Source organism: Syngnathus typhle, linkage group LG9 (assembly GCF_033458585.1).
Source record: "Syngnathus typhle isolate RoL2023-S1 ecotype Sweden linkage group LG9, RoL_Styp_1.0, whole genome shotgun sequence".
In the NCBI taxonomy this organism is placed as follows: domain Eukaryota; kingdom Metazoa; phylum Chordata; class Actinopteri; order Syngnathiformes; family Syngnathidae; genus Syngnathus; species Syngnathus typhle.
In genome coordinates, this window is record NC_083746.1 from 9222590 (window position 1) to 9283537 (window position 60948).

The following is a 60948-nucleotide window of genomic DNA, read 5'->3' on the forward strand; positions in this document are numbered from 1 at the left end:
TTAAAAAATATATAATTTCCTCATGTCTATTGAGTTAATGGCAAGGAATGAAGTGACTTCCTCTTCTAGAAAATACCACTGCGGGCATTGTGATAAATGATACCAATTGTGGGCAATGTTGAATTTTAATTAAGCAGCAGTCTTAAGTGAGGAGGCGTCATTGTTCACATCAACTCTCCATTGCAATTACGCGCCGGTATTCATGTGCAACATAATGACTTGAAGGCACTTCTTTGTTGGTTTACAGCAGGAGCATAATTGTGTCTTTTCACATAGTCAGGGGGAAAAAAAAAAGGCACATCATAATGTTCTATTTGGACTCTGTTTGTAGTAAGTTAGAAATTCCGTTTTTATCCCGCCAACGCCTTTTCAGAGACGACAGTTTGACACGCAGCAATAAGAAAAGTGCTAATAAAGACTTTAGAGTCTTCAAAGGCTTTGTTATTTTTTCACAGTTGATAGACGTTGTTAGCATTATGACTCTCAAATGTTCACTCCAAAAAAAAAAAAAAAAGAACCTTGATTTGGGTTAGCTAGCAGCCAGCAGAAGATACGCAGTTTTAGATCTTGATTCCGTGTGGATCGCATTTATTAATGATCTTCCCACACATACGAGGTCATGGTTAGATTTAAGTTGAAACGTTTACAGGTTGCAGATATTTTGACCTTATGTCTGCGGCTACATAAAAAGCTCTTTGAAAAGCTGTGAAAATATCCAACGCCACATCAACACCACTGCAGAAGCAGAATAAAACATTTGCAGTGGAGGAAGAGGCTAGATATTGTTGGTTGAATTACCTTTGCTTCGACAAGCTCGGAAAATGATTGACACCTCATTAGCCATGCCTACTGTTTCTCATTGATAGTTTTTCCTCGGGCGTAGTGATTTCTCACATATCAAAAGAGAGAGACAGGCAGTTTTTATTTCCTCATGCATTACTATTAGGACATACTGGCTGTTTGAACAAATATGGCAAGCTACTTATTTCAGGATGTAGAAAGTTCATAGTGTCTGAAAGAAATTTGCATTTGCCAAGAATCAACCCCGGATTGGATTTGGAGGTTGAACAGCTGGTTTTCCTCATGCGTGTATTCTCTGTGGGTTGTGACTTCGCTATGTGTCCTTAACCTGTCTGATTCAGCTGATGCATCATTTTTAAAGTTGTAAGTAAGCACGTTTAAAAAAAAAAAAAAAAAAAGAAAACCGCTCACTTTGCAGTCACATTCCACTCAGGGAAGTTGCCCTCATTGGCGCAAAGCAATTACAAATCCAATGCACACACACACACACACCAAGCACATCTCACACACACAACGCCATCCTCAGGCATACAGAGACAGACAAATTACCTCCCTGTCAGATTAAATCAGACTTGACATCCCTTAATTAATTTCAGTGTATATTAGCATTTCATTGTGTCTTTCTCCTCATTTTGTTGTGTTTCAGCTCTCCTTCCCAGTCGGGTCTCAGGGAAAGCCTGCATTTGAAAAACCATGCAGTCACTTGGCTTCCATATCACAGTTTTTTTGTCTAAATGTTATGGCTACGTGGAAGTCGCATGCCTGCACTGTTGGTATTACTCAATTTCATTGACATTTCATTGAATTGTCTATCAGTTAAATGTCATGGTTGCTCAGACATAAAACAAACCTGCTAACCCTACTTTGAAACTCAAACCATCGTTTGAAGATGATGATGAGTGTTGATGATGCATCAACCTTCTGTATTCTGCCTGTCAGGAAGCTATAGCTCCACTGGCAGATGCCAGGAGACACGCTGAGCAGAAGGAGAGGACTTCAGGGATGATGGTGTTGAACACAAAGCTCAAATCCACAAATGGAGCTTTGCGTGGTCGAGGTATGTTGACTGCGTCGTCCACCGACCTGTTTTCTGTTTGGAGCGGTTCTTCTCAGTACAAGATGTACCAATGACCATAGATGTCGTTCAGTCCCTATATTGCAGGTTTCACATCCAGTTTTGTCCCTTCCCCGCTTCTCTTGCTCCACACTGAATCGCTCTTCACTAATCCCTTACTATTCATACAAAGGCACGATCAGACACTCGGCGAGCCACTCAACATCACCCCGAGAAGATTCTGTCTGATATCTCCCGTGCAGATTAAACTTGAAATGCAGCACCATAAACAAGTGCCTGATCAGAGCCCCATGTCACGGATTATGTACTTCAGATTGACACAGGTAAAGCTGCAAAAAGTCAGGGAACATTATTGGTTTTCAGCTCAATTGTGGGCCCACCAGTGTGGCGAGCTTTATCTCAGCGGATTTAAAGACGAGCAACGCCCAAAGTTGAAAAAGAGAAAAAAGATAGTCTTGATCCTTTTCCTTTGGAAGTATTGCCACAAAATAAAAGCAAACAGCTCACACTTAGTCACATGGCCACTTTCCTCCAAGGTTTGGCTCAAGGAGTCCACAGCACAAGTTGCTGGGCAACATGAGTATGGTCATCATTTGGTTTTGTGATCACAATGCAATCCAGGTCATCGTAAAAATACACCTTTTTAATGCCATTGTAGATTTTTTTAAAGGCTGCAGCTTCTTTATATTACAAATCATGTTGAGGTTTTTATTTCTTATTTTATTTATTTATTTGAAGTCTTTCTTTTCATAATTATTATTTTAAAAGGTCACTGTGATTTACCAACTTCTTTTGGAAGAGCTCTTTATCAATATAATTGATTTCTTTCTGCTTTCCAGCACACTTTGAAAGATTAGCAACAATGTTGCTTGTTAGTGTTAAAGACAGAAAAAACACTTCAAATTGCTTGTCTGTCACGTACTGGCTAGCTAATGAGCTGCCTAATTTAATTCATTATCTGTCATACAAGAGGTTGGCTTCTGAGTCACTGTATGTTTAATGCAAAGCTGGTCTGAGAAAAAAAAGCTCAGTATGCTCTGCTTATTCATCATGTTTTGTTCTCTTTTCAGCCATTCAGACTTGAAGTAATGAGCTGAACAATGACTTCTTGCTGTGATGTATTTGTAATTGCTTGTCCAGTTAATGCTGAGGTGCAGTACCAAATGCAACCATGACTTTTTTTGTGTTCATCCGTCAATTTTCAATACTTCATTAATTCAATAGTCATTATTATTATGCTGGTTGAGACCTTAATTTTGCCTGCAGAGCATTAAAAACCTAATGCAAGATGACATTGCCATCGCTTGCCCATAATACTTCCGTTCTTCTAATTTGTCCATCTCCGAATGGGTCAACAAGTTGAATGAGAGTCGTTACTTCCTTTCTGACCACCTCTTAGAAGTGCAAGTACGCATTTATCCAATCGCTCCTGCGCCCTTTCACATCTGCTTGGTTCTATCGCTCTACACAGGCACTCTGAGGAGTGTAAAAAGTCCATTAAGGTCTATCTTAATGAAGAAGGAGAGAACACAATGGCACCCCAAGAGAGGTGGATGATGATCAGGTATGCAGACGAGAAGTCCGGCTCAACCGATCGTTCCCCAGTGGACAAGACGTAACTTTGCACTTAGCAGAGGACATGGTGATGAATGGAAAAGCGTAGCTATCAAGTCCACAATCTCCCTATTAACTCAATTCCCAATGGAGTTTCATTAATATACTCTGGCTTTGTATATCTTGCACCTTTGACATGTCGTTTCTGGACTATGACAGCTGGTGTTGGTTCTCAAGCACAGATTTAGAAAGAAAGTTAGAGCTCCTTGAAGAAGGGCCTCCAAAGAAACCGTTTTCCTGACTTCTATTGAAGATGGAGGTTGTTTTCACTTATGACAGGCTTGTCAGTGAGATGAAAGAATCGCTCCATCAACCGTACTTAGCTTTGTGGTGAAATCTTGCGTGCCCAGCTTGTGTGGTTGACAATTAATTTTTATCTTCAAGAGTTCCTTGAAGTATTTTTCAGAGTTTCTGAGAACATATTATTGATGGTGTCTGTCGTTTAATTTGTTTTTATTCACTTTGTTTCATATTTTTCCATGTAACATACCACAAAGTTCTAAGGACTGTGTTTTCTTTGTTTTTGTCAAGAATAGAGAAAATGCTTAAAAGGGGTGTTCCCATTGAGGTGATGCTCATGACAGGGTAAAAATTACATCACCTTATGCTGTGGCTTTTGAGTGCATATATACATAAAAAATAACTTTCTTTGTATGGCTCAGTGAGTTTTGGAATGGTTGGGGAGGACATTTTCAGACTGTTTGTGTCACCTGTGTTGACGCGTGAACGAATCGCATCAATGAGTGAGACTCAAAGGTCAAAAGGTTTCAGGAGAGCAGAAGCTTAGGAGTGAAAGGTGGAGCTCATCTTTGACACCACCGGCAGCTTAGCCTTCCAAACCATTGTTGCGTTCATTCCCCGGATGGGATGCCAACTGACAGGAGAGGCAGTGCCAAGGCAGACGGGAAATCAGCAGGTGGTATGCTTGGAGTGTGGCGCAAGTATACAAGCAAGATTTGATGTCCACTCCCACTTCAGCCCAGCTTACTCACCTTCTCATTCTCACCCACCTCTTCACAGTATGGATTGTTTCTTCCTATGGGATGGAGGACTCAATCTTTAGGAACCACTTTTATCCGGCAAACTGTTTATTTTCACGTTCACTTGCAGCAAAATACTGTCATCATTTAATACTTGACCTATTAACAAATTTAAATTGTACTATTAAAGTGTACTAGTAAATCTACTAGGGATTAGTAACAAAAACTCACTTCTGTAATTTTGGTATTTTAAAAAGACCCGTGAAGTGGATTCACATCCTTGCATTCACCGGCCACATAAAACCCTAACATATAAGCCACACCTTCTTCTGTTATTTATCGAAACAAACAAAAATAACAAAATAAATACATAAAATATAAACACGTGTTTTACATACAAATATTTAATTTTAAGATTGTGTTAATGACACAGTCTCTTTATTCTAAAAGCCAAGCTCGCTGACAGTTCACATCAGAAACCGATGCTTACACAGACATTTTTGTCTCCCAAATTTCACAGTGAACGTGCATCTGTCCTCACGCATTTTTTCCAACTAAAAAAAAAAACAAAAACATTTATTTCTGCACATCCACACATTCTCCCAAGTTAGTCTCACAGAAGATGAAAAGGCCTAGGCAAGCAAAGCTCTCTTCTTCTCCGCGTTGTACATTTCTGGTCGTTATTCATTCATGACAAAACCTATTCAAGCTCTGACAGCCAATGTCCTTGCTGATGTATAGCGTCGTCTCCCGCGATGATCCCATGCAAGTCCCTCCAGCACCGTGGCCCCCGCTTACTCCTGATGTGTTCCTCAATATCGCTGGGGCTCTGCCAGGTTGTGACGTCTTGGTTTGGGGGTTTATTCATACACACGACAGCTTTGATACATGACGGTGAAAATACGCTGATGGGTACGAGCGCCAAGAAATCAGTTGAAGATCACCCGCCCGAGAGCGATGGGCCTCACTGTGTGAATGTGAATGAGGGAGAGAAATGAATGCCATTGATTTCCCTTCCCCCCTTTATTTGTTTATTTCTATACATGTTATTCAGTTTGTCAGTCGGACCTGTTAAATGCAGGGTGAGGGCAAGCGCAATTGAATGCGATTTGACCTCCTAGTCTTCTCACTTCCCCGAGCTGTTTGTAGAACTGTCTGGCATGATAAAAGTCGAACCGCAAACCTGACTTTTCGCCCGTTTGAATTCATTAGCATATAAAACAGATAAACTTGCGTCAGTTCCATTTGGAGAATAGACTACTGCCCGTACTGCATAAATCTAGTGGTGACATTATCAGCACACCAGTATGAAACATTTTATGAATGAGCGCAGAAGGGAAGCTACGTATACGATTTGACATATAGCACTGTCTGCTGAGTGTGTGGAAAAAATTGGCTATAAAGGATTTTAAAATATCTGCCATCTACTTTGCACTATGGAACTTTTTAAAAAATACAAAACAAAACAAAAAATGGCAGGTGACAAACTCCGTCATTGGTTCATAAATAAAAACTAATATACAAAAAATATATATATATATAAAAAATCACCAATAGTCGACGTTTGCTAGAACGAAAAGAATCACATATGAAAGTTTTTGTACATCTCACAGGAAAAAGAATTGGCAGGTTCTCCACTCTTTCACCCACCCACTAACGCGATTGCTTCAAATGGTTGGTAGAAATAGATTACACATCGTGTGGTCCCAAGTCTAAATGCAGGCACAATCAGCACCTAGGAAAGCACTAACTAGCATGTAAAAGTAGAAACATCATCTATTAACAAGCACAGTATGGTGCATTTAGCCAAAAACAACATTTGTGTAATCAAGTGAAATCTCCATAAATTAACTTTGAAAGCCAAGACAATTTGCCTCGTTATGCAAAACAATTTTTACAAACCCGCAAAATCATGAAGATGTATCACCTGTTCCTTACAAGGGATAGGTGGAATATGAAAAGAAAATACTGGAAAAGTCCAAAAATACACCAAAGTCTGGTTTGGTACCTGGGGAGGTCCAAACACATTTCAGGGGTCGGGAGGGGGCAGTGCATGTGCCAGTTACCTGCTGACTCGTCAAAAATGTCATCGGCCTTTGTCTCAAGCTTCTCGGGACTCTTACATGGATGGATGCTCTCAATTAATGTCATGCATACATTTGACCACAATCCATTCTTTTAAAAGAAACAACATGAAAACATTTTTTACATACTTTGCGATTGTGAGTTCATCAGCATGTACGAAAATGTTCAGCATGGATGAATGTTCCTGTGCGTCGACCTCACGTGCTGTGCACTGCTCTCTGCCTTGCCCAATTAGCCATATTCGTATTTTCATACTGCATCCATTATAGGTTTGCACTAATGAACAGAGAAGAAAACTACCAAAGGAGACTTTTTTTTTTTTACTGTCTTGTTTCGACTTTTTGGATTCACTTCCCACTTGAACACCAGCTTGTGCATGCAAATGAGTTTTGTGCATATTCTACAAGCTTGTGGGTGGGATGTGGGAGAAAGCCTGGTCCAAAAATCCCCTAAACAACTTCTTTTTGCCAGGGAGAAGTGGAAAGCTGTTTCTCTAACAAATCAACTCGAAAGCACCTTAGTCAACTTGATATGACACCAGAATCGGAATGTATAAATAATCTAAATGTATTGCTGTGACAAAGTCATCTTTGGCATGGGGCTGTGAAATAGAATAAAATAAAATAAAATGTGTTTCCAACTTGTCAGGATACACAAAGACGGCCAGTGCTATCTAAAATTTGAGAGCATAATTTTCTTGCAGAGAGCTCAACCGAGCACATTGTCTCATCCTTTTTTTAGTAAGAGACATTTTCTACAAGGCTGTCTGCTTTTTGCCCGTGTCTTACACATCCTTGATGTTCATTTTTTATACATGCCAACCTCTCCGGCAGCAACTCTTCTTTGTCAGACGCGCTCATTAAGTTTGTGTTTACCAGTAAAAGTGATTGCGTCCTACTCTCAAGAAGAGCCACCCGACCACTCAATCGACATGAATAAGATATGGCATGTACATGTCTTGACTTCAGAAGTCACCGTGCTTTGAGTGGAAAATGAAGCCGTGAATGGAGTAAGCCGGTGTTCAGGAAGACTATGATTTAAACACTGAGTATATAACCAAGAACCTCTGGAGCTTCCTTTCCATTTCAAGTTCAGAGCACATTATCAACTGCTGAGTGGAAAATTGACGGTCCAACTTGAAACGTCTGTTCATCTGATATCTCTGATTGGTTCTGGATTATAAGTGTCGATGTTTTTCTTTGAACAGCCGCCCGGTCCAGCTCATCATTGAGTCCAGCTAATTAGAAACCATGTGGGTTTTATTTGGACTGTTAACATGTCCAAGAACCTAGTTTCCATGGGGGACTACATTAAAAACCTTCCATTACGTCTGTTTACAACTGCCAGCAGCCCTGGACGAAGATCCCCAATTGGAAACAAGGTGGACGTTACGCCAGTGCTTCTCAAATAGTGGGGCGGGCCCCCCTGGGGGGGCGTAGTGCGATACCAAGGGGGGCGCGGGAACATGTTTTTCTTTTGGCTGTATTAGATTAAAGGGTAATTACACATCCACTGCAGTAGGTGGGGGTGGCGGTATCACTGGAAGAGTATTTGCTCTACAGCAGCACTTTGAATCTGTTCTGTTACAGACTAAAAAACACTGTTATTAATAAAGTTATTCTTTATTGTAAGTTGATCTTTCTTTTTTATTTATTTTTTGTTTTTCCTTTAATGTTAATAACATGGGGGGGGCGCAAAATGTTTTCTTCTTCCTAGGGGGGGCGTCACAGGAAATAATTGAGAAGCACTGCGTTACGCTAATGCAGTGCTTCTCAAATAGTGGGGCGCGCCCCCCTTGGGGGGCGCGGTGCTATTCCTGGGGGGGCGCGTGTGACCCTGGGGAACAGGCTTTTTTTTTGGCAGTACTAGAATAAAGTGTAATTGCGCGTTTACTACAGCAGGGGGCAGTGGCGCTCTCATTGTTACTTCTGTCACGTTTGCGACAGTGCAACATTTTACGACTTACAAGACAAGTTAGGATAGTCACGGTGGGGAGGGGGGGCGCGAATAGTTTTCTTCTTGCTAGGGGGGGGCGTAACAGAAAATAATTGAGAAGCACTGCGCTAATGGATGCTTTTTTGTTTACTCTATTTGTTTGCCAGGTCATTTCTGGGTAATTGTCCTTGCTAATCATTTCCTGGCTGCTTTGCACAGGTGACTACTTTCAAGTATATGCGAATGAATATTCCACTGGCGGTAGAAATTGATGTTTAGACCAAATACGGTTGCGTCAGTACATGTAGACACGTTTTATGACGGTAATTTATTTTTAGATACAAAAAAGATCCTAAGATCTATTATATACTTTATTAGTACAACAAAGATCTACAAGTGTCAAGAGCTCAAATGAGTTTTGCTCTTTTGTTATAATGCCAAGATATTCTTTTACCTCTAGTTAGAGTCTTGCGTCATCTACTTCAAGCGTCACAATGACGCCTACAAATGAGCTCACAAATCTGCATCAGCCAGATATCACAAAAGTACTTTACATCCACTAATGTACCCGTTTGTGAAATTGTGTTGAATGCACAGGAGTGGAGATAGAAAACGTGACTATCTTCATGATGTATGATTACGGAAATAATAGGCAGGATTATATATGATGATTACATCCAACAAGAGGTATCCTTGACCATATTTCAATGCTGATCTCATTTTGCTCTTCCATCACATTGGATATGTTGAAAAATAAGTGTGCTTCTTGCCAATTGAAGCAGGCAGTAAGTGAAATGAAGTAATGGGTTTAACAGAGTACAAGGAGACACGGAGAAGGGGTATACGCTGAAAGACCAGCCTGGACGGATTTTTTTTTTCTTCACTATTCCATATCGACTCCTCTATGCGGCCAAATTTAGACGTGTGAATGAAAGAGAGGCCCCGTTCAGGATCATTTTGTAACTCTCGTCTTTAATTCTCATTATGCTCCCTATCACCCAAAAGACGTTTTTACCTCTCTGAAGCCGCACACATATTTGACATCTTGAAATTTTAATAAGGGCACATCGGAGAGAGAGAGGATGAGGTGGTTTGTGCTTTCTCGATTGTCAATTAAATTAACATCTTTTTTGCATGGCTGTGTGGAGATGTACTGGAGATTATGCCAAAATGCCGACACGGGATGCACCCCGTGATTATTTTCAAAAGATATATATTTTTCTTATTATTATTATTATATTCTTTTTCTTGCGTGGTGCAAGTGGTGAGGGAAAAACAAGCAATTCTAACAAAGCAATCAGAAGATAACGGGCACAGCAGAAAGAGGTCAATTTCTCATTAAAAATGCGTACTTTCCGTCGATTTACCAAAGAATTACCTTGGCCAAAGTTAATTTAGCTCATCTAAACTTCGGAAACTAGTCTTCCCAAATGCCAAAGCCAAATTTAGAAATTCTCTGAAAGCTTTTTATAATTATAATTGAAGTAGATGAATGATGAGTGATTGGATTTATTCCAATAGTGGAACTTCCAGGGTCAATAAAATTGACATTGGGCATAAACATATTCTTTCTTTTTTTTTTTTTTTTCTTTTTTCTAAAACTCTCAAGGAATTCAGGTCTCACATTAAAACCTGGATGTTGAAGCGTCTCAGTCTGGATGGCAGCAAATATTTGAGAATCCAACATAAAATTGTCTTTATATTTTTTACTGCTACTCTGACCTTTCTGCCATAAAAATGAGTTGCTGATTTACAATGTCAATCATACACTCTTTTAGCCGTCAATCAGATATTACTGGTTTGGAAAAGAAAAACAATTTTTTACAGTTAATGCAAAAATTCCTGCTGCTACAAAAGCCATTAAATTGCTTTTCAAGTGCTATGCTGGTAACACCCTTCACAAAAATGTCAAGAGAACAAGACACTAGTTATGTTTCCCAATAGTGGATCAGTTCAAAGGGAGCAATTATACGAGAGGGACAAACCCTGGTGGGTTGTTAGGTGGAAGGCTGCTGGCGACAGGTTAAAATTTAAGAGCCGGGTTACAAGTGCTTTGTTGCGGCCCAGCCGACTAATCAACCTGCACTAAATGCACCATAAAATCAGATCAAGGTTCCTCCTGGAGTGATGCCTGATGCTTTTATTAAAACCACAACAGTTAATGTTGCTGCCCTCTACCTTTGGGACCTCTGCTCTCGTTTAATCAGCAATGTACTGTATGTGACTAGAAATCAATCCGGACAAAAATCCCACGAATTGTGACATGAACAAAATTCCAGATCTTGCTTTTGTGACTTATATATTAAGATGTAAAAGAGTTCTGATGACAACTATACTGTCTACTTTTCGGAGCCTGTATCTAGTGCCATCTCAGCTCTTTTTTATGGTCAACCCAGTTAACAGGATGGAATGTCTTGCTGGATGGGTACACACTGATACGGCACATCATACACACACTGCACGAGTTTAGTCTGCTGTCACTTGGAAGTGTTGACAGCTCTGCGGAGAATAAAAGACAGAGACTGGAGCTTGATTGACAATTTTTATTCTGGCTCTTGTTATCCAGTCAAATTGGGTATTTTCTGATTAATTGTTTTCTCTGAAGTGTGACTCGCCTCCTTTGTTTTGCTTTCAATGCACGCTATTGTTTGCAAACGTCAAATGCCTCGAACCGGTTATGGAATTGTTTCGAAGTAGATGTTTAATTCAATTCTTTCTCTTTGTAAAGAGTCTTACCGGGCTGCAGAAGTTCAAAACCAATGGGGCAAGTAAATTGCATTACGGATGGCAGAATTTGTTGTAGTTAAGCTGCCTGTTTGGAGAGAAAAGGAATGGCCGAGTTCCTTTTGAAGTAGAAAAAAAAAGGAAATGGTCCTTAGACTTGTTTGGGGGAAACCAAATGACTTAATCATTTGTTATTATAAAAAAGCAATACAAGGGCACAAACTGCACTGCAGGGTAATTGTAAGTCATTTTCAGACTAAAACTGAAAATTAATGATGCCCATCGCTAATAACTATTAATGCAACAAACAGGAGCGGGGATTGCTTGCAGCAATGAGCACCTCCCCCTCCCCCGCACCACCCACCTCCCAATTGAGCATTCATTGTGTTTAGTAAACATGACTGCAGGTAGTAGCTCATCACTGTCACAGCAGGTTGACGCATCACAAGGATTGTTCATCATTGGGTATTCATTTAATCAGCAGCAGCGGACACCCATAGCAGAATCAGGGAACAAAGGCTCATTTTTCTTGGAATCACTTATTTTTCCGCCTAAATCATCCTACTATATGGTCAGGATACACAAAAAAATCCCTGCCGATAAGCTGCAGTATTTAAATGTAAATTGAACTGCAGTAGCTCCCCCCCCCGGGTGGCTTTAGGAGACTCGAACGCTCTGGATGACGTAAACAAACTGGATGTATTATGAAATTCCTAAATAATTCACAGTAGATTAGCGCAAACAACTATCTCCTAGAACTCACTGATATCAAACTCAAGGCCTAGATACGGCCCTCCACATCATTTTATGTGGCCCGCGAAGACAAATTGTCCCCCGAATTAATACGTCAACAACTGCTATAGAAAACGGATGGATGGATGGATGGATATTAAAATTACAAAATGTTTTCACATTAGAAAGAGGGGGTTGTGGTTTCAAGCTAGGGTTAGGGTTTCAAACTAGGGTTAGGGTTTCAAACTAGGGTTTAAAACTAAGGTTAAGGTTTCAAATTTGGGTTGGGGTTTCAAACTAGGGTTTTAAACTAGGGTTAGGGTTTCAAACTAGTGTTTAAAACTAGTGTTAGGGTTTCAAACTAGGGTTAGGGTTTCAAACTAGGATTTAAAACTAGGGTTAGAGTTTTAATAGCCCTCCAAAGGAAACTATGACTATGATTTGGCCCGTGACAAAAATGAGTTTGACACCCCTGTGACCTAGATCCTTCGAGGTGCAAGGGAATTACAACATAGCATTTTGTTAGTGTTCTAAAACTTTCCCTTGTCTCCAGAGTCTGGAATGACCTGCTTGACTCCTGCGAGCGGTCAAGTCCTCGCCGACGGACGAGGGAATCGCGGGTACACAAGGACCTTCACCATCACGCTCGGCAGCGACGGGCTCCAGTGAGCATTTCATTGAGCATCTGGCGATCCGTCATTAAAAACTGCACGTGAAGTGCTACTATTTTGCATCGTCTGCTCTGACTCCCACACAGGGGACGGCGATTGAGCTTTATGATTAATCAACCACAAGCAGGCATCATTTGGTTACGCTCCCAACACTCGGAAACACAATCTGCCTGCTATTATGAACACCATCGACAAATACGTCTGTGTGTGTGGGGGCGACTGTGTGTTTATTTGCATTTTTCATGCCACCTTGAGTGTGTGTATATGCGTGTAGCGGCATCTGTTCATTTCTAACTCAGTGGCCTATGTGGCAGCATGTGTTTGTGCTTATGTTTAAATAAGTCACCTGCCTTGTAGGTGAGCAAATTGCACATATAATTGTACGTGTGGGGAAAGGCGAAGATGACATAGGGATGCTCCGTTGCGTTCACACGACAGCATGTGCGGCAGGGGTGCGGAAACGTCTTTTCTGGCAACATACATGTAACATGTGCGCCTGGTCGGCGGTTTGCGACACACCAATGGTGAGCCCACGTGCCAGTTAGAAGCACCAGACAGCAGCACCCGGCCATAACATCTTCTGCCAATGCCTCAGGCCTCTTTCAGGGAAGAATAAACAGCCACGAGCAGGTAAGCGTGAATGGCAACAAAAATAAACATTTATGCTCATGTGTAAACATGGAAGGAATTTTTAATAGCTGTGTTATGCTAATGTGATGAAATGAACTGTATGCTGAAATGTTCAATTTGGCAAAAATTATGAAAATCTTTTCATGGCTGGATTGGCCATCTGGCAGACTGGTTAAATGCATAGTGGGCGGGCAATTTTCGGGGGCACTAATTATTATTTTCCTCCATTTTAACATAAGAAACCGTTTTAGCCCATCAATCCATTCATAAGATGCAACCAGTAGTCAGACTGGTCGAAATGACAGAGACGATTTTTTGTGTGTGTGTGTGCTAGTCCAGCCCTGCTCTGGGTGAAAATACACAGATGGACGTGGTCCTTGGAACAATCGTGCTTCTGTCCCTGCACCAAAATATTTAAACCCCCAGGGTCTTCTGTCATCTACTTGAAGCTTCAAAATGACTCAACTGTACTATTGCACTGTGTGCCCGTCCTTGTCTGTGGTTCTCCTTTTGTGTTTTGGCGTGCACGTACGTGCACAGCTTCTTTGCCTCCGGTGGTGCATTGGGAGACGAGGCTGTGTTTGGTTCCTCGCACGTACTGTGTTGTAATTACCACTAACAGCCTTGAGCTGGCCTGGTCATTAGAAGGGATTATTCTCAATCCAATCACCTATTGGTTCCGCTATGCTGCCGAAGTCTACAATCTGTCCTCATCCAGTGGTTAAGATTGCTTGCGACGTCTGCTGCATTGCAACGAACCAATGGAGAGACAGCAAGGGGAGGAGGAAATGAGGAGAGAGTTTCTTCAAACAAGGCTAATTAAAATGTTGTGAGGAAACTTTTGGTATCTTGTCAGATGCTAGTTTCTTAATGACTATGTTCCGTGAAAGAACCTTACTCAGGTCCCGAATGTCTGCTTCATTGAGTGCAAAGAGGTGAAAGGTGTGGCGAAAAAATGTATGGCTGCTTCATCATAACGAGGCGACTCACACTGCCCTGAGCATCTGCCAGTTCCTGGCCAGGAATAACATTGTGCGCTGCAGCAGTCTCCGTATTTTAATTTTTTTATTTACATTAAAAGTTCTATGGAGGTCAGAAATCATTTTGAAAAGGAAAGAAGAAATGTCCCTGAACGTACAACACTAAACCTGCAGAGAATATATTGTGCTGCTTAGAATGATGATTATTTTTTCAACAGAATGCGGAAGAATATTAATCATCAATCATTTAATTCTCCATCTTGCTGTGGTCCCTTTTTGTGTTTGTGAGCTGTGAAGGTAGAGAATATGAATTATCTGGTATGCAGGCGCTGCTGCCAACACACTAAGGATGGATGAGGGTGAGAGGGATGGGATTTATCCTCCCATCCATCCATCTATCTATCCATCCATCCATCCATCCATCTCACATTCCTTTCTTCCTCTCTCCTCTTCCTTCATTCCCACTGCAATTGTCGTTTTTCTGACGCCATAAATAAAATATAAAAATTAGAATGAAGGGAGAATGGGAGTGGGCGGCTCAGTGGCGCACTGGGCAGCACGTCCGCCTCACAGTTAGGAGGGTGCGGGTTCGATTCCACGTCCGGCGCTCCCTGTGCGGAGTTTGCATGTTCTCCCGGTCCCGCATGGGTCTTCTCCGGGCACTCCGGTTTCCTCCCACATCCCCAAAACATTCTTGGTAGGCCGATTGAAGACTCCAAATTGTCCCTAGGTGTGAGTGCAAATGGTTGTTTGTCTCTGTGTGCCCTGCGATCGGCTGGCAAACGGTTCAGGGTGTCCTCTGCCTACTGCCCCATGATGGCTGGGATAGGCACTCCCGCGACCCCCGTGGGGACTAAGCGGTTCGGATAATGGATGGATGGAAATAGGAGCATTAATTTATCAATAAATGTTTTTAACACACATATAAACACTCATTTGCTTTAAATCCACAATCTAATTTTCTCTTGGGAGTTTCCGTAATGCCTAAAACTGCAATCCAGGTTTGTATTTTATTAGGATTATAAGATTTTAGTGATAGATCATTACTATTTTGATTAAATGGTTTATATTCTAAATTCTGCCATTACTACATTAATGTTGAAGTCGATAACATACCTTATCCGTGTTTGCAATATCAGAGAATTACCATCTGAGGCTTTTTAAGGTTACACTGATGCTTAAAACCATTTTTTCAATCATCATTTTTATTAAAACGTGTGAAAGAATCTTTCGAGCACATTTGTTTGACTTTGAATAAAATCAGAGCTAGGCGACAATTGTTAATTCTGTATTATCTATTATGCTGCAGCAATTAATGGAGTTTATTTGATGTATTGTAATAGCTTGTGATACATTGCTAGATTGTCTTTTTTATGCCGCAAAAACACCAAATACATCATTACTATTTATATAAATGGCGCCCGTGACTCTTTTCTCCTCTCGTTTGAGTGCTATTTCCCTTTCATTTGCCAGCCATTATTTTAGTGTTTATTTATCTCTTCCAGTTGCGTCCTGTGTGTGACTCCTGTGCCAATAAGCTGAAGCAGCGGTATCAGGAGGAGCACCCAAGCAAAGGATCCATTAGGTAAAAATCAATTTCACACAGAGCCAATTTTCATAAATATGGAGCACGGTCCCACCTTTAAGATATGCCCGACTACGTTTTAGAGGGATATACAAAACGATAAACAACAAGCGTGTGCCTGAGGGCATTGAGGCAGATAGTTTGACAGTGTGTGGGCGCTACGGTCCTGATCCATAATGGCTACTGATGGACGTACACACTGATCAGAGACGTGCAGGCCGGGCCTCCCCTGCCATCATGAAAAGGGGAAAAACAATGTCAGTTGTCATATTCATCCTTTTTTTTATTATGAAGTCATTTTCCTTTTAATTTCAGTAGTTTTGTATTTTTTTTTTTAACCAAAATCACTGAATTTTTATAGTTATGTTAAAACCGAAGACAAGACGCTTGGAGGAGGCAACTTCCTGGTTTGCCTCCTCTGAGGATTGTGAAATCATATGGCTGCCTATGCTGACAGTCTATGCAGTTAGACTGAACTGCTGTCTGTCTCTATGCCGCAGTTTAAGTGTTCAAACACTGTGGTTCTATTAACTAATTGCCGTAGTTAAGATGATGTATATAATATCTAGTGGTTTTTTTGTCATCTGTCTGCAACATCGTGTTTCTTTAGATGAGCAAAACGGCTTGGAAAACCATTTTGGCATTGATCTATTGTATTTGCTTGTTAGCTGCTCGATCAAACCAAATATCGTCCATGCCATATAAGGCAGGCTTTTGTAGTGTGGTGCTCTGGACTCTGGACCCTGTGGTGATTTCAAATCTCAGTGGAAATCAGATTAGTTTTCCTGGAAGAATTTGCAGCATAGGTCCTTGGTGCTACCCGATAAAACCATTTTGGCATTGATCTATTACTATTCGCTTGTTGGATGCTCGATCAAACCCTATATCCTCCATACTCCACAAGCCAGGGTTCCATAGTGCAGTGGTTAGTACCCTGATATCTGAATGCAATGATGTTAGTTCAAATCTCGGTGCAAACTCCAACTTTTTGTCCTGGAAAATTTTGCAACATAGTTGCTTGGTGCTCCCCCATAAAATCGTTTTGGCATCTATTATATTCGCTTCTTAGCTGCTCGATGAAACCATATATCTTCCGTACCACACAAGGCAAGGTTCCATAGTGTAGTGGTTAGTGCTCTGCCTTCTGAACCCAGCAACCTGAGTTCGAATCTGTGAGGTACCTGTTGCATTTTACTCTGGAAGAATTTACAACATAGTTGTTTGTGTGCTGCCCCTTAAAACCATATACCCCCCTCAGGGCTACGGTTGAGTTTAGGGCTAGTGTTAGGGGTTGGGTTTAGGGTTAGCGTTAGAGTTTAGGGTTGTTGTGTTTCATACTAGAGTTAGGGTTTAAAGCTAGGATTAGGGTTTCAAAGTATGTTTTCATACTAGAGTTAGGGTTTCAAAGTAGGGTTTAAAGCTAGGGTTAGGGTTTTAAAGTAGGGTTTTATACTAGACGGTGACGTCAGTGCCTTCCGTCATTAACCTCACCGCACATCACTCCTACAGCATAGATCTTCCATGTTATCAGGGTTCCATAATCTAGTGCAGGGGTGTCGAACTCCAGTCCTCGGGGGCCGCATTCCAACATGTTTTCCAAGATTCCCTCGTTAAGTGCACCTGTGGCAAATGTTTTAGCTTCGCAGAACTTGAAAATGAACAAAATCTTTTCACGCAGGTGTGTTTAACGAGGGTAACTTGGAAAACATATTGGAACGCGACCCCCGAGGACTGGAGTTTGACACCCCTGCGGCTACACGAGGCACACCATGGATGTTTTGTTTATTTTTACCTCGTGTAGTGTACCTATTAAAATATTAAACTTAAAGTGTATAACTGCTCTCACCCCCACCTCCTGATTGGCTGCTGTCTTTGTGACGTCACGAGGTGTACCTAATAGGCCATTTCATTAGGGAAAAAAACTTGGTCAAATCATAACTGCCCTCACCCCCACCTCCTGATTGGCTGTTTTCTTTGTGATGTCATGAGGTGTACCTAATAACAGGCCAATTCATTAGGGAAAATTCTTGGTCAAATCTTAAATGCCCTCACCCCCACCTCCTGATTGGTTGTTTTCCTGTGACGTCACTCAAATAAATAAAGTTCACGTAATGCCCAAAAGAGACACAGACATCAAATGTTTGGCAATCAGATGCATTTGAGGCCTTATTTACATGTGTGCAAAATCTTTTTATTTCTTATTCAATAAGAAACACTCTGCACTCTGAACCCAGCGACCCGAGTTCGAATCTTGGAGGGACCTGAATCATTTTATCCTGGAAAAATTTGCAACATAGTTGCTCATGTGTCTTAAAACCATATACTAAGGGTACCATATACTAACCATATATTCCCCAGTCATGAACCTCACCGCACGTCACTGACACTGATATAGTTCCTGTCACACAAAGGGCCACAGATTTTTTTTGGTATAAAATGAGAGGACTAAGCTTGTACTACACAAAAATGATACAACATTACACGTGATACTATGTCAGTGTGACACACTAAAATTTAATCTAATAGGTCCTTTCTATTCTTTATAATTAGTCTAGGAAATGAAGATGGGGTCTTGAGTTGGAGACAGTTTAAGCGTCCTTGTTTGAAGTGAAGACCTTGAGCAAAGAGGGAGCAGGGGGTGAGGGTTAGAGATTATGCAATGCGGTGGGGGCGGAACTCAAGTAGACAATCTGGGGTTAAGCTTCACTCACACTTGGTGTTGATAAAAAAAAAAAAAAAAAAAAAAGGTCAAATGAATTTTGTGCCTGACCCTCATCTGTGACCTCTTTGGGGATGTGCAAGTCTGTTTCAAAGAAGTCATCAGATTTTTGATTCTCATTTTAGTGGAACCTCTAAATACACTGAAGGTTGTACGGTTATTGAAGATATTATTTTAACGTATCAGGAATATTTCACCATTAAGTTACACTAAATTTTGGTTCAGTCAACGTATTAAATTAAAAGGAAAGAAACTTTCCTAGCAAAGATTTTTTTTTCCCTTGTTCCATTGGTTAACTTTTATTTGTACCTTTAGTAATGTGAGTCTGAAATATGACTCACCTTGACTTGACAAAACAACATTAAAGCACGAGCATCACGCAACCGACTGTTAATTTTTAGTGGTTCCAAACTTGGTACGCAGTGTCACATTGGATTCAAGTCTTAAATAGCCAAGTCGTGCGGGCATTTTAGCTGGGTTGTAATTATGACGCGTCAATCAGCACACTGATGCAAGTTATTTCTTCCTATTAGTATCCGTCTATCTCCCGCATGTTATTGCACCCACCAAATGGGAATCTAAACTCATAATGACAAGTGCGTATCAAACAGCCGTCAATGTATCCTCATTTGCTCATCTACATAAATAGCTAAAAAAAATGGACTTAATTATTGTCTGAAAGTTTATGACTTGCAATCTCAAATCTGAGTGTATACAACTCACATCAATGATAAGTTTATTTTTCACACAGACAATTTATTGATCATTTATTTGCCTCTGGCTTCCAGTGTGTCTTCCTTAATCTCCTGCCGTGGGAAATCGATGCATGCGCACAAATGGCACATCTGTCGTCCGAAAAGGGAAAAAATAGTAGTAGGGGAGGCGTGCCACCTCCAATGAATATTAAAGGGGTGGATTAACTGTGTTGTAATGTGGGCTAATCAGTGAAAACTCTTATCTCATTATAGTCTATGTCTCTTTACTCAAGCAGCCATTAGCCCAGTGGGCTGCAGTCAAACCTGGTGTGCTCCCCCCCACCCACACATGAGCACGCATACATCAATGCCATTCATTAAAAATGTTATTGTTCCCTTTTGCCCGGCAGTGTTCATTTAAAAATACCTTCACTGATTATTTATCTCTTATAGTCACAGAAGACGCAGTTAAAGTCGAGGGCAGCATCGAGGGTGTTATTTTGTCCTGTTGCTGCTTTGTAGAAACTATTTTTAGCAGTCATTTAAACACAGATGCACACTGTGATAAAGGGGTTGAGGATTATTTCGAGGGGGGAGACAACAACAGAGGTCGGTGGGATATATTCAGTGTGGTTCAAAGACAGAAAGGGGGATTGAGATCAGACAACACATTGGCCCATGGTGAAATATTTACTTGGCCTAGATTCATATCAAATGGCCTCAAAGACAACAGGTATGCAAGCAAATCAGAAAGAGATGTGTCCTCTAATAATAAACACAGGAGGGGCCTTTAGATTAATGTCTCTAATTATCGCCTCTATTCACGAAAAAACTGAAGCACTTTTCCTGTGTAGTTATTTTAGCTTAGGGCTGGTGAGGAAGCACGGATAAAACAGCTTTTGTTCAACTATTTGAACCATAAATGTCTGCAATTTTCAGCACAGGTTGTGAGAATCCAAATGGATACTTTTTATTTATTTATTTATTTATTTATTTATTTATTTATTTATTTATTTATTTATTTATTTATTCATTCATTCATTCATTCATTCATTCATTCATTCATTCATTCATTCATTCATTTATGTATTTGTTGCACTTAAAATATGTGTCTCGAAAAGAGTACATGATTCTACAATAAATTTTCAAATTTTGGTTCAGAACATAAATAAACTATAAATAAATTATCCACCCACAAAATATTTACATATAATAATATACGTATAATGTCAAACCAAAAAATAGTTTCACAATAAGATGAACCAATACTACACCTAAAACAGCTATTTTGTAAGCCATGTGGTGAAGAGAAGCTGTCAAACAATGGTTAACTCAATTTTAGCAGCATGGTAACACATTATTGCCACAATGTCTTCCCACAGATGGCAACTCTAACTGTTTGATGGTGTGAGAAACAATTAAGCTGCACAATGACGGCTGCAATGAGAAGTCATCGCTCCTAATGGAATGACGTCTTGCTGTCACAATTGTATTTAACACGCACCACAATGGGTTGAGCACAAACCTCCCACTCTCAAGTACTTTAAGCACCAAAGCTGCCGTAAACGGTGTTCTAATGTAAAGTCATTTGTGGGAGAAATGAGAATGCATTAACTTTAGATTTACTTTATCAACAAATGGGTCAAATTAATTAAGCAAAGTTTTTCAATACCTACTAATCCCTAATCATACAACAACAGTGATGGCCCTATGGAATCTGTCTAGCATATGGACAGTCAATATTGGATCTTTTTTTTTGACTGAATTAGCTTATTAATTATTTCATCGATTACATTCAGTAACGGATGCTCAGTGGCTTAGAGCAAGGGATAGTGATTGGCCTTCATGTGCATGTGACTAATCACAAAGGGATTTTTCTGAGCTGTGCATGCTCACAACCACCATAAATTTAAATATCAGTCATTTTTAACTGCATAAAAACAGCAAGCCAATTATATTTGAACTAAATATATTGAAACTTCTTCTTTGTCATACTCATATTTCCAAGATATATTTCAATACTTTTGTCTTAGCATCATCAAATCTTTTAAAATCATTTTTGAGAGGGAAACAGGAAGTTTTTGAGAGACCACAAACATTGATTTAGGCACTTCATAATTTCAAATCATTCACCCACAGCATCGCTTTAATCAATCAGACATGGACTTCTGAACTTTAACCTAAGGCTGTCCGAAGCCAACAAAATCATTCAATATACATGCACTGGCTTTTTATCATGCAGTTAATACTTAAAGGTGCTAAATGAGGCGCAGTCAACAGGCAGAGGGAGAAAATAAATCAATTCCATTGCAAGGTGAGACATGCTTGTGCTGGATATTAATATTGGTTACTGTTATCAAAAAAAAAAAAGTCTCATGTTGCGGGCCTGAATTTGAAGTTATGGGGTCAGCAAACACAACAACATCCCCTCAGTTGCCCACATCTTACTCACAACTCAACATATGATGAGAAAGTCAAGGTATCTACTCTATTCGATTCCTTTTATCATCATCATATACGATATTCGAACGGCCCTCCCGGGAAGAAGACAAACACATATTTGAGTTTAGTCTGACAACCTTTGCTCTTGGTAAGACTTTTCGAAATGATTCTTGGGTCAGCGAGAACACATTTTTTGCTCTAAATATTTCCAGACACGCAGCAGCTGCCTTCTTGACCTTGATGAAGAGAGTGGAAAACAACCTTCTCAAAAAGAGAAATTAGAAAATGTAGTCGAGGGCAGAAATGGAAACACTAGCCTTGATGTCCATTTTCTCTGTTGGAGTCAAGTTAACCTGCCGAGCAAATTGCGCTATACAACAAACTAGTTGAAAATATGAAATATAACCTTGTTGAAGTTTTGTTGTTGATTTGTTTGTTGTTATTTCATTTGGATGTCATTTGCATAGTATGTGCAACTTTTTTTCTGCCAACTGCACTCCCTCTCTCACAGTCACAGATATTGTACACTGCCTTTTCATGCCGCCGTGTTTGACAGAGTGTGGAATCATCCAATAGATTCCAAAAGACGATAGGAAAGACAGAGGGAACACGGGTCGAGTTCCTCTAAAAAGTGTCGGCCTATATGCCACCTCGAGCAGCTGATGCCTGCCAGAAGTGTGTGTCGATATGTGTGAGTGTAATCCCTGCAACACCTCATTTCAAACAGATGGTAACACCGTAGCATAGTCATAATACCTTTGTGGAGGCATTGCCCTACATCTAAGGTAACCTTCAAGGTGCATTAGTTGTTGTGCACGGCTGTTCACACAACGTTCATTTTGATCAGAAATAATAAAAATAATAAAAATAATGAATAATAATAATAATAATAAATAATAATAATAACAATATAATAATAACCCTAACCCTAATAATAATAATAATAATAATGCTCTCCTTTCTATATTGTGTCATGACAGCATGGTAGCAGACTTTCCTCACTCTCCATATTCATCCCCAAATGCAATGAAGTGGACTTCCGAGTCTTTCTTTGATCTTGGCAGCATATAACGGAGATAATGAAGGAGGTTTGCCCTCAGATCTCAGCATCATATGCTGATCAGATATCCTAATTTGGAATTTAAAGAAGGTTTACTTATTATCCCCTGCAGGGATGGATGGCTCTACTTTTAAGATGCACACTTTAGTGTATAAACGGGAAAGACAATATATGTCAGGGTCAAACTAAATTATCCTCACCCTTTTATAGTGGGGAACACTGCTCTGTACTTTAGTGGGCCAACATTACAACATTAGCACAAAGCCAAGTCAAGTTGGATTCCGTACTGTTGAGCTGCAGGACAGCAAACAAAAAAAATATCCTACAGTGGAAATCCTCAAGTTTTGTGGAAAATGTGTGTTTATCAATCTCTCCCACCCATCGAGAATCGTTTCTCAAAGTGTCGTCATCGGTACGTGTTCGCACCGGGCAGCTACAGTGCTCTTCACGCCACCGATCACCCAAGACTTTTCGATTGGTCGAAAAAGACTCTTGATTGTTTTTGGACAGATTGCTAAGTGGGTGGTGTGCACTGTTGGTCATCTTGAGTAGACCACGCATGATGAGAGTAGTGAGCATTTCTTGAGCACAAATTGTTTTGTTATCATGAGTGGGGTTTCTAATATTTCAAACTGTTAAGGTATTTTTTAATTCTACTAATCTTAAATTAAAACAAAGAAATATTCCTCTTTTATGGGAACATGTAAACATTGTTTTGTTACCCAGATAACCTTCAAACCAAAATTATACCCCAGAGTTAATTTCAGCTGTGTTGTGGATCTGGTAGCCATGTTGGGGTGTATTTGTGACCCCAGGCATTTGCCTTGATGTGGTCCACTTCCCTCCAGGGTACCAATTACACAGTCTTTGTAATGAATGCTTTGTTAAATTGGATTAGTCAAACTACAGTTTGACACCCCATAGTGACAGCAGGACTTAATTACTCAAACTCATGTATGTGGTGACATGAAACAGTTTTTGGTGGCTAGTATTTAAAACCGTATATTAACTGTTGATTTTTGAGCTGTTTAAAGTGGTTCAAGCAATCATGAGGTATTTTCGAATAAATCAACTAAGACAGGGAAATTATTATTGAATCGTATGACCCAAGTAGTTTGAGGGATTAATTTGTGTCATGTGATCAGGATGAAACGTAAAGTGGATGGAAGAAGTCTTGGGGAAAAATAGCCAATCGTGTTTTAAATTTAGCTAGCGCAAGTCTCTTGACTTTCAAGATTCTATACAATATACATGAGTTGACAAAAGAAAAAATAATAATTTCCATGACACTGCTGCCACCTAGAGAGAAAATCTGTTGAGCCCCATAAGGGACAACAATTGCGTATGTGTGTGTAATATGAACTATAAATTGTAAACACGGCGTTGTGAGTGAAAATAAGGCTATCATTACATCTTCAGAATAAAAAAAAAAAGGCAGTGCAGCAGAAAGTGTGAAAAAGTTTGTGGTTGAACACACGCACGCACGCACGCACGCACACACACACACACACACACACACACACACACAGCAGCCACAAGAGGGATTCATCCTTGAGGCGAGTTATCTAATCAGTTGAATGTAATGTGAGCATACTAATGTCCGACGGAACAATGTGGGGAATGTGGCAAAGCTTATCATTGTACTGTTCAAAGAGTCCCGGAAAGCAACAGGACTATCCGCACAGCCACACAAATGAGATAAGACGACACTCTGAAGCAGAAAGAACATTTCACGTCGCCCCATGAGTCATATGATGTCAATCATTTGAAATGTTTGACAAATACACAAAAGACCAATCAAAGACGATTTGTCATTTAGCCTGTCATTTTGAGGCTAGTCCAGTAAATACGTCCAGTAAATAAGATTAGTAGTAGATTTGAATATGATACTGGGTGGGTATCGGTACCAGGTGTCGGTATCGGTACCGATACCAGCCTTATATCAGGTTATTGGAAATCGCGACGGGACTAGGAACTACAAATTAGAAAATAGAAATATAAAAACACCATTAATTTCATGCAATTTAACTGCTATATCAGAATATAAAGGTCTTTTTTTTATTATCTGTAATAGTTTTTGGGGAGGAGTGATTTTATGTTTTATAAATATTAGCGGTATCGGCACTTGGTATCGGTACAGTGACTATTCAAGATTCGATTACACGTACTGTTATTGGTATGGTACTGAACATCCCTAGATTTGAATAAAATTAATCAGTTAAATTCCAGATCCAATGTGGCCCTCAATCCCGTGACTGGATTACAGTGGGTTGAGTTGCCATTTTGTAATGCACAAATCCCAACACACAAAAATGGAGTTTATCTATTTCCATATCACCGATTACCACCCACACCGCAGAAATTGTCAAAGCTCCTCAACAACTGTATCTCCGGGTTCCAGAGAAAAATAAAGTCCATCGTTTCCACTTCATATTGTTTCTGACAGTGAACCTTGTCGGAGGTGCAAGTAACATCGTTTGCAAAAGAAAAGCGGAGCTGGGCAAGATGAATATTTTATATTCCCGACAGTATAAAATCTGAGAAAGGATTCTTTACATGAATATATGAATACTTATTTTAGGGTGCTTTGACACAACCACCCCTTTGTCGGTAATCAAACTCTAGTTTGTTTTCCCTGTTAGAACAAATTGCTTGTGTGAACACAGAAGAGTAATTATATTCAGGCGAGGCTTATAAAAAATACTCTGGCATTGGTCAGTTATTGAGAGAAAATATATAAAACAATATTCTGTCTCAATTCCTTACAGCACAGTTTTATTGCTTTTCAATTTACCGTATTTTCCGGACTATAAGGCGCACCTAAAAACCTAAAATTTTCTCAAAAACCAACAATGCGCCTTATAGTCCGGTGCGCCTTATATATGGACCAAATCCCTAAATTTAAACTGGCCCAAAGCATTGTGTCATGAAATCAATCATAAGTGGCCCGCTGAAGACTATGAATCATGACTCAAAAAGTCATTATTAACTCATTATTTTATGATTATAAAGTCATTTGTTGCGTCTGAAGTTGAAATAAAAAAGATAAAATGGAGAATGATTTGATTTGGATTAAAAATCTGACATGATGCATTAATGGTGCGCCTTATAGTCCGGTGCGCCTTATATAAGGACAAAGTTTTAAAATGGGCCATTCATTGAAGGTGCGCCTTATAGTCCGATGCGCCTTATAGTCCGGAAAATACGGTAAATGTTTTTTTACCTTCTTTAGTATTGGGGCAGAGGTTACATTGGTAAACTCTGGAAGTATTTAAAGTCTGTTGAATTGCTTATTTAGAGCTCTGATTAATATTCTGCACCAGCACACAGACAACAAATTGAAAACTTTTGGTGGCTGGGAAAGTGGAGGATTATACCTGCCTGAGTAGCTTCAAATGACAATCATTGTTGCAGCAGCTCAGCCATAATTAGAGAGAGAAATTACTTAGGAAAAAAAAGGCTTTGGAACAGCTGGCGAAACATAAACGCTCTCTAATCCAATCAAAGAAGTAAGTCTCCAGGCTGGTCAAAGAAAATACCTACGGCTTACTCCCCATTCCCTATCATGAGGGCAAGAGATACTTTCAAGTAAACACAGGTGACAACATTTTGTCTCCCGACTGCAAATACTCTGCAAAATAAATGACAAGTTAAAGTAAAAAATATCCAAGGGGTTCTCCATGTTGGAAAAATAAAGATAACTGAAACGCCTTGTGTTTAGGCTACATTTATGTTTGGTGAGACTCTTGAGGGGGAAAAAAAAAAGGTTGGAGGCTAAAAAGTCAGTATTTTTTTTATGAAAACAAAGAGCTGACAAAACAACGAACAAGCTTGCTTTGGTGCACTGCAGGTAAAAATGTGTGTATTGTTCTAGCCTTGAGTATTGTCTTTTTTTTTTTTTTTAAGCGACAGCTGCCCCTGAACCACTTGGGGTGGGGGGAGTGAAAAAAAAATGGGCACACTCGGCTAGCCAACAGCTACATCAGCTGCTAGCAGCAGATAATTGAAAGCAGAGGGAGAGCTCAGCATGAAGTGTACATGCACTGTGTGTTATGTGCAAAGAATGTGTGGCCATTAGGCCCATGGAGACACAAGGACACACACACACACACGCACAAAAACACACACTGTTTCTCTCTCGCTTACTCACACACACTCAATTCTTGGACGCTACTCTCACCTGAGACACTGGGCGGCCTTCTTCAACAACCACTTCATCTCGTCCTCTCCACATTCATTGCTGAGCCACTGGTTAAGCAACAGAGACACAAAGAAAAGGATTGAGGCGGAAGGCCACATGAGAAGAAGAGCAGCAAAAATAAAAAAGAGCACATAAAAGCTTCAGACACTCATTATCGTTCTCTTGCATCACCATCGGGAACAAGGTCTGGAAACAGTGAAAATGGCAAACAAGCGATGTAGCAATTGAGATGAAAAGCACCGCGGGCTCTTCAAACCAAGTTCATAAGTTTGTATGGGAATACTGCTCGTGACGTTTGAATGCTCTCTGTTCGAATTTCTGGCGATTAGAAAGAATGGGCTGGAGGCGGCAGGATAGATGAAGGCCACGGGCTTGGATGACAGCTGTGAGGAGCACGTACAAACCCAAATGATAACTGAGGGTTCTTCTGTGGACCTGCAACTGGGAATCAGTATATTGGCTATGGTATCAATTATGCAATTAACAAAAATAAAAGATTTGTTGCACAATAATTAGAAAAGGAAAAATTAAATAAAACATTTGAATTACAAATAGCACCTGCACACTTCAGATTTTCGTTTTGATGTCTTATTACTCCAATTTCTGCCATGCAAGAACGTCATGAAGAAATTTCTATAAATCTGTTCTCGCTTCGGCTTCCTGGAACAAATACTTAGCTATAGCCAGAGAAAAATATAAAAGAAGTATATATATGCTTCAAATAAAGGCCAGCGTGTCCTTGCAAAAAACTCTGAGAGACAGTTTCTAATTGTGGTGAGTCATAAAACCAATCCAAGCACAAAACAAAACAATACTTTGTCGCCATCTAGTGGAGATGGCAAAACAAAAATAAACTTTTATCTCTCCCTCCTTTTCCTTTTGCTTTGCATAAAGAATGGGAAGACCAGAAGGAAGCAATTTCCCAGATAGGTTTTATTTCATTCCTCGTGCATTACTATCGTTTCTTTATGGTGCTTATCAGTCACGACTGTCAATGGCAATACATGTCACAATTAAAGTAATTGGCTGTTTTTTTTAAATGGATTTCTAAATGGAATCATGGAAAGAAGAGGAGACATTAAGCAAACCTCAACAACAAAACCCCGCATGAGACATGTCACACAGAAATGAGTGTTTGCTTGCAACAGGAGTCTAACATTAGCAATGTAAACATGCAACCACACTGAAGCTAATGTGAAGCACACATGCACACACACACACACACACACACACACACTCACCTTTGCCATTTTGCAACATTCACTCATAAGCATGCAACAAGGCAGCCTTGACAGAAACAAGCACCCTGCAGGTCAGATGGTATTATTCTCCCCAAACAATAATCTTTGAAATCATTGCGGAAATAGAATATACATAATAGTTTTAAAGTAGCATAAGAGGAAAGAAAGTAAGTAAAGAAACTGATTTTTAAAGCGGGCCATCATTTTTAATGTATTTTATGCTTCGTTGAAAAGAAGCAAATATTTAAAACACTAGAAATTATTCATGCTTGATTGACAGGGTGAAGGAAAAAGCTGCACTATTATTGCCAACAAAAAAAACAGATCTGACTTTTGAATGGATTCATCATATTAGTTATATTTATGTTAGGATTATATTTCCAATAAAGGAATACCACTTTTTTGAGTAGTCATCGATCTTATCAGAACGTTTAATCTTCCCCAAAAAGTTCACCCCATTCAGTTGGTTGGGGGATCTGAGTTTCCACTGATATGTCAACCTTGGAGAGGAGATGGGGGGGGGGGGGGGGGGCAAGAGGCAAAAAAAAGAAACCTAATGAATAAGTTCAGAAAAAGAACAGAGAAGCAGAAAAACAAGGCACAGGAAAAAAGCCAGAGACAGAATGCACTTTGTCAATACACTTTATCCGACTGCCAAACCGCTATCAACCAAGATTTGTAGACTGTGGCCAATTTTAATTATTTTGGAGACTGATGACACAGTGAAAAGATGAGACGGCTAAAAACGGTTCATCTCAGCTGTGCCATGGGTTTAGTTTATCAACCGAGGAAGGGTGTGTGTCACAAGAAAAAAAAAATGTTCCTGCTCCTTTTGTTCACAGTTTGCGGCTCCCTTTTTCGTCTGTATGCAGCATGATGCCGTTTCCATGGCAATACCAGGTGGAACCCTGGAAATTCTCTTCATTATTCATGTACTTGCTCCCCTGACCAAGGTTTATCTTCAAGCTCCAATGCCGACACCACCGAGACCCCCACCAACACACACATATGCACACGCCTACCCACACACACATTTAAAAACAAAGCCACAGGGTTATGTAGCTGTGAGAGTGGGATTTATGATAATGCGAGCTCCCTGAACACACAAATCTTTAATCACACTCCACTTCAATCACAGCATTCACTGGATGCCAAAAAAAAAAAACCTGACACCAGTAAAGGAAAACATATAAGTACCGGTAATAATCTTCATTTGCCTTATTCCCTGTAAACTGGCTTCAACACAACAAATTACACAAGAGGATGAAGACATAAACTTGGCATGATGATGTTTCATGAAAGTAAATTTGAATTTATATGAATCACACATATGCTTCAGGCAGGCATCGTCCTATAACTTGCCTATATTGTCAAAATATTTCTCTTTAATGATAATGATACTGTGGACCAAGGGGGCCTCTGATGGGCGTCCATCTGCCAGCAGCCCACTATAATGTGTCCATCTCAATCGCTTCCACCCCAAAGGCGATGCAGACTACAAGAAGCTGACACATGGAAGGCTGCCCGTACAACAACCAGACATCCATTATTAAACAGTAAGAGTGAGAGAAGGAAATCCATGTTGGAATAAGTTCACAGTGGACTCTGAGAAGCATTCTTCATGTCGATGCTGGAAGGCAGAACATCTATTATAACCCCAACAAAAATAGAAAACCCAAACGTGTAGTATGATTCTAAATATTTGGTCAATTTTCAAGCCTTAAAACACTTTACAGGTAATTTGTGTTAGCTTTTTGTAATTCACAAGGTGCTGCTCCATCTTTTGGAGTTGCTGCAGGAAGCACGTCAATGTCAATGGCTGTCAACTGATGGATCAGATCTACACTCATACCGCTACGAAGGGCTTTAAGGGGAGAAAGATGAAACAGAAGCAGCGAGACATTTATAATTCATCATAATCAACTTCATCATTCATTCTCCTTCTTGCAAGGGCAGAAATCCAACACATTTCCTTCAATAGAATCTTAAAATTCATTACTTGTTCAAGTAATGCTCCAAATAATACATGGTGGACTGGAGAATTGAAAAAAGTCATGATGTGCATCTTAATGCGACTTAATCATGTTTTATCCAATTTGACGCCATGGTTGAATTATTGAGGCTAAATCAAAGCTCATGTTGCAAATTGTGAGGTGTTTGTCCAAGCTTTTTTTCCAGAGGCAGTCGTGGCACAAATACATCCACTGATGGATGGCACATCCTCAGGGTGTTCTGCATGCCAACGTTGCCGTCGCCTGAATCCATTTGATTGATATCCGTATAGTATTTATAAATCACAACCGAAAGTTTATGATGTGTCATAAAGCCAAATACAGCAAGTGAATGAGTGACTGATATCCATCACCTCTTCAACACTCTTCATCGCACTGCCCGGTTCACTTGACATGCCTTGAAAGCGGTCCAGGTCCCAGCACGGGGGGGATCTTGGTGACGATGTTGTCTAAACCGGGCTCAGAGCAGGCTGTGGTCTTTTTGGATATATAATTCTTCACCTCAGGTAAGGGGATCTCAAACGCTAACTTGGCAGCCAGAAATGCCAAAGGGGTATCTGTGACACATTGGACATCATGCAAGAGCAAAATAATCAATGTGGTCAATAATACATTTGTTTACGACCAGAGGGGTTTAATCCTTAAAGAGGAAATCAAATCCACATTTTTTTTTTTGCAGTTTGTTTTGTATGGCCCAACTAGTCAAAACAGTGTTTTGGATAATGTTATGTTTGTTGAATATGAATTAAACAGTCTGCGTCTAGCATAGTTGAAGTTGTAATATCACCATTCACCACTAGATGTCAGACATGGCTTCGTTGTGCTTGCACCGGGTCTTATACTGCCACGTTTCACAACATTGTTGTCGCAACAAAATTAAGATTGCGGGCCTCATTATTACACGTTGTATAACAAATGTGAGAAGCGTCAAACGTAGCGATGTGTATTGGGAACACGGTAAATCTTTAAATACCTCAGTGGGGCTGCAATGAGCCTCTGGGTGGAAGTGAGCTGTGAAAACCGGTTTAGAGTTGTGCCTGGTGCTCTGGAAAACATCCAAATTTGATGTGAGTGCACAAAATCAAGTCAACAGTATTATACTCAGCACCCCGTGGAGATATCGCCACTTTCACTACATATTTAATGAGCCGAGACGAGTGCTATGCTTATTCATGGAATGGACAAAAAAATCATACGGCATGTTTTCCTGAAACTCATTTACAATGAGTGAAACTAACCTCATTTGTGCCGGCGTTGACATTGATGAAAAGCCATCTATGCGGTAGCCATGATTCTGTGCAGTAATGAAGGCCTGGACTGTCATCGCATTCAGTTTTAAGATCTGTGAGGAGCTATCAGATTTTCGGGGTTGTGATTGGATGCCCATCAAATTCGAGCTTTCCAAGAATGGCGAACTGAGGAGAAAAGACAATGTCCTTAAAGGGGACATATTTTGGAATATTTGAGTTTTCTCTCTGGAATCTCTAATTATCCCCAGTTTTGACATTATATTAATTCACTCGTTTTTTCCAGTTTAGCCTCAGGTTGTGTTTTGGTCACTGGTCCTTTGCTGACATCCAGTGGTAATATTTATTGTTTACTCTGAGCAGTTTTGAAGGTATACATTACCTTTAATAGAATCATCATGTTATCATTTTTATGCTTTTATCATAATTATCTATTTGAAACTCTATATTTGCACTCAAAAGTAAGCACTGCAATTTCTGCAAATGAATATGTCACATGAAATTGCTCAACAATTCAGTAGAGGGGAAGATGAGAAGCCAGCGTAATATAGGATGGCGCAAACTGTGATTATATGTTCTGAATTCCTTCACTGATTGGCTGCCTCGTGCTCGAATGAGCTCAAGTGTCTCTCCTCTGTGAATGGACCCCACATTGTCCGCTGTTTCAAGAGTGACTTTCAGATGGGGGATCGAGCTTAAGAGAGGCTCAAAAATAGACCAACAGGGTCCCTCGTCTCTCTCTGATGGATTTCCAGGCCCAGTCATGGACAAAAAAATGAAAGAAAAAAATATTTTGTTTCAAGGATCTTTTCAATACAAAATCTGATTTTTTTTTTAATTCTTAGTGTCACTTTTGATTTATGATCAATTACTCAAAAGTAGTTACAGTTGCACATACAGGAGCGCTGCGAAGAATTTGGAGCCCTGCAAAAAAATAAATAGTTCGGACTTCAGCCCGGCTAATTAAAAATATCATCGCGGCCCTTAAAATCTTCATCACTTTTCTTGGCACCCCCAGTTGTAACGTTCTGAGATCTTAATTGGCACTCGTTTATAGAATGAGATGTCACAAAAAACGTCACCAGCCCTCTTTTAGACGCGGCATCATATCATGAGAACGACCGTCCCTTCCTCTATCATGCTGTCCCCAATAAAAAGGCCAATGAGAAGCTTTGTTTAGCCCGACCCCTGGCTAATTCCTGTCTGGCCTGTAGAGGGATATTGAGAGAGCGAGGTGACTAAAGAGAGCATGTGGCAACAGCGTGTGCATCAGGCCCCTTAAGGAGTCATGCCCCCCGCTCTTAGAAATCCCAAGAAACTTCACACCTCTCGCTAAGGCCTATAAATAGGGCCCATCTGTCCCCCAGGCTCAGTTACAGCCTCGTTCCTGTGTGGAATGGTTTGAGGGTGGTAAAGGAAGCATGCAGTGTTTGGAAAAGCAACTATGAGTGATGAAGTGGGGGAATAACTTTGATCCAAAACTTTTTTTTTTTATTCCAGTCTGCATACATGTCGACATATAATTAACGTGAACTTTTACCCGAACAACTTAATTGATGTGTGGGCTATGAGGGTGTGCACACTAATGCAAACACATTACTTCTGTTGTTCCTTTTTACTGCTCAACTTATAATGCAGTAATGGGGAAAAAACATTTTGAAATTATTTAACCTTGTCGCATTTTTTGGGACCACCAAAGTTTAGCATTCAAACACGGGTGTGTAGACTTTTTCTATCCACTTTTCGAAGCATATTTAGTTGCAAAGGCAGTGTGATTTCCTTGCTGTACTGCAACTTGTCAACACCTAACCTCCCTTCACACGGCAAAGCATCTGCCATCTTTGAAGTCTTACGCCACATCGCACTCATGCTCGGATTTTCCAGCGGCTCAAGTTCTTCACATTTCATTAAGCACTAGGACGTCACGGTTGGCAAAGAAGCGTGTCTCCTAATCTCTGTCCTTTTCTGTTTGCCCTTCACAGTATAGACCCAGCCCATGATTTCATGCTTGCTGAGTTTTAGTGTTACTACGGACAGAGTTCACATCAGAATGCGACTGAGAGATATTGGGGGGGGGATTAAGGGATCACTGACTACATAGTCTGTCAAATGTCTTGTTGGCCATTCAGGATAAAAGAGTGAGGTTGTAAACTTGGATTCCACTTAGTTTACAAAGAAATTATAAATCTATGTGTATGTGATAGTGAATTTCTGTCTGTCATCCAGGATAAAAAAAAAAGCAGTTACGTGTGACCCTCATAATGGCAAGTGGTCACAAAAAGCGAAGATAGACGGATATAATTTTTTTCAGCATCAAGTTTGGCAGCTAACAGTTTATAATAGCTATGAATGTGTCAATGAACAGATTAGAATGTGATAATTTTATAGCGATAATATCAGACAGATATCTTTTTTTTGATAGAGATATACCAGCGGTTTGAATCCTTGAAATAAAAGTTAAGATGGTATGTGTCACAACATTTACAGAACGCCCACACTCGACTATCTGACGTCTCATATGGCCTCCCCCAAGGAGCTGCACCCTGTTTACAAATAAGTAAAGCGTTACATGTTTAGTCGGAGGTGAAAATCACACACTCTTGGCTAATGGTTCTTCAGAATGACTCGGTAACATTAAACCAAAACAAATTTAGAAACTTGGTTATAGCAGGAGATTATTCCACACAGGAGATTGGAAATGAGAAGAATAATATACATTAAATGGAAAATTCAAGTCATGTTTTTGATAGGCCCATGTTGATTAAGCCCATTTAAGTGGACTACTGATTCCATTGGGATTCCATAGTGGAGCTTAGAATGGGCTGAAGCACAGGTGCAAGGACTGGGGGGGCCCACGGTTTCTATTGGGGGAGGGGGTGAAGGGACGTTGAATCTGAGAAGGTGTAGCTTGGTGCCAACGGGTGAGACTAGTTGACAGCTGAGGGACTGAGGCTTTCTGTGGCTTGCCCCAGTTGAGATGGGGTCAGAAAAAGCAAGCGTATTTGTGTGTGGTGGGGGTGGGGGGGCATGGGGGGGGGGGGGCAAGGGGGGACAGGTTTGCACCGTTGGCACTGAGACAGATATAGAGAAGAATTAAGGAAGGCAGAATTTACACTGTTAGCCTTGTCGGGGTAACTGGCATTGGCAGCTGAAAGCACCCTCGTGGATTGTACGTCACTTCCTCCCTAGAGGAGGTGGCCAGGAATTGAACGCAGGTGTGCCCTTACACACATTCTCAATGACCAGAAATATTCATTTTGGAGCAGATAGACTCAAGCGTCAGTATTTCGTCATCAAATTTGCTAGTTTTACCACACTCCTGCATCATTATTTTACATAATTATATACAGTATGCATTGTGTTTCGGTACCGATTTTGATACCGACCAATTGGATTAGCTGCACATTTTTTAATTGAATTAAAATTATTTATTTGCAAATTTTAGTAACTCACAGTAGGTTGCAATAACTAAAAAAACAAGACTAATTTAGGTCAATGCGATTTGAAGCAAACCTATTTTTACCAGTGACCATCAATCATCTTGATTGTACATTTGTTTTTATCATTTTAAGTGCATCTATATATTAACACCTATGATATTATTTTTTTCTTAAGCTTCATGACGTATTGTAAATGACAAAGTTTTAGCCCTCCGCCCAATATGCCATGTTTAGAGAGAGGCCACACACATACACACACCCCTCCGAAGCACCATCCAATCCACACACAAGTTTGGCCTTGCGGGGGTCCAGGAGGAAAATAGACTCATATATATACACCCAAAGGGCTTTGTACGCGCTTTGAGACTCCTCCACTTTGTTTTGCACACCTTGTGCTGTCACCCTTACCCGGGAGTGTTTGTCTTTGAAGGAGCACGGTCGTTTGACTTTGACTAAAATGGCACCCAAGAAGGACGCAAAGGCTCCCGTCAAGAAGGCTGAACCCGCAGTAGCGGCACCTTTACCTGCAGCTGCAGCTGCACCTGCACCTGCTGCCAAAACCCCGGCTGTGGACCTGTCCGCCGTCAAGGTACAGACTAAATAGCATTTTTATATTTGTATTTTCCTATGGGAAAGGAACAAGTTATAAAGAACATTTAAACATAAATTGCTAGAGTAGATAAGGGAAACTATATATATATGTATATATATAGGTACGAGAGCGAATAATATATCTAAAAAAATATACATAAAAATATGTATATATATATACATATTTTTTTAGATATATTATTCGCTCTCGTACCTATATATACATATATATATAGTTTCCCTTATCTACTCTAGCAATTTATGTTTAAATATATATACATATGTATACATACAAGCATACATACATACAAGCATACATACATACAAACTATACATATATATATATATATATATATATATATATTTTATATATATATATATATATATATATACATACATATTTTTTTAGATATATTATTCGCTCTCGTACATGCATATACATATACATATATACATATGTATACATACAAGCATACAGACACGTTTTTTTCTAGAAATCAAAACATTTTCCACCTTACTCCAAAATTCAATGTAGTGTTTACTAAGGAGTTGTGTAGCGAGCCACATTTATTGAATGTAGGTGTGACTGTGAGTGTAAATAGTTGTGTGTGTCTATATGTGGCCTGGGTTTGACTGGCAATCAATCCTTTTGCGCGCAGCAATCTGAACAGGATGAGCAGTACAAAAATGGGGGGGTGTCGCTTTGGAAAATGACTAGATGAACGGATGGACGGGTTTATAGTGTTTCCTTAAACGCAAGTTACAATGCAAGTTTGTAATGGATGCTTGCGGAACATTGCATTAGATTTCTCAGAACCACGGCTAGCTCATGGCCGACGTCCTTGACCCCGCCCCCTGTCCCTCAAGTGGTGTGATGGCACTGCGGGAAGACACCAAATGAGGGCATCTTAATGTTGCTAAAGATGGACCCCCGCATATCGGGTACCACCATGTGACGCTAAATTTGTCCAAGAGGCAAATTTAATCCCAGTTCAGCCATGATTTATTAGTCCAGATTAAGAGAAAGTCCTTGTTAGGGCGGTCTTGGGTTTTTGATGTAAATCTTCTTGAGATGTCTATTTTGGTAGCAAATGCCAACTCACCTTGTTACTTTTTACTCACCTCCAGATTGAATTCAACGCAGACCAAATCGAAGGTACGAACGTTGTTTTTCCATTTCCACACTGAAGAAACTGTTAAAAAAAGATTTAAATAAACAAACATGCAAATTTAGTAAATTCTTCAGTGGACTGTTTGATGGCCGTACATCACACTGGAGTCAGCACACACGTATCACACGCAGGCCTTGCCTTTAAAGGAGGAGGGGGGGCTCATATTCTCAGCTATTAATTCCAAGGTGGTCTTTTAAAAGAGCCCATAGCCTTGCTTAGAGCGAGTGAGACATCTGAAATAGAAATAGTTTGAAGGGTGACTGAGCTCTACAGGACTGTATCCATTCATCCAATAATATCACAACCTATAGAGTCCCTTGGGCAGGTGAAGGCAGTCCCTTGAGGCACTGCCTTCACCTGCCATCATGCAGTCACAGCTATTCTCTATTGTGTTCAAAATTGTAAAGTTGCATCCATATTAAATCAGCATTCCTTGTAAGGCGACACACAAACTCATATTAATGTTTGTATAATGTTAGCGTGCAAAGGTTAATCAATCCATTGCAATTAATTGAAATGTACAGTAATAACGCATGTTGGTTGACCCCCCCACCCCCCACCCCCCACAGACTACAAGGAGGCCTTCGGTCTGTTCGACAGGGTGGGTGACAACAAGATTGCCTACGGCCAGATCGCAGACATCATGCGCGCTCTGGGACAGAACCCCACCAACAAGGATGTGAACAAACTGCTAGGAAACCCCACCCCTGAGGGTAAGATTCTTATTTGCTTGCTATTCCGCAAGAAAACAAAACATCAATCTGAACCAAAAATTGACTTTTGGTTAGATTCAGATCCGACTTGTAAAATAAAATGCTTTGTGTGCAATAATTCCCATTAAAACTGCCATTTTATGAGATTATGTAGGACTATGGTAATATCAGTAAAAAAAAAAAATGGCATTACCTTATATGACTTGGCGTTTTTGTACACAGACTTGGCCAACAAGAGAGTTACGTTTGAAGGTTTCCTGCCCATGCTTCAGACCATCATCAACAGCCCGAACAAGGCCGGGTTCGAGGACTACGTTGAGGGTCTGCGCGTGTTCGACAAGGAGGGTAACGGCACGGTGATGGGTGCTGAGCTGCGTATCGTTCTGTCAACACTGGGTAAGCCAGACGCTGCCCCACCCCCACCCCCCCCGTGGCTGCAAACAAAACTGTTTATTGAGCCTTGTTGATGTTTGTTGCCTTTTAATCTCCTTTCAGGAGAGAAGATGAATGAAACTGAGATCGACGCACTCATGGCAGGTCAGGAGGATGAGAACGGCTGCATCAACTACGAGGGTGAGACACATGATGGCGATGCAGAGCAGTTATTCTCAAAATGTGGTACACAGGCTCCTCTACTGGTGGGCAAACGAATTACTGCCAATACAAGTCAGTTATATTTAATCCGTGAATCTTCATATTATTATTGTTATTATTAATAATAAATAATTTAGAAAAAATGTATACTATATTATTAATGTCAATATTTATATATCATCAAGATCCATTTTTTTATAATAATGTCAATATTATGGAAACTTTTGCATCTGTAATTAAAGAATTTGGCAAAAAGTTTTTCCCCCAGGTCTGTTGAGAATACTGCATCTTAATATTAACCCCCCAAAATCTTACATAATATTGTGGCCATTGCTTAGTAAAATGTCTTCAAATCCAAGCCTGCATTCAACACTGACTTATTTGAATTTTTCTCTTGTGTCCTGCCTATGTCCTGCCCTGATCTTCACATGCAGCCTTTGTCAAGCACATCATGTCAGTGTAAGGACGTCCCCACCCGACCCCTCCCCTCCCCACCCAACTCCACCACGGTGGTGGTGAGCATCGAGTATGTGCAGACCCCATGGTGTCGAGACATTGACTCGCTGCTTTCTGCACCACCTGATGACGCAGGGCAAACAAAGGACTATGAGATGCCATTTCTAAATCCTTCTATTGTTTTGTTCCACACATTTTTTCCCCTCTCGTCTCCAACTGGTGCTTTTTAGGCCTCTTCGGTTCCAGACGTGCTCCTAAATTTTCATCTCCCAAAATTCCTCCGCCTGATTGGGGCTGTCCCTAGTTTTCTCAGTCCAGGAGGGGGTGGTGGGATATTGAAGACCCCGCCTCCCCTCTTTGTAACTCATTGGCCAGCAGTCTTGAGTGACTGTTTCAGCACAGGACTGGCTACCGAGGTCGATTCCCTCCTCATCTTCCCCCGACCCTGAGTCTTAACTTATTGTACTCTCCTCTGCCATTTCACAATAAACTTTTCACAAGTTCCCCATTTTATTGCTGCATCTCCCACACTCAAAAGAAGGAGTACGATCTCAAGTACATTTTTTTCTTATCTCATTTATTTTAATGAATTACCTTAATTGGAGTCATATCAGCGGCAGCGGGAAAAAAAATTAATCGCATACATCTACTTGACCGTTTAAATACATTACATTTGCTGCGGGGTGGGGGCGAGGGGGGGATTACAGAGATGGGCAATGCTGAAAAAACACAGAAGCAAACAAACAGGTCAGGATAAAACCCACTTTCTCCAAAAGACAAACAAGATCACAACTTTTTTCTCAATGGATGAATCGACTTTTGCTTTTTTTGATGATTCATCTTTAAAACTTTTTCAAAAGATTTGCACATACTGCAACAAAACAGCCAAATACGTTTGTTGTAAAACATCTCGAGATCTGCACCAAATGCACACACAAACGGAATCCATAAACGCCATGTCACAATCCGACTTTCATCCGCACTCCTTTAAAGCGGAGACGCTTCAAATTCTGTATTTGCCTAAGTCTTTGCGTTGCTCAGCAACACAACAACAGCGCTGCCCGACACCAAGAAAAACACCGTAAAGAACTAAGAACTACAAAACGTGATCTTATTCATTTCTTAGCCAATGATTGAGAAAATGACTTACTAAAATGCCTTTTCAAATTACAAAATAGCCTCTTTGTTGTTGTTTTTTGGGCGGGAGAATCAATTCATGTTTGTCATACATGACTGAACTTTTGCAATCACACATGAAATTTTATTGATGGTCTTCCTTGGAAATGCTTTAAAGGACATGTAGATGGGTAAGAACCTGTATTCTTATACTCGTTCCTATATATATATATTGATATTTGTTTGGACATATATATATATTTATTAGGAGGAAAAGAATAACGAGCAGTAAGGGTACTTGGGCTTATTAAGGAGTCTGCCGTCCATGCACGTTAGCAAGAACAACACGTGCAGCGTGATGTGCGGGCCACATTACTTCCACGTACAGAATATGGCCACAAGTAAATAAAAGCTAGTCGCTTTTTTTAAAATGTAGACCCGAGATCAATAAGGCCGATATGAGGCGCTTCCCGATCCCCCATTTGTATGTACAGGTAATCCCATTTAGCACTACAGGTGAACTATTCTATGCAACATCATTCAAAAGGAGAGGGGGGGGGGGGAACAGACAGATAAAGAGAAGCAAAACTTTAGGAGTCCCTCCTGGTGGGTCTTTGAGATGTGAAGCAAAGTTGTGATCACCCTGAGTGGGCACCAAGGCGGCGGCGAGTGGGTGAGTGGTAGGTGAAGAGCTGACAGGTTCAGGGTAAGAGCATCCGCGATGCATGTTCACAAACCCTGCTTGGCCAGAGCGGCGGTGACGTCCTCGGCTAAGGTGGCTAACTGCGGCGAATCCAACATGTTGAGGCTGCCGGACGATGAAAGGTGGCTGTCCCGGTGGCGCTGGGGCGACAGGGAACGAGACCGGCCCGGCGACCGGACGATGATGTCGGCCCCGTGGTCCACTCGGGCCTTGGCGTGGTCACGGAATGTCAACTTGCGGCTCTCAATCTGGCAATAAAGAAGAGACTGGTTATTTTGATATTATATATTTTATATATTAAATATCATATATATTTATTTTTTTTCCCTTCAGTCTTTCTTAAAGGTCATCAAATGAATCTACATAAGCTGATCAAATATTTTTTAGGCTGACCCAGGGTCAAATGCATTTTTTTTTTTAATATATATATATTTACTTACTGTGACACGACCTCCTCCTGGAGTATGGTGAGCATTATCCAAGGATCCCACCTTGGCTTGGGCTTTGTCTTTAAAGTCCAACTTTACACTCTCAATACGAACGTTACCGCCACCTGAGCCGCAACAACACGTTTTACAAATGGGCACATTCAGAACAATGGATAACACCAGCAGATGGAGCTGCAGCACCCGAAGCTATCCACGTAGAAAGAGAAAAAAAAAGTGATTTTAGCTTCATTTTAGGCTATCTGGGAAAATTTGTCGGCGTAATATCCTGCAAATAATCACTGCAGTTTCCTCTGAGTGAGTGCAAAAACTAATGAGTAAAAGGCCCATGAATGAAACATCAGGTGAGGAACCAGACTCATTATTTTCAGTTATTAGATTTCCACCATGACACAAATATTAAGTTTACAGACTAAAAGCCAAATGATTCTTGGAATTTTTATGTCGCGTTTGTCGAATGTGTGTTACCGGGGCGATGGTGAATGTTGTCTAATGAGCCACACTTTGAGGTCACGTGACTCAGGTCAATCTTCTTGTTCTGTATCTGTATCTGCAAAGGAGAGCAATTGAAACAGGTTGTCAGGTTAGAGGGCTTGCTGATGTAGAAATTAAAAAAATAATACATTTAAAAAAGAACATTTTGTGTTGGATCTATCGGCAATTATTTTTGAAATTATGTTTTTTTATTATTATTTTATATTGTTTAATTTCTTTTTTTTTTTTTACTTTTTTAAATGTATTATTATGCAAAAGAAGGAGGCAAAAAAGACAATACCAAGACATGACACGTGTCCCAAGTGTTCTTAATCCACTCCATACTTAATTTTGCTTCGAATACTCAAAACTTTGGCAGCTGTTACCATGGTAACCCACTGCTACCATGAGCAACTGAAGGAAAGCTTGGCAAAATGACAGTTTTTAAGGAATTCAGCAAAGATGAAAATCAAGCTTTGATTTGCGGACAAGCCAGCATCACCCAGGTTGGCACAGCCAAACACAACACAACACAAGGACACAAAAGTGGCACAAACACTCAGACGATGACTTTTTGCTGCACAAGACTCACATTGCCACCTCCTGCTGAGTAGCCCCTCCTGTCCAAGGACCCACACCTAGACTGAACATGGCTATAGTCCAGCTTAACGCTGGGGATGTGGACCTGCAGGATGGAGGTGCGTAATGAGCTGGGAATGGGCTTCAGCAAGCTTTCTGAAATCTGCATTCTTCAAAAGCCTCATAAATATATGCACAGGAGTCAGTCAGTCAATTATGCACTCATAAGTAGGTTTGAGCTCACTCGAGAAATCATGGTGTCACGATGAATCATGTTGGAAGCTCTGGCTTTAGTACGGAGGTGTCCAAACTGTAATTTTCCCAGTACAAATAATAATAATAATAATAGTAAAATTAATTTTAAATTAATATGTTTTAAGGACAGTTTTTTTCTTCCTATATTGAAGAAAAATCTGTGTTAATTAAAGTTAAAGTCTTAGCTTGCACATGTAAAATGACTCAAGCACACACACCCGGACAAAAGCTGAAACTATTCATTTAACTAGCAAGGATGCTAATATCTCAGCATTGTCTAAAGACTCTTGAAGCTGCAAAAGAGAAAAAGCAGGAATGAAATGCAGACAGAAGTGTTGGTGCAGCAACAAATACATTTCAGCCAGCGCGGGGAAAAGCAGTGCAGCCACACTGACAGAAAAGAACACAGTACAAATTAGAATACATATTGCAATTTAGTCATTTGGGATGGACAGGGTAGAATTGAACCAACCGAATATCTCACAAAATAAACTAATATGTCTAACACCCCAAAACCAAGGTCACAAGATTCAGTGTCTTCCAGTTGGAGGTCATACACAGACTTCAACATTGATGACGTTATCCACGACAGCATACAAATGATGACAATAGTGATAAAACATTAGGGTCACACATGTCACCTTTAAGCTAGACGGGAATTTTACACAGAGGAAAATATTCAGCTGGAACCTACAAGGGGAAACTCGTCGGCTCCGGGGAAAACGACAAGGTGGGAGTGAAGGCGTTTAAACATTAAGAACTACATACATTGCCTCCACTGGGAGGTTGCTTCAGATTATCCTTGGAGCTGCATTTTGATTGTATGTACCTGAAGTCCAGCTTCTTGTTTAGAATATGATTCTAAAGAAAAACAAAAAGGATGACATGGGGATGAAAATGCTTCTTTCTAGTCGGCCACTACCATTGTTCCGAGAACGAAATCTGAATGTCCGAGGCTTGTTCAGAGTCAAACAATCCAGACGGCAAATTTTTATGCCACTTCATGATTTTGCTCATTTATTGCTGTTTGCGTTTTCCTCCTACATCATACTGACGCCTCATTCTTTTATATCACCTCAGGACATGAGCAGCCTTTTGAGTTGATGTGCATATTTTTAACTGCGCATTTTGAGACTGCCAAGAAAAATGTAACCGCTAATTAAAACCTGCCTTGTTGTTGTCTCCAAGAGCTTGCTTTCATTACTGTGGTCTATCACTGTGGATTTCATGTTTAGGCAGTGACCTGGTTTTATGGATAGTATCGTGTTTTAGCAAGTATAATTACAATGTTTAGGCGCTGAAAAAGTCATTAATTGTCACACCGCGATGTAATGAGATCCAGAATGAGGGTTGAATGGAAAATTCCAGGCAGTATAAAGAAATTAATACAAAGTGGCGTCATTTAAAAGTGGTTATAATTGTGGTTAGAATTTGCAGTGGCTTGGAAGTTTTTTGTCCAAATCACATAACATAAATAAATTATTTTAAAAAAAAAACTATTTTAAACAGTTCTTTTAGTCAGGAAACAGTTTGAAAAAATTATAGATAAATTATTAAATTATAATTAAATTACTAAATATAAATAAGGATAATATCAGAAACATCTCTCTGCAGTTCTACACCACCCCAGACTGCAATCACTTTAATACCGAGGACTTTGCATTCAACCCTCATTAAATTAGCCTCATCAAAATGCAAATTGTATCACTTAAAATTGATTTGTTAGCTCTACATTCATTGATCTGAAATAACATTGAGCGATCCAATAGGGTTTGCGTGCTATTCATTTCTAATATACGGTGCTGCGGTGTACCAGCAGGCCTTGGGTCCAGGTCATACTGTGAGCCGCTGACAGACATAACGTCAAGGAGATGACGCGTAGCACCGAGTTCCAGATCCAAGACGAAGCCTTGTGTTTGGCTTCGACTGCCATTATTTGCTCCTTGTGCTTCTATGGTGACAAATTAGGTCGCAGGTCAGTGGCCAGGTGAGGGACTCTGGGGACTGCAGGGCGCTCTCTTTAGGAACTACAAGGTCAAGGTTGGGATGATGACAGTGGCAAGACTCATAAATTACGCAAGGGACTGCCTAACCACACACGCAAGCCACATTATTGAGACTACTGCGATCTAGTAAAGGTGAAACAAGCTTTGTACAACAGTATCCTCTATTTATACTGTCAAAATGACAGATTTGCATTTGACTTACACTTAAAGCTGAGCTGACATTATTCGAGGCTGGCTGCGCAAAAAGTAGCACATAATGAAGAAAAGTCATCAACACAAGCCATTGCTCTTAATCAGGTCAGCAAGGAAGATTTTGTTAATGACTGCGGAAAAAGTGTTCATTGAGCCCGCCATTCTTCAAACAACCACTGGGATAATAAAAAAATGTCAAAATTGTGCTTGTGAATGGGGAATGAAAATGCTGACGCGCACTATTGATGAAAGGTGACCATATCAAAGATGAGTGAACTAAAATACATCCTACGACCCGAAAGAAACACACAGTAGTTAGCTAAAATTGGGGCTTACCTGTCCGCCTTTGGGCTGGTACTTGATATTATCTATGGAGCCGACCTTGGAGCGAACTTTCTTCAAGTCGGGTAGCGGTTGGTTAAGGACTCTCAGCTGCTTGGGAGTGGTGGCGGGGGATTTGGGCGGGGTGCGCGCCACAGCCACCTTCCTCTCATGGGACATCAAGCTAAGGGAGCGTGGAGTTCCCGGCGTCCTTGAGGATGATGAGCAGCTGGGAGGGGTCCCAGGGGTCATGGCGCTGGAGCCGGGGGTACGCGGCGTTGAGTGGCCACTACGGGCTGAACGGGAGCGTAGCGGCTCCGAGACTGTGGGGAAAAAAACAAGGATAAACCCCAAATGTGCAGTAAAGGGTGTGGTACCACCATAGAATTTTTCTGGGTTATGAAAGCCATGAAATGAAATTGAATTTACTCCACCTGTCGTACTAGGAGCTCGACCCGTCCTTTGCTCTGCCCTCATCACAGCACGGCAGGCTGATAGGGGACACATGTCAGAGTTTGTTCAAGGCGGGTTTTGTGGTCCGGCGGCAGCTTACTTGTGGGTCTGCGGGGAGCTGTTGAACCAGAACTAGTGATGGAGGTTGAGCTGTCCTCATGGTCATGGTATGCACGGCGATTCAGAGACGAGGCTTGCCGCGGCATAGAAGGACTTTGCGATCTACCATCCTATCAAATCAAATAAAAAATATTTTTATGGCCAGTGAGACTTTAGGTAACTGGTTTTCAAAATATGAACACATATTTTTCCTTTTGTATCCTTGCAGCGTCTGCCACATTGCCTTACATATTTATAAAAGTTGTAAATATTGACTGTGGGGATGGAAGAGGTCCATCTAATGATGTAATCATTGTGGGCATGAAGGTGTGTGTTTTTGCAAAATGCTGAGCATGCATGAATCATCTAGTGTTTCTCGATTTGATTCATGGAGCTCTTTGAGGAGGGATGAATAATCAAAAATAACTCAAACATAAATCTGAACAACCAGCTGCTCTGTGGCAGAAAAGGACATGAAGACTATAAACCAAAAAAATAAAACACAAATTTGTGTTCAAATTAATACTTCATTATCGTTCTTCAGTGACATTTATGATATGCATAAAGGCCGTTATTTGGAGTCAATAACTGTCATCAGAATGTCGGAGGAGAGAGATAATCGCAAGATAAATGTCACCGGGTGATTTAGCACCTACACTGTGACTTTAAACACAAACCCATTAACTCAAAAGTCAACACAGTCATGGTAAAAAAATAAAGAAGCATTGGAGCAAACATGCAATTATGTGATAATTATGCAAGGAGAAAACCTTTCAGCTTTCGCTTCAAAGAAATAGAAAATATTCCCCAACATAATTGGTTTTCTATTTGACACATGAGTCAAGAGACAAAAATGATCAAGGTACTGAGTTGCTATGGTAGTAAGATGCAGAGAGTAAGGACAGTTGAGATTTTGAATCTAATAATCCACAGAAAACACAATCTGAATGTTTCTAAATGGTGCCAGAGGCCACTGATACTGTTGACGTTAATGGAATTTACTCACCAAGGCTCTGTCGCAAGATCGCCTAGCAACGGTGAGAGGCTGACGACTGTCGGAAAGTGGCTCTAAAAGACAAAAGTACAGACTGTATGTTTCAAGACTTGAATAAAAAAAAATCATGCAACAAGTGGGCAACATTTGGGTTAAACATAACTCATGTCTAAAAAGCAATCTAATTGATATTTTCTGTACATGAATTACAAAGTATGGGTGAGAAGCATGCAGAGCATGAGACCATGACAAATATTTTAAAGAGTGGTGAGAAAGACAACAACAAAGATGAAGATACAAATGAAGCCAACTAGAAAGGTAACATGATTTTTTTTTATTATGTCAAAAAAGTAAAAAACAGACATAAAGAAAATAATACAGAGAAAAATGCAAGTAAGCACAAGTGTCTGTTTTTCAAGAGTGACCTAATTAAATGGATTACAAACATCGACACGTACAAATGAAGAGAAGATGGAAGACATCGGTGGACATGGAAGACATTGGTGGACATAGAAGACATTGGTGGAGATGCCGGTGCAGAAAAGACCACACGCATGACAGAAAAAGCAAAGTATCACCTGTGGGTCTCCTTCTAGGACAGGAATGATGCTGGGTGGGACGGCCCTGGCGGACAACTTGTTTGGGTCCAATCCTCTTGGATGGGGACAGAGTCTGAGCCTCCATTTTTTTGGTAAACTCCGTTTGCTTTATCACAGCTATATCAATCGGCCGCAGGGAGACATCGATAAGTCAATGCCGAAGAATAAAAACAACAATCGTTTTTTTCACAATTCCTCCAGTTGAGTAAAATTAATCCCGACATTATCATTAAAAAACAAAACACGTCATGCAAGACAATATCCGATTGAAGAAAATCCAAGTTATGAATTATGTGTTTTGAAAGAATCTAAAATCAGCCCTGACGCAAAACAGGAGTCACGAATCGAGTTGAGTTAATCGAGTTAATCGAGACTGAAAAAGGAAGGAACCTTTTTTCTTCTCCCGAGGGATGCAAACCGGTTCCTTGCGCAGTGGCTTGCGTTCAGGAGTGGCGAGTCGGCCTTTAAACCGCCCGCCTTTAGTTTTGGGCTTGCCGGACTTTTCGTGCTTCTCTACTCTCTTCTGCTGCTTAGTTTGGAGCTCAGTGGAGTCTTTGACAGAGCTGGGCACCTTGGGCAAGGGTTGGATCTGCTCTGTAATCATGCTCTTGTCATCATCTGCTAAAAAAAAAAAGAGGGTTGGCATTATGTCAAAATTATTTTCAGGAAATAAACAATTCGGACCGACGTGGTTTTCCAAGGCCTCACCTTGTGTGTCCACCCAAGAACTGTCCAAGATGGAGTCGTCCATGGTGGTTTCATCTCTGTCATAACTTTCTGTTGGAGCTTCTGTTTCCTCAGGTTGAGACACGGGGGTCTCAGGAACCTCTTCGAAACTGGCAGCCTCGATGTCGGCCTCCTGGGCCAACTCCACGGACTCCTCCTCGTCGTCATCCTCCTCCTCGTCATCGTCTTCCTCCTCTTGCTCTCCCCCGCTGGGTATACACAAGGCTTCAGGTGGAGCGGAGAATCGAACACTGTGTCCTGGTTCATCCGCTTCATCGATGGTTTGGACCACAGTGATGAAGTCATCTTCGACCGTCACGACGGATTCGATGGCGGCGCGAGTTTCCGTGATCTCCTTGACCGCTTCTGCATTTTGCTCTTCTTTCTGTTCCGGTTTTTCGGTTGGTTGGACTTTGTCCATTTCGGTCAATATTTTTGTCTCTTCGATATGTTGCGTCTTTTGTTCAGGCTGATTTTCCTTCTCCCTTGACTCGTGTCTTTCCTTTTCCTCTTTCCTTGCTTCCTCTAACTTTACTTGCTCTTCCCTTTCCTCTTTCTCTTTCTGTTCTTTGGCTCTCCTCTCATTTTCAACCCTCGTCTTCTCTTCCTTTTCTCTCAACTGCTTCTCTTGTTCTATTCTTTCTTGCTCAACTCTTTCCGCCTCTTGCCTTTCTCTCGTTTCCCTCTCCTGTTTTTCTTTCTCAATTTTCTCTGCCTCCTCTCTTTCTCTGATTTCCCTCTCCTCTTTTTCTTTTCTTTCTTTCTCTATTCTCTCTGCCTCTTCTTTTTCTTTCAATGCCTTCTCCTGTTTATCTTTCTCCATTTTCTCAGCCTCTTCCCTTTCTTTGATTTCCCTCTCCTCTTTTTCTTTCCTTTCTTTCTCTATTCTCTCAGCTTCTTCCTTTTCTCTCAATTCCCTCTCTGCTTTTTCTTTTCTATCTTTCTCCATCCGCTCAGCCTCTTCCTTTTCTCTCAATTCCTTCTCTGCTTTTTCTTTCCTCTCTTTCTCCATTCTCTCAGCCTCTTCCTTTTCTCTCAATTCCCTCTCTGCTTTTTCTTTCCTTTCTTTCTCTAATCTTTCAGCCTCTTCCTTGTCTTTCCTTTCTTTCTCAATCCTCTCTTCCTCTTCCCTTTCCCTCTCCTTGTCTTTCCTTTCTTTCTCAATCCTTTCTTTCTCTTCCTTTTCTTTAGTCTCCTTTTCACGTTTCTCCTGCTCTTCTTTCTGTCTCAATTGCTCTTTCTCATTGTCTTCCTTTTGAATCATCTCTGCCACATCTTTTTTCTTTCCTTCCTTCTCTTCACTTTCTTTCGTCTCATCCACTTTCTTTTCAGTGTCTTCTGGAATTTTCTTTTCCGTCTCAATCTTTATTTTCTCCTCAACTTTATCAGGCTGTTCTCTGGCATTTGTATCAGTTTCTTCTTTGGATTCTTTGGTTACGGTTAGCACTGGTGACAGTGCTCTTTTCGGGGAACCATAAAGTTCTTTTTGTTTGAGCTTGGACGGTGAGAGAACCGGAGAAAGTAGTTTATCATCGTCGATATTGCTTTCAACTGAAGAAGTGGGTGAAGTCTTGACGGGCCGAGCAATGCGGTCCTTGGCCACCCCCGTTAACTGGTAAACATCTTCAGCATCCACCTCTTCATAGGCTTCCTGGTGCACCAGCTTGACCTTCTCCCGAAGCTCCTGCAACTCTCGTTCTTCCTCCAAACTGAGAGGCCTTCCCTCCATCTCCAGTTTGCGGATCTGCCTCTCATAATCAGCAATCTCGGTTTCAGAAGCAGATCCTTCGCCGCTAGCTTGTCGCTCGGTCTCGCTTCCTGACCGCCCACTTTCTTCCAGAGTCACCGTGACGGTGGGTGTCACAAACGTTTCCATTGGCGGGGCAGAGGATTTCACCTGCTGACTTGTATTCAGCTGGTCCTTTACGTTGCTTTGACTTTCTTCTGAGGAATCTTCTTTCTCCTTTTCTCTCATCTCATTATCGTCACTGACAGTCAGGTCTAAAGTCGGGGTCTCGTCTTCCACAGATGTGTCCCTAACTGCTAGTTTCCTGGCTTGGGCAGCAACTTTCTCCTGAAGAACAGCTGGAGTAAAGACCTGTGCAGAAGTGTTTGTTGGGCTGACCACATCTGCAGGGGACGGCATAGGTCCAGAGTATTCACTGAAAACGCAATAGCCCATCTCTTCCAGCTGACTGTCACTCTTTCTTATTCCAGGACTTTGTTCACCTGAACCCAGGCTAGAAAGTAGGTCATCAGAGAAGGCTTGAAATGACTTTCGCCGTCCGAGTTCTGGTTCAGCGGCCTCAGATGACAGCCGTGAACGGGGTCCGGCAAGGTCTAGCATCTCAGGCAAGTCTTGAGCCATGACGGTGTTATTCGTAGGACTGCCCTCGCATGGTTTTGGTGACTCGGGAGACTCGGGTGACTCGGGTTCAGGGCTGGGATTTGAAACGGCTTCAGCCATCCTCGGTGGAGATGAGCAATCAGAGGTGATGGAAGCTGCTGTCTCCAGGATGACTGGAGGGAAGGGAGGTGGCTTTTCTCCAGAAGGAGTAGTGATCGGGAGGTAATCTGCAGACTCGTCGAGACTTCCGCTGGTGTGCGTCATGATATCTGCGGCCAATGGCGAGAACTTGTTCGTTCTACCTTGGCTGTTGCGATCCATTGCTCCGATTGTGATGTTGAGGGAGTAGCTCCTTTGGTCCAAAGCCAATTTACCCGGGGAGAGCTTGCATTCATTCCCCTTGTCTGGAACTGGGAAATCTTGAGTGTCAGCGTTTTGGGTTTTAGGACTCTCCTGTACTGACAAACTAATCTTCGGAGACTTGGAATCAACAGTATTGGTCTCCTCACTGACTCTGCTCAGTTCATAATAGCCTTCACCCTTACCTTGAGGGGACACAAGAGCATCAGTGGCTGATGTTTCAAAATATGCTGACATTGCATCACTGGTCACGTTTCCTCCTTCAGCTTTGACTCCCATTGAGGAGAAATCAGAGGGAGAACCGAGGCTGCTGAACTCTACAACCTCCACAGATGGTTGCTTCTCTGACACAGTAATGGGCTCACCGTAGATGGGCTGAAGCGTGATTGACTTTGCGGGTTCTTTGGCTTGAGTTTGCACATCTGGAGGTACAGAAGATGGCGTATCTATGGTGGGACTCTCCGGTACCATTCGTTCTCCAGCAAAGAAGCCTTGGGTCTGTTGCTCCAATAACTCCTCTGGAGGTCTCTCTGTTCCGATGCTGTCTGGGCTCATGGAACCACTTTTCTCACTTACGGCTTTTTCCGAGTCCATCTTCACAGCTGAAAGAACATCTGTAAGTTGGTCGTTATGAAGACAATATGAAACGTTTTTGCTTTGGCATGCGCTGATATTGATTTGGCCAGGTAATGGGCGAATAAAACAGGCAAAGCTCTCCTCTGAAACTTACAGCACAATGAAACAGCCATCACCGAAGATGAGCGGCGAAAGAATGAGGTCCGCCAAGTCAGAGATGGATGGAAATATGGCATGGTATGTCATAATGCCGGCATGAGGCAACTGTCAGGCGGACTGATGAAAAACAAACAATAATTCATGGAATGGATATCCATGCAAAAGTCGATATAACATCAAATGTCAGTTATTCTTTGTTAAAATTGAGAGATACAAATGTTGACTTAGTGTTTGGTCAAATGATCATGCTAGTCATGATCTAAAAATTTGGAGGAATACTAAAGAATCCTGGTTGTGAATACCAGATGGCTATAATAATAAAAAAAAACTAAACCAGATGACTTGGTCATTTGATAAATACTGAATAATTAGAATATACAAAAATAGATATACATTTTATTAAAAAACGAACGAAAAAAACAAAAAAACCTGCCATCGCCCTGCCAATGAGTGACCACTAAAATAATCAAAAATTACATTAATGCAATGCTCTGGTATACCAGCACCAAGCCATCGGTGTAAACATAATGACAGTCTTGGAAGCTTCTAGCTGGTGATCAAAAGCATGATTGCAAGTGCGACACGTAATCATACCAGGACAAAAAGAGCCAGCCCCGAACAAGAGCAACGAGAAGAAAACACAGGCACATGTGTCTTTTTTTTTTTTATCCACTAACAAGCCTGTGTTGCCTTGCAGACACAGCAATGCAGGGGGCCAATGATTTGCCATTCCAGCTGACTGACGCTGGAATTCTCCTGCTTCTCCATACATCCGGCATTCGTATACAGTGGACAAGCTTTAACATGCAGGCAGGGTGCACAGAGAGGAGGACACACCTGTCTCAGGGCTTTCTTCCTCACTCTCTGCTTCCAAAGAACTTGCTGCAGGAGCACTAACTGCCTCAACCGACCCCAGGTCTAAATCCGGGGCCTTGTCTATGTCCTCTGCCTGTTCTAAAACTTCCGCTTCGGGGATGTCCAGGTCAGGCTCTTCCCCGCTCCATTGCTGCTCATCAAGAGCTGCCTCTGCACTCTCCTCCTCATCCTCTTCCTCATCCTCATCATCCTCCTCTTCAACCTCCTCCTCCTCCTCGTATTCAGCTGTAAGAGCCTCCATGGTCTCTTCTTCTCCAAAACAAGGTGAGAGGGGAGGGGGGACACATTAAGACTACAGGCAACACAGACTTGGGCAGTGTGAAAACAGAACTAATGAAGGGACACTTTGAGATGATCCAAAGTGTTCACAGATACATCACACATAGGCACAGGTATTGCATGTAAGTATATTTGATATATTTTGCCTTTTGGGATGGATGGCACTTCTGAGGATTTTTTTTTATGTCCTTATGAAGAAAAATTTGGAATATTTTTCTTTTCATTCTCACCACCAGTCCCTTATCAAATTTACTTTACAAAAACAAAAATGATTGGTTATGGATAATCAAACTACACTCCAGGTCACATTCTTCAAGACACTACTAAAGAGTAAACAAGAGCAAACAGCAGCAGACATCTTTCCATAAGTTTGTGAGGATCTGTTCGCCCAGTCAAATGATGTGTTTATAATTCATGAGGTCTTGTGAAGGTAATAAATTGATATTATATAATCTTCTTACAGCCACCGAAACCGTACACCTTATCACCTCATCCTATTTTCATTGACGGAACCTCAATAAAACTCTCCTGCTATTAAGCATGATTGCAAACACAAGTGGCAATGACGGGCAAAGTAAACAAGAACATGACGTGTTACAAATCTGAAATCTCTCAGATTCCCAGTAAATGGACATCACAAGGACACGCAAACACACAAAGATGAAGGACGGAGTGACGAATGGAGAGACGGAAGGGGCGGTGAGACGCCCCTCTGACGAAAGCACAACACAGATGAGGGAGATGTTCAACGGAAAGTTAAGGGGTGGTGGAAGGGTTGATCGACGGCAAAGAGGAACCGTGCGTGGTTCACCTTCAATCTGTCTAAAGGCCACAGCCTGCCCCATGGGGCGGGCGCCCGAGTGCGTCCACTCGGGGCTGAACAAGGGGTGTTCATAGTACTCCTCGTCGGAGTGGTAGGGGTCGTCCTCAGGCACAGAAACTGAGATAGAGGGGGCGAGGAACTTGCACCTCTCCCGAGAATTTTGGAAGCGGCGGAGAGGGCCTGCCTCCTCCTCATCCCCTACATCTACAAACAAGACAGACACAAGGAGAAGAACTGCAAGGGAAATCTGGACACGCACAATGAGGAAGAACTAAAAGAGGACGTAAAAAGGGGGGTGGGGGTGATGTAACACCTCAAACAAAAATATCCATTTTAAAAATTAGTCAGCACTTTTGTCTGTTATAGAGAATGGAATAATACAAAATACAATATCATGAAAATAATCGGATAAAAATTTGCTGATAGATGTTATTTTTACAGTACATTGAGTTCTACTAATTTTATTGTCATGTTTATTGCTTGCTTTTAAAATGAATAAAATCTGCAAATGTTTTTTGATGTCAGGAGCTTTATGGTATCAAGGGGTACTTTAAAATGGACATTTACTGTGTAAGAGTTGAGGGGCAAAAGAAAATGGGCTCATTGCAAAATAATCTCCAATTCTAGATATATAATTAATTTTCCAGTTTTGGGACCTCTTTTTTTAATTAGACTTTTTCTCCTTTGTAATATTATTTATACACAGCGGTGTGCAGTAAAAAAAATAATTCTAGAACACAGCAAAATCTACGAATGCTCAAACCGCTATAAAATTTTAATTAGGCCATGTATATATCGGAACACAACAGTTATTTCTTTTGAAATGTAAAAAAAAAAATCAAAAGCTTATACTTGTCTGTTTAGTGGAACCTATGCATACATTTATGTGGTTGTTTACCAAACCACTCAAGTTTCATTCGCAATATCCCCAATAAATATGACATCACGGCGCTGGCTGTAGATGCAAAGAGCCCATTGAACATCAGTAAATAAAAAGTCAAACAAATCAGAAAGGGGGTTACAAAAAATGACATGACACACAGACATTGATGGGGTGATGACTGTTAATAGCAACTGATTAGAGACCAAGATTGACTTTTTTTTTTTTTAAGAAAATGACTAAACCTCTATTGCTTAGTTAAACAACTGTATCAATGCTCAATATGATCAGGTAGCGTAAGTAAACAGCAACAATACTAAAACAGGACTTATCCAACAACCTAACCAAAGAGCAATATCTATCGTCAAATGTAATTCTGCTGCCGTAAACCCATTCTAACTTATTTATTGTCTTTTTAGGATGCCTTTGACCTAAAAAAAAGTCTGATTTTTAATTATCCTTTTGTAGACAGTCAAGCATGATAAGACACTATAAAAACAAATTCACATCTATCTTACCCAAACAAACAATTCAGTCACATTTAGGAGATGATTTTGTCATAGGATCATTTATATCAGCACAATCAAGCTAAAATAATTAGCTGCGTTACTAGAACTTGCACAATTCTCACCAGCTTCATTCCTAATCCTATTTTGTGACTTACTCCACAAATGTTCGAGTCAGGTCTACAGTGCTGAGCCATGAAGGCTCAGAATCACACACACAAAAACACTGACAGCTGCCAAAAAGGAAAACCACCATGAAGAGACATGTAAGAAAGAGAAAGTTGTCAGATTAGTATGTGGGAAGACTGTGAGGTATGCTGGTTGTTAGAAGGGGAAATGGTAGGAAACAATGATTCAAATAAAACTCCTCCTCTAGAAGTAAATGTTGAAGAGACAACCTGCGTCAGCCAGTCATTGCTTCAAATTAAGGAGGATGGAGCATGCGAAAATCTGTGACTGAAATAAAGAAAAATTAGCCAGTTATGATCTCTGGATGGTCTGTCGGGACAGAGTCTTCCCTAAAATCTTGGCAATTCGTGATGCAACAGGAGGAGGGGTCCGTTGGATGCTTATACAGAGTACATTTGGCATTTTTTGGCCTACCTTGCTCAAGAGGGCCAAATTGTTCCGCAGCAGGTGAAGGAGGCGGTGACGGAGGTAAATTGGTGGTGTCTTCGACTACAATGGAAGATGAAGATTGAAGATGAATTTTTTTTTTTTGTGGGAATATATTCCCCACGATAATTGGAGGTTCAGTATGTTTGAAATTGTAAAAGGCTCGTAATGTTGTTAGCAGTGGATATTTTTTGTGAGCATGTATGGCAAACCTGATGGCAGTCTTTGACTCTCCTGTTCCCCCTTTAGCACCGCCACTGCTTCAGCAGTCACTTCCTGCACGATTCTTGCAGACACTTGCTCTGAACACAGAAACAAACAGAAAATTGCTCTCTATAATAACAATAATAATAATAATAATAAACGGTAAAGATGAGAATGTTTAGGCAGAAATTATACAAAGACACACAATGGGAGAGCAACGAGAGCGGCATTGGATGCAAAACCAGTCAGCATCCAAAATGTGTTTTAAAAAAAATAAAGAAACTGATTGTTTCCTTGACAACAGACTGGTGAGCATATCAAATGGAAACACGCAAAATGTTTTGAATGTTAGCAACATTCTATGTTTATATAGAATTTTTACACACTAGAGTTGTTTGTAGCATGTTGCTCTTGACCTCTTTGAGACCAAAAAAAAAAGCCGACAGTGAGCTCCAGCTTTAACAGAATGTCAAGGGGGCAATTTAGTGCTTCAGTGGTTCTTGTTGCATCTGAAGAGCTGACTCTCGGAAGGCTCAAGGCTGGGGGGGATTAGCCAGCGTCAGCGATTCTCTGCCACAGCATGTTGGAGTCACCTCTTAGTAGGGATGGGGGTAAAAATTGATTAGTCAATTGATTGTTTCTTGAAAATCTTGTTGCTGGTGTGAAATTTTTCACAATCGAGCGTTCGGCTAATGTCTCAAATAGCAAGAATCGCTTATCGTTAACTTGAAGTCATGTGGTTAACGGCGCCAATAATGCGAGCGGAAGGCAAAACAGAACAAAACGCAAATTGGTGGGAGACTTGTTGTCATGGTAACACAACTGCTGCACCACCATTTCTGTCTCCGGGGTGTCGGTGAGGGTGATCTGGGAGCTGAGGGGTAACATTGCAATTATAGCACGTTCAATAACAGCTCTGATTGGGGTTGGACTCGGTGTGTTGCAAACCCACGCAACGATGCATAACACGCCGACTACGTACGTGTGCAAGGAAAGCCAACACACCCACGTATGGAATGTGTCGACACACTACGATGTTTTTGTAAACAAGCCATTTGCTGATTTGTAAAAGAGAGATCCCACATACCTGCAGTTATAGCATGAGCACCAGTTAACTCCCCATCAAAGCCGTTCTCCCTCGCGGAGAAGGGGGCGGAGGTCGGGTGAGCCCCACCCGTCTGGCACGTCCTGTACGAGGAAGATGAGAAACCATTGGCCCCGTGGGTACCGGTGGACTCCTGGCCCCTGGAAGGGTCCCACTGAGCGGCACCGTCTTCTGGCTGTCGGTCATCTGCCATGCTAGTACGAGCTCAGGATAGGGGAGGGAGGGGCGGCGGTCGAGGGATGTCTCTCCTTCTGTGAGATGGGAGGAGAGGCAGACATGATGGTAACAAGTCAGCAGGTTATTAAAAGTTAGCAACGTCAGCTAAAGACCAGACTTTTATTGCAGTGTTAAAAAAAATCAACCAGTAAAACATAATGAATGTCTCGGAAACTCACAGTAGTCAAATAGAATACCAATGGATCGGTCTACCTGCCAGAAAAGGCTTACGTTGAATATTTAATGAAGAGTGTTTAAGCTCCAAGCCGAAATGAATAATTGTCAAGATTTGCATGACTCAGCGCGACAGATACGGGAGTGACAGCCCAATAGAGACTCTGCAGTGATTCCTCTGCTCAGAATGTCTCGTTTGAAGGTTCCTTGACTGTCACAGCTCGTCTTTCACCACTGTGACCCTGCTCGGGGCTTCAACTCAACAGCACTCCTATTTATTGAAAGTCGTAAAATATCAAAATGAGGTTGTCAGTCTGTCTTGGTCCTGCCGGTATTTGTGTTTGGTGGCTGACCTCCACTTCCGACTTGATCATCCTTAGTGGTGGACTGGCTGTGTACAGTTTTCCAGCTACAATCTCAATTTTGACTTGATTTTCATCCGTCTGTTAAACCGAGCTACAAAATACAAAGCAAAATGAATTAATGATTTATTTGGTTTTGTTTTCCCAAGCGAACCATTTCCTGCCGCAAAATATTGAACATATTGCAGAGCGCGTCACACGAGAGGTGTTGCACAGACAGACGGCTGACTGAGCTGCTCTTTTCACCTGATGGCACACTGACGATGCAATTTTTTTTCCATGATTGAATCAGCAATTCCAAATAAACCTATTTTGAGCTTAAAATATAAGTTTAGATGCTTTGTGACGGCTTTTCTTAGAGAAGCAGCATTAAGCAAATGGCCGTCCGGCAGAACAGATGTCCTACTGGAGACATTCAGCACAGAAGGTTCACGACCTTGTTGAAGGGCACCTTAACCATAATTGACATGAGTTGGAAGGGACACATTTCCCGGGATGACACAATCTATGAGGAGTGACCGGCCCGATCGATAGAGTGCCGACCGTCCTGACAGTACCAGCCGGGTTTTGGCTCAACCTAGTGAAAGAAAATAATATTTGTCCTGGTGGTGCTTATATGTGTCATTAGTCTAATTTCTTAGCTTTCTTTTTTTTTACCCATGAGTCTTTCTCCCACCTGTTATTTCTTCCTACCTCTTTACCTTCCTCCTAGTATCGTCCTTCCACCTACACACTCCACCCCCGGCTTCCATCAGCCTTCATCTTTCCCCTCCTCTCTAGTTTTTTTTGCATCTCCCTCCTACGTTCTGAAAACATTCACATGCCAACATCTCAGTGCGCGCGTACGTCACGCAGATGCTGCATTGCAGGGCTCTCCTCTCACTGCAGGAGTTGGAGAGCTGCAAAGGAGCTTACCAGGCATGGCCTCTTTTTCTAATAATAGTCATAAAATTTCTACCTGGAGTTATCTGCTCAAAAATGACAAATAGGCCATGAGATAGCCTATAATAAATTTTGAATGCAAAAAAGCAATGCTGTCAGGGAAGCTAAAGCGAGTTTAAGCGGCCTGGCGGGTGTCCTGGCCTAGAAAGGTTCCCTTGCTTCTGAGCCAGAACGCTACTGGCATCAGATTTATATTCACAGTATAGTAGTGTATACAGGAGTGTGCTCAATTTAGCCAAAAGTAGTGCTTTGCTGCAATTTTGCAGCATCTTAGTGTCTGGAAACTACATCGCAATAAGCTGAGGAGTTTTATTTAGACAAAAGTAGTGCTTAGTTATATCTTATAACATCTGGGTGACAAGGAACTACGATGAAAGTGCTTTGTTGAAATTAAAAAGGTGCTTTGCTATCATTTTGTGGCTGCTAGAAGTAACCTCAAACCTTTTTAGTGGAGATGCAATTTCTCCTGAATTATCAATGATTTCATTATCTTGTGACGGACGGTTAAAAATCTTCCTTCATAACAGGTGATGGTGGATGGTGCAAAGTATTATTTCTCTTATTCCATGTATAAAACAGATTGTGTCTCTCCAACCCCATTTGTAGACTTGTAGCTTGTGATTCAAAAGAAAAGCGTACACCCAGCCACAGGCCTTCATCCAAATTAAACAGACTCCATGCAGAAAGCAGAAAATAAAAAGGCTCTTATCCAACCCCCGTCAGCAATCTGGCTAGCAGGAAATTTGTGCAGGAAACAATGAGAGCCCATAAAAGCGTGACTGGCTTTCAGCGGACCTTGGTGTTGATCGTCTCACTAAAGCAGCTCTTCTCTTCCCACTCAATACCCACTTCCCACTCAGCTCTGAGCAGCCTGCACTCACATGTACATCCACCCACATGGCCACTGCTTTTGTGGAGGTAACAGACAGCCACTCTCTCGCTCTCTTTCATTCCAAACAAAGTGTTTCTTTTTACCTATTTGACAGGTATACAGCACATCTGGGAAGTGTGGAAAGATAGGTTCAGCCAATAGCCCAATTATAGAACCAAATGTTCATCATTAGGGAAAATATCAAATTGGATTGCATCAATAAATAAGGAAAAAGTGTTTACCTGATTTACCTATGCGGGACTTGTAAAGGAATCAAAGCCAAGTCTAAAAAAAATTCCCAATTCCCTCGTTCCTTTGAAGAGTGTTGCGCCGATAGTCAAAATCAAAAGTGTGACTTCCTCGATGAACCTAGAAATGATCAAAAGAAACAAACAAACAAAAAAGTTTGGAATTGGTGTCCATTGTACAAAAAAGTGCATTTTTGTTCCGCGACTACGCTACAATTTTTTGTTCAGGTGTTCATAAAGCAGCCCTTAAATGCACAACTGCAACATTGAAGTCAGCCTTTCCTCCTATTAGACGGTGATAAGAAGCGTTCTGATACCACTGTCATGCTTGTACCATAAATAAATCCCCAAAGTCAGAACAGGCCGAGCATTAAGCCTTCACTCGATTGAAACACTCTCTTGACGAAAACGCAAAATCCACTTAACAGTGCCTCGCAAGCTCACAGAGATGGTGTGAAGTGCTTGAGGCTTCTGCCAGTCAGTCTGTACAGGTATAGTATTTAAGACTTTCAAACAGCTATTTTTGAAGCAGCGTCTAGGGCTTCTTCCTTCAGGGTAATGTACAAGCTCAAAAAGCAGAAAGAATTTTTTTTTTTTTTTATACATCCTTGTTCTGCTAGCAAGCAGTGCACTTTTTTAGCCACTGCTGTTGGCAGATAGTCATGGAATAAATTCACATTGCAATATTTTGTTAATCGATTATTCTATTATTTATTGAAGAAAATTTTACTTTGCATAAAAGTGTGTTAAAAAAACTTTCTTTCCCCCATATATTGTTCAGCAACCAATTATTTTGCTTTATTTGATGTTGTTTAGTGATTAAAAAAACCCGAGGGATTTTGAAAGAAAGATATGAAAGATTAACGAATAATTTTGTTGGGAGGCTAACAGATGATTTTGACAATTTTAAGATAAAAAAAAAATGGCTATAACCTATTACTCAATTAAAATAGTTAATTTATTAATTTGACAATTGATTTGTTGTCAATTAATCGATTCATCTTGTTCATCATGACGGATCATTCCAACCCAATTCGTAATACAGGAAATTTACAGAGTCTGTAGGTCGGACTTAATAACCGAGCAAGCTCAATTAAAATGCGTTAGAAAAAGGGCAAATCCAACCTAAGCAGCGGCACCGCAAATGTTTTCCTATTACTGAATGACAACGAATGACTTTTGTCCTTTTACCACACAAAACAAAAGACGATGGAGCTCTGTAGGAGAGAGTCAAGAAAAGGACGCAGTAATCTCCCAGGAACACTGCCAAGTAATTTCACTGCATTCATCTCAAAATCTTTTTGAAGTGCTTGAAATACACAGTAATTCATTTCAATTGAAGGGCACTGCGGGATACTTTAACCGCCTTTGACTCAGCATGAGACTTGGTTTGACTGTTTTGCTGTTGTTGTTTTTTTGTTTTTTTTACAGTCTTCATTAATAATTTATTTGTGTGTGTTGCTGTATGACTTCTTTTTTGCTCCGTGGTTGTTTAATAGTGCTCTAAAAATACAGCTGAGTTGAGCTGGGTTCATATTGACGTTCACATGAATATAGACATAGTGATTGAAAATATTCCCAGTGTACTTGCACGAGCTTCATTACTCGCAAGTGTCGTAAAATACTGCCACAGAGTAGTTTTTTTTTTTAATTGTCGAGCAGCTTCGCTGTCATCATGTTCATGTGTGAACACACACAGGCACTTTGTTCTTCTCATGGGACTACGCATCCAGCAGCCACCTGTCAGTTTTAATGCGATCAGCAGAGTGTACAGTTTGTGTGTATGTACTTTATGTGTTTTGGCGTGTGTGCGTGCATATGTGTTTATTGATGCTTCAAGTGGGGACTAACAGGACATGTGCATGACTGATTCATAAAGCAATATGTTTTTATAAAATTGTAGTTGTAATTAAAAAAAAAAAAAACTAAACCTTTTGGGAAAATGAGATAATTGACTATAAAAAGTCAATGTGGGTGACGTGGGGGAACTGATTCAGTAAGTAAAATCATTTAAATTGACGTATAATCGAAAAAAAAAATCCATGTT

At 40.9% G+C, this 60948-nt stretch overlaps 3 protein-coding genes across 5 annotated transcripts; 1 reads left to right on the forward strand and 2 right to left on the reverse strand.

Annotated features, from left to right (window-relative positions):
- Nucleotides 1-29267: 29267 nt before the first annotated feature.
- cps1 (carbamoyl-phosphate synthase 1, mitochondrial) lies at nt 29268-33298 on the reverse strand. The gene is given in 4 exon segments (XM_061286357.1): nt 29268-30425; nt 30505-30601; nt 30603-30739; nt 33283-33298. Coding segments are annotated over 4 exon segments (378 nt in total). The 3' UTR covers nt 29268-30297.
- Nucleotides 33299-35217: 1919 nt separating this feature from the next.
- myl1 (myosin, light chain 1, alkali; skeletal, fast) lies at nt 35218-38899 on the forward strand. The gene is made up of 6 exons (XM_061287153.1): nt 35218-35458; nt 36589-36616; nt 37202-37345; nt 37568-37741; nt 37841-37918; nt 38374-38899. The coding sequence occupies exons 1-6, from the start codon at nt 35327-35329 to the stop codon at nt 38400-38402; spliced, it is 585 nt and encodes a 194-aa protein (XP_061143137.1). The 5' UTR covers nt 35218-35326; the 3' UTR covers nt 38403-38899.
- Nucleotides 38817-56324, reverse strand: map2 (microtubule-associated protein 2). 3 transcript variants are annotated; one of them, XM_061287152.1, is made up of 17 exons: nt 56071-56324; nt 54992-55081; nt 54768-54842; nt 52767-52982; nt 51638-51925; nt 47341-50667; nt 47023-47250; nt 46612-46749; nt 46046-46107; nt 45041-45170; nt 44922-44978; nt 44503-44810; nt 42737-42829; nt 41727-41819; nt 41129-41210; nt 40655-40767; nt 38817-40462 (listed from the first exon to the last, which is right to left on the reverse strand). In XM_061287152.1, exons 1-17 carry the CDS (start codon nt 56279-56281, stop codon nt 40241-40243), a joined length of 5733 nt encoding a protein of 1910 aa, XP_061143136.1. In that variant the 5' UTR covers nt 56282-56324; the 3' UTR covers nt 38817-40240. The 3 variants fall into 3 exon arrangements, with proteins under 3 accessions (XP_061143136.1, XP_061143135.1, XP_061143134.1); XM_061287151.1 differs by lacking the exons at nt 42737-42829; nt 51638-51925; nt 52767-52982; ... (1 more) ...; nt 54992-55081; nt 56071-56324 and adding an exon at nt 50796-51055; XM_061287150.1 differs by lacking the exons at nt 42737-42829; nt 51638-51925; nt 52767-52982; ... (1 more) ...; nt 54992-55081; nt 56071-56324 and adding an exon at nt 50796-51055 and having other exon boundaries at nt 47023-47253.
- Nucleotides 56325-60948: the final 4624 nt, after the last annotated feature.

What these genes read in the sequence shown, in the direction of transcription:
- myl1 (XM_061287153.1), top strand. Translation starts at nt 35,327, where the DNA reads ATGGCACCCAAGAAGGACGCAAAGGCTCCCGTCAAGAAGGCTGAACCC. An exon ending in CAACGCAGACCAAATCGAAG is followed by an intron (nt 36,617 to 37,201) that starts GTACGAACGTTG and finishes CACCCCCCACAG; the next exon opens with ACTACAAGGAGGCCTTCGGT. An exon ending in AGGAAACCCCACCCCTGAGG is followed by an intron (nt 37,346 to 37,567) that starts GTAAGATTCTTA and finishes TTTTGTACACAG; the next exon opens with ACTTGGCCAACAAGAGAGTT.
- map2 (XM_061287152.1), bottom strand. Translation starts at nt 56,281, where the DNA reads ATGGCAGATGACCGACAGCCAGAAGACGGTGCCGCTCAGTGGGACCCT. An exon ending in TCCTAGAAGGAGACCCACAG is followed by an intron (nt 46,108 to 46,611) that starts GTGATACTTTGC and finishes TTTGTCTTTTAG; the next exon opens with AGCCACTTTCCGACAGTCGT. An exon ending in TCGAGCTCCTAGTACGACAG is followed by an intron (nt 44,811 to 44,921) that starts GTGGAGTAAATT and finishes TTTTCCCCACAG; the next exon opens with TCTCGGAGCCGCTACGCTCC.